Below are 71,127 nucleotides of genomic sequence, written 5' to 3'. Positions count from 1 at the left end.
GTTCCTAGGTATTTTATTCTTTTTGATGCAGTTGCAAATGGGATTGTTTTCTTAATTTCTCTTTCTGATAATTTGCTATTAGTGTACAGAAACTCAACAGATTTCTGTATGTTGATTTTGTTGTTTTTTAATAAAACATTTTAAAATTTTATTTTAGAGAGAGGGAGAGAGAGTGTGAGCAGGGGAGAGGGGCAGAGGGAAAGAGAGATAATCTTATTAAGCAGGCTCATGCTCAGCATGGAGCCCCATGTGGGGCTCCATCCCATGATCCTGGGATCATGACCTGAGCCAAAATTGAGTCGCATGCTCAGCTGACTGAGCCAGATGCCCCCAGATGGGTCTTGTTCTTGCCTTTTTTTTTTTTTTTTAAATCCATTCAGCCACTCTGTGTCTTTTGATTGGAGAGTTTAGTGTGTTTACATCTGAAGTGATTATTGATAAGTATGTGCTTATTGTCATTTTGTTAATTGTTTTCTGCTGTTTTTGTAGTTCTTTTCTCTTCCTTTCTTTTTCTCTTTCTTTCCCCCCCGTGGTTTGATGGCTTTCTTTAGTGTTATGCTTAGACCACTTTCTCATTTTCTTTTGTATATTTAGTATAAATTTTTGCTTTGTGGTTACTGGGAGGTTCACATATAATTTCCTAAGTAAATAAAGGTCTGTTTTGATTTGATAGCAACTTAAATTTGATTGCATTATAAACTTGACATTGCCTCCCATTTTATATTTTTGATGTCACATTTCCCATCTTTTAATTTGTGCATCACTTTACTAATTATTATAGCTTTAGTTAATTTGACTATTTTTGTCTTTTAACCTTCTTAGTTGCTTTATGAGTAATTGATCGTACTACCTTTACTATATATTTCCCTTTCCCTTTTCTGGTAAGATTTTTGCTTTCTTGTATTTTCTTATTATAAATTAGTGCCATTTTCTTTAGTCCCTTTACATTTTTTGTAAGGCTGGCTTAATGGTAATGAACTCCTTTAGCTTTTGCTTATTTGGAAAACTCTTAATAATCTCTTTTAATTCCTGAATGATAACCTTCCTGGGTAAAGAATTCTTAATTGGACGTTTTATCCTTTTAGTACTCTGAATATGTCATGACAGTCTTTTCTGGCTTACAAAGTTTCTGCTTAAAAGTCTGTTGATAGCCTTATGTGATTTCCCTTGTATGTGGTAAGTTTTTCTTTCTTTCTGCTTTTAAGATTCTCTCTTTAACTTTTACCTTTTTAATTATAAAGAGTCTTGGTGTGGCTCTTTTTAGATTCATCTTATTTGGAACTCTCTGGGATTCCTAGACCTGGGGTGTCTCCTTCTTTAGGTAAGTTTTGGGTCATTTTTCTCAAATAAGTTTTCTGGCCCTTTCCCTCTCTCTTCTCCTTTTGGGACCCCTGTAATACAAATATTATTTCATTTAGTACTGTCTCAAAGGTCCCTTGAATTATATTCATTTTTTAAAAGGTTGTTTTTTTTTTTTTTTTTTTTTTTCCCTCCTGCTCGGTCTGGATGAGTTCTATTTCTTTGTCTTCCAGTTTGTTGATCTTACCTTTGGCCTCATCCAGTCTGTTGAAACCTTCTATTGTATCTGTTAGTTCAGTTATTGTATTTTCAGCTCTGTAACTTCTGTTTGGAACTTACTTATATTTTCTAGCTCTTTATTGATGGTTTACTTGGCTCGTCCATTCTTTTCTCAAGTTCAGTGAGCATCTTTATAATCATTACTTTGACTCTTCCTCAGGTAGATTGCTTAGTCCATTTCATTAATTTCTTTTTCCATTGTTTCGTCTTGGTCTTTCACTTGGAACATATTCCTCTGTCTGTTCATTTTGCCTGACTTTCTGAGTTTGTTTCTATGTGTTAGGCAAATCAGCTACCTTTCCCAGTCTTGAGGGAGTGGTCTTGTGTAGGAGATGTCACATGGAGCCCAGAAACATAATTACCTCTGACTATTAGAGCTGGTCACTTAAAGGGTATCCCCTATGTGGGATGCACATGCCTGTCTGCTGTGGTGGGGCCACATCTGTGGCATAGAGGCAAGTAAGACTGGCACCTGCTTGGCTGTAGTGTGTAGTTGTGCTGTGGTGTAGGGACAGGAAGGGCTAGTAATTGGCCCATCTGTGACTTGCTGTTGCACTGGGCAGTGTTTTCAGCTGGGTAAGCCCACCACCTCTAGCGTGTTGGGGAAATAGTTTCAAAATGGCATGTGCCAGTGCCATCATTGGCAAAATACAATGAAGTTGCAAATATAGTGCCTTCCAGCGTCTCTGTCCCCAGAGGAAGTCCTAATAGTTTCCTGCCTCTTTGGCAGGTGATTTAAGGTTAATAAGTGGGTCTTTTTCGCATATGGTATAGGTGCTTTTCAAATTGATGTTTTGTGCTGAGTCCTAGGGTGAGTTCCTGTGCATGAGCCCTTTAAGACTGGGTTGTTTATTCCCTACAGTTCTATGATTTCCCTGGACATAATCCCCAGTGTTTTTCAAAGCCTGCCATTTAGGGGGCTTGTTCCTCTTGTGCAGGATCTAAGGGTTGAGATGCCTGATGTGGAACATAAACCCATTACTCCTCAGGATAAAGTTCTATATTTTTGAGATCCCTCCCAATTGTGGATTGAAATGCCTGGGATGGTCCCCCCGCTTTTTTTTGTGACATAGTGTCTCTATCTCTCCTACCTGTCTTGATGCTATCCTTTTTGTCCTTTGTTGTGGATCCTCTGTTTACTCAGTTTTCTGGTCTTTTTCAGAGGAAAGTATTCCATATGTAGCTGTACATTTATTGTGTCTGTGGGAAGGAGTGTGTTCAGGATCTTCCTACACTGCCATCTTGCACTCAACTCCCCATTAGGCAGTTTTTAAAAGAACATCTACTTGAATTCTCTCTCCCAACCTCATCTTAGGGAGTTGAAACAGGATCAGCTGTGCCTAGTGTTGTGAACTTCATGAAATCTGGCCTGTTACAGAAGCCAAAATGCTTAGTGCATTTCCTGGGGGGAAACAACACAAAATAACAGAGAGTGGCTTGAGAGAAGGAAAAAGGGCATTTATTCCTTCAAGGAGAATGTCAAACATTCAGTCTAAACACCCCCGTAACTAATTCATTACTTTACACCAAGCAGACATCTTTTAAATTAGGTGGAATACAAATGAGTCTTGTTTTGTGCCATTAATTTCAATGGTTTTACACAATATTTGAATCACTGGTTTTTCTTCTCCTTTGGAGGCAGACCAAGTCAGGCTGAATCTACTCGCATTAAAAGCCATTCATGGGACCCAGCCAGCCCCATCTTGCAGATGGAACGCCATATGTTTTGGCTTGCCCCCACATATGGAACAGTGATATTCAATCCAAGAATAGAATGCACTATTTCTCTACGTCTGCATTGTCGGTCACCTCTAACCCATAAGCATTTTCTGTTCTGGACAGAGGTAGGCAAGTTTATCTGGAAAAGATTCAGAAAGATGCTGAAAGTCTGAAGAGATGGCTTTTGTTTTCTCTGGCTCCTTCTAGACTCAAGACCTCAAATGCAATCAGTTCTAAGAATTTAGTGCATCCATAATATGGCACTTGGAAGTATTCCATTTTTACTTTTCCAAGAATGTTGGGCCTTTTCACTTGAAAGCATAACATTTGACTTTTTGTTAAAGTCTGAAGACTATAAATAACGAGTTAGCTTGTTCTAGTCCTTTCAAACTCATTTGAACTTAATTTGATGCTTCTTGGGGTGATCTCAGCATGGAAAAGCAGAAGTACTGTGGCTCAGGAGAGACTGGTAAATATGGCATCTAGATCATATCTACAACTAGAATAAGCCTTGAGTGTTTGGAGAAACTTGACAGGAAAGACAGAGTAAAGGTAGTAAGAAGGAAGGGCTCATTTTCCTGTTTACCCACGTTGCTGCTGACTGGCTGTGTGACTTTGAGCGAGTGCTGGGATTATGTTCCTCACCTATAAAATACGGGAATTAGGTAGAATTGGCAATAGCAAATGGATTTCATCTCTCATGGTATCTTGCACTGGTGGGTACTGGCTGAGGCTTAGTGTGCATGGTGGTGAGGTGAATTAGATGTTCGCTGTGAGCCTGGGGCCTGGAGGTGAGCATGGCCACCACTTAACTTGGTTTAGAATTGAATGTCTCCAAGGTCCTTTCCAGCAGTAACATTTTGTAACTACGATTCAGTTTGTTCCAACGATTGACCTTGAGGATCCTGGGCACCATTTGGAAACCTCTTAGTGACTAAAGAAGGCTGCTCGGACTTCTTCAAAGCATTCTCGAACATGAGGAATGCCTGTACACAAACCCCTATGTCCATCTGCCCATTGCTGTGAGGTTTTCCTGCCCAGACAGGGAATAGTTCCAACAACAGACCGTTTGATGTCATGGAAACACAGATGCAGCTACTCTGGAATTCTGATTTTAATGAGATTGTAAACCAGAAGCAAGGGTTAGATAATGGAATCTCATCTTGTTTGAGATCCCTGAGGTGTGGCCCGTCTCTTCTGGTAGCTCTTTGGGTTTCAGTCAGCTATAATCATGGCCTTTGAGTTACCAAATGTCTATTTTCTGGGTCCTTGGAGATTGAGCTTTAAGAAATCTAGGCCCTGAGATTGCCTGACCCTGTAGAACAGGCTTTCAAGCAAGCTGCCTGAACCATGACCTGTAACGGTACATTAAAATGTGACTTTCTGGGGCGCGTGGGTGGCTCAGTCAGTTAAGTGTCCGACTTCAGCTCAGGTCATGATCTCACGGTTTGTGGGTTCGAGCCCCGTGACAGCTCAAAGCCTGGAGCCTGCTTCGGATTCTGTGTCTCCCTCTCTCTCTCTCTGCCTCTCCCCCACTCGCACTCTGTCTCTCTCTCTCTCAAAAATAAATAAATATTGAGAAAAATAAAAAAATAAATAAAATGTGACTTTCTATTTCTCTTTTCGCTGAGATGCCACAGGCCAGGAACATGACTCTCGCATTCCAAAGCCAGGAGCTACACATCCACTCAGGACTTGCAAAGGGGGTGACCTAAATCCAGCGTCCTGATCCTTAACCCACCGCCCATCTCAAGGCCATATAATTGTGGAAAATGGCAATTGGAAAGAGGATATTTGGGGGTAGAGTTGGTAGGTGATATGACCCGCCCCCCACCCCAATCCACACACCACAGGGGAGAGGAGGCAAAACAAGTAAGAAAAGCCTCTGGAGGACCACCTGGAATGCTGCTCTTCCTTAGAATTGGGTGACACAGTGGACTGTGACCTGATACATGTTGGAGTTATTGATTAAGGATTAAAGATGAAGTTATAGATTGAGGCACCAGAGCTGGGAGGATGGAGGCTGCTGGCAGGCAATGTTGTGAATTTTCTGTGAGTCCAATGGGTGTGAGGAGGAGATTTGGTCTGGAAACTTTGCCCAGGAGGTACAATTGGAAGGATGATGGACCCGACGCCTGGTGATCCTTGAATGCTCATGTGTTAGCACTGTGAACGAAAATGTGTCAGTGTATGTGTATATGTGTGTGTATTTGTGTTAGTCATGAGAGACTACACTTATGCTTTTCTTCTTTTGATTTGAAGATCTAATTGGCTTTGTTAAGTAATTTATGAATTGGGTAGTATACCATTCAGCAAGTAGAGGGGAGCTCCCATAGACTTATGTTTGGAAACAGTCTCCACTTCTGAGCCACTTAACAGAACATACCTAGTGAAGGTTACTTTAGAGCTCTGCTCTGCACTCAGGGTCCCTGCTTGAGGGAGTTTCCATCATTCTATTGTTTCATCTGGGTCATGTTGTCTATTTGGGCACAGTACAGGAATAGTCAACCAGATGGCTGTGTGTGTGTGTGTGTGTTTGTGCTGGTTCTTATATGTCTTACTCCAGAAGTATTATGCCACTTCTGCCTAAAGTCAATTGGCCATATCTAGTTAGAATTAGGTTCTGCCTCACTGCAAGTGGGCTGGAAAATGTGGGAGAGCAGATGGAATGCTTGTTGACCAGCACTGCCTCTGCCACAAGCTTTTTAACTGTGGGCTCTTGTACAGTGATCTGGCTGGACCCCAGTGTTAATATCTTTCTGTGTTTTTCTCTTGAGATAGATTCCAAAAGAAGTTCTTCTAATCTCTTACCTATAGAGTGACTCTCCATATCCAATGCTCTGGAAGGAGGAAGAAGGCTAAAACGGGGTTTGTGGAGGGGAAATCTCAACATTTAATATGCCCAGAATCACTCAGTCCCTCTGTCCCGTACCTTTGCCTGGTATCCACAGTTCTTTGGTTTTATCCTCTCCAGTGCTCCATGTGTGAGGAGCTGTCATCTAGTTTCCCAGAGGGCAGAGGGAATCAGAGGGTTTAATCACTACTGTAATGTCTCTTAACCATTTTTCCTGTTTTTAGCCTCATCTTCACCCCACATTCACAGGCACCTGGTGCCACCTTTCCTATGCCAGCTTACAACGTAGTCAGGTCAGTCTGTATTAATCCCTGTGCTTTTCATCTTCCAAATTTCTCTTGTTTTCTTTCCCATGATTTATGTGCCAGAAGATTTGCATCCTTTTTTAAAAAAAAATTTTTAGTGTTTATTTATTTTTCAGAGAGAGAGAGAGAGAGAGACAGAGAGACAGAGAGACAGAGCACGAGTGGGGGAGAGGCAGAGAGAGAGGGAGACACACAATCTGAAACAGGCTCCAGGCTTCAAGCTGTCAGCACAGAGGCCGACGCAGGGCTCGAACTCATGAACCATGAGATCATGACCTGATCTGGAGTCAGACATTCAACCGATTGAGCCACCCAGGCGCCCGGATTTGTATCCTTTTTAAAAATCATTTTAATAGGATTTCTAAAGTCAATAGAGGTAAATGGATGCGTTCAATCCCCATCTTTATGCAGAAGACCTGTTCTCACAATTTTTAGAAATCTCCCTTTCTTGTTAAATGACAATTCCTGGAATCTTACATACATCTTATCATTTAAAATTGTTTGTATAGGAACTTGGGACAGCTCTGTCCTACTCCCATTCAGGAAGCAAAACAGGGCACTTTACTCACCCTGCCTTCCTTCTCTGTAGTAAGAGTGGTAAGTAGGTATCTTAGCTTTGGAGTATTTTTGTAGATGACAAACCATAGTTAATTCAAAGGAGCTTGGTAGAGTAGGACCACTGAATGTGGAGAGAGAGTTTTCTTTTTCATTACCTGGAGCACAAATTCATCCACCACATATGCCCTCAAGCCCTAAAACTGTTGTGCTGTGACTCTGGTACCATAAACCTTCAGGGTAGCATATTGTGGCTTTATCATGGGCTTTTTCAACTTGGAAGACGCGTAGTGTCTCTTAATGTTTTAAGAGTTTATTTAATGGTTTATGGAAAGCTTGATGAGAGCCCACTTTGTTCTCTTTATAGGGAGTTATAAAAGACCTTATTTCCAGAAACACGTCGTAATTTATCTTTTTTTTTTCTCTTGTAGAATATGGCAGAATGAAAGGAGATTTCAAGGGGAGGGGCGGTGTCTGTGGGACACAGAGACACTATATTGAAGGTACAGCCTGAAATAGACTCTCCAGTAGAAATGGGTCATTGTTTGTGCTTTTCAAAGGGAGGATAAACACATGCTTTGTGCTTGGAGTTTGTTTAGAATATGGTTGAGACTCAGCTAATCAACTCTGCTTTTAAACCTACTCTGGGTACATATGAGTCATCCTGAGCCCATCCCCTATCTACAGATTTACATGTGAATATTTGATATTCTCCGGTCCCTTGATGTACAGCTAAGGCCCTTCTGAGTTAAGCTCTGGTGGCAGCTGCCCTGTGTTCAGCATAGGAAACATGAGCTGGAATTATAGAGCCATCTAGGCCAGCTTCCTGTCACTGGCACATGCAGGAGGAAAAATCGGGTTTGAATCTAGTCTATGACTTAGTGCTTCCCTGGGAAGCCTCTTTATAATTCCATAATGGAAGTCCCATTGTCCTTAAAATTCTCTCTCATGATTGGCAAAGATAATGCCTGAGTCAAAAGTAGGCAGGGCTACCTTCTGTGCCCCAGCTCTTGAGAAAGGCTAGACCCCACATTGTGCATGCTGTTTTTAAATAGGCTGAGTTCAAAGTCACCATCTGTTATAGACAGAAGTGTAGCTCGTGTCTCCCTTTGGAAATGCAAGCAGGGATGAGCTCTTTTGGCATCTGCGTTGTTGGGTGTGAGGTTGTAAGCACCAGCAAAGCGCCACCACTTAGCCATGTGTCTCTGTGTCTTGACTCACCTTGCTCCTCCTCCTTTTCATCAGTCTTAGTACCTTAAATATGTTGGGAAAAGGTGCCACTTTGTAGAATGGGCTTCTCTTCCGTCCTCCACCACCACCTCCAGATATAATTCAGGGTAGGTCATCTTGTTAATTTCTCCTTTCTTTTTAACCAAGCAGGCAAATTTTGAGGCACCCCACTATTTACCATGCCCCATTTATTCCTGCCATCCACCTCTTCCTCTTGTAGGTGGGCGCTCAGATTTAGGACCTTGTCACATATCCTTTATGCTCTCAGGCAGGAATAGGATAGCATGTCTCCTGGAGATTCTGGTTAGCTTGGTGGGATCCCGACTGATGACATCATTAGGTGCTGAGGCTGCTCCTCAGATCCAGGACAGGTCTTTTTTTCCTCCAGGGCTGAAGAAAAAAGTGCAGGATCCTGCTCACCCAGCTCAGTGATCCATGGAGTTGCCACTACTTTTATCCTTAGCTTCTCCTTTCTATCTGCTTGACTCCCATTGGTGAGAAGCTAGAGGCCCCTATGTTCCTTGAGAAAGAGCAGGAGGAAGCAGATCAGTGCCTCAGTGGTCTGCGTAGTTTACAGCACTCTTGGGAAACTGTAGCACTTTGGGTGGGCACCTGCTTGCCTTCTCTCCCTCTGCAATGGCAGAGACCATTATCCACAGATCAAGGGTCTCATGAATCCAGGTAACCTCACCTGGGGCAGCATTTCAATGCAGCGGGGAGGCCAGTGGCAAGGTTTATTCCCTTGGTGGCTTTCGTAAATTGGTGGGGATTGGCGGGAGTGTGGCAGTCCGCTGCCCGAACCTTCCCCTGCTCCTCACTGCTGCCAAGGAGGGTGGAACCATCCCAGAGGGCCAATCAAGAAAGTCAACATCCAACTACCAAAATCCTACTCATTCCTCAAGCCTCAGCTCATCTATCCTCCCCTCTGCGAAGCCTGCCCTGAATCTCTCCAGTTGCTTGGACTGGCGTTTCCCTTGTATTTCATTCTGCCATTGGTTGTGCAGAACTGTCCCTCCCATCAGACCTGAGCTTCTGGGGGCAGGTTCTGTGTCTCCCACAGTGCCCAGAGAAAGCTAGTTCATTGCTGGCTCTCAGTGTGTCTGATAATGAATGAACAACTACAAGCAGACACAGGCACCACTTGGGGCCCTCTCCTTGCCCTGCTCCTACTGGTGAGCTCACTGGTGGGGGCCGTGTGCTGTGTATATGGACTACACCCCCCAACTCCCAGAGCCAGAGGGTCACCAAGCTTCCAGGGTGTGGGGAGGTAGGATCCAGAGGGTCCCAGCCCCCACTGGGGTCCTGTGTCTGTAGAGGAAAGGAGAGTTGTCTTCACAGGCATGCAAACTCAGTCCCTAGGGCATGTTTTAGAGTTCCACTGCCCCTCCGTAGTGAAGGTCATCAAAGAGAATGGACAAACAGGAGAGGAAGGAGCTGACATGTGCGGGCTGGAAAACTGGCAACAAGGGGAACAGTCACTTACTGTAAGAACTCAAGCACTCCTCATTTGAGAGCTGCCCCTCCAAGGGCCCTTCTCTTTGTTGTGCCTTCCTGCCAGCCAGGTTCCTCCCTCCTTTCTTTCTGCTCTCCCTGGGCAATCTGCTCATTCCCCTCACATGTACCCTTACAGTGCTGTGCTGTGTGTCTGCCCTCCCTCTGCCATGCCCAACACTGGACTGTGAGCCCCTCAGGAGTGAGCACGGGCTCTTCTTGTGCCCTGACACCCAGAGGAACTCCCCAGTGTTTCTTGAGTGGGTGAAAAGATGAATGAATGAGTGATGCATGCATGCATGCATGCATGAATGAATGAGCAGACTCCACCTGCTGCATAGATTAGGGAGGGAGAGATTCATAGAAGGAATTCTCCCTCTGAGTTAGATCCCAGCGCTGCCATACTAGCCATCTGACAGGCATGGGCCTTGGCTTTCTCATCCATAAAATGGGGATAGTACTGTTGACCCCAGAGGGCAAATTGCCCGATGCGGCAATGAGCAAACGGTAGATACTCAACAAATGGCAGGTCCTAAGACTACATGACTCGGGGTGTCGCAGGGACACAAAGCCACTTAGACAAAGCCCTCTTCTGGTGTGCAGTGGGGAGGGAATTTAGGGATTCTGACTGGCATTCAAAACCCATGGTAATCTGCTGCACTACTATGATCCTAGCTGTGGCTCTCAGGTAGAGGAAGGCAGAGGAATGGACCTCTTTTGTTCAGGTATGGAAACCAAGGCTGGGGAGCCCATCTGTTGAGGAGCTGGAGAGAAGTGGTTTCAGGAAACTGGGAAGCATCGTTCATCCATTCACGCCAGGCCCTGCCACTCACTTCTGCAACAGCTTAGCAGAGAGGCTGAGCCAGGCGGGGACCAAGCAGAACTCATCACAGGCTAGGCTTCACCCGAGTGGCCTGAGTGCCCTGGAGAAGGCCTCGCTGGCTTTTCGAGGTGGGGTGGGGGAGGGCTCAAGGTGCCTGGTCAGACTTAGTCACAAGGGCATCTAAACCAAGCAAATTTTCATTTTCCCAGTTTTCTGATGGGGAAACACAGACAGGGGATGAAGTTGCTGGACCCAGCAGCTCAGACAGGACGCTGTGGAGGAAAGGTTGGGGCTGGGTCATCTGGGGTGCCCCAGTTCCCCAGTGCTGCAAAGCAGGTCTGGAGGTCCCTTGTGTGCTGTAACTCAGCCTCGTATGAATGGTTGTTTTGAGGCAGGCTGTTAGAGCAAGGGTCTTGGCAAGACAGCTGGTGACATCTGGCAGAGTTCACAGGAAAGCTCCATGACCTTTTCCATGCTCTGTCTCTTCTGTTCCTGCTCTTTACCCTCTCACCTCTGTCCACTGTCCCTTTCCAGGCTAGCCTCTGACAGAGGGCGCTTCCACATTTTCCTAGCAGCCTGTGGCTTGGCTGTCCCCCCATGTCATCCCCGGACACGGGCCAAGTGGCTCGGCGTGTGCAGAGGGAAATGTCCAGTCCCCGCTCCCTCGCCAAGTTCAAAAAGCAACAGCTGCATCCGCAGGGCCCTGTGCAGACAGAGCCTGTCACTGTCACCGTGCTAATGAGCGTTTCCACTCGGTGGGCCTGGTGGTGACAGCTGGGGGTCAGCGGGGGCTGGTGGCTGCGACTGGTGTGGGAACAGCACCTGTGGGAAAAGGCTGGTCATCCAGCAGTGAGGAATGCAGCCCCCCAGGCCACTGAGATATGCTGACCAAGGTGATGGTGAGGGGCTTCCCGCACCACTTTGGAATCTGTGGACTTCAGTTCAAACCCCAACTCAGTCACTTCCTGGAATTTTGACCCCTGGCAAATTAATAAACCCTTTGCCTCAGTGTCCTCATCTGTGAGGTGGGAATGATGATAATGTCCACCTGCAAGGACCACTGTGAGGAGTTAGTCCACGTAAAGCATTCAGTTAGTGGTCAGTGAACCTTGCCTGCCTTTTCTGGTCCCCTGCCACCCCTCTGTTCCTGGCCCACCTCCCACCCTCCACTTGCGCCTCACATATACTCGTGAAGGCAATCATTTCTTACCACCAGTCCTGGCTGATTGCCCTAAGATGCCTCTCCTGCTTCGTAGGTCTCTTGATGCTTCTGCACTTGAATTCACCACCCACGCTCACATGAGCTGCACAGAACATCTGCTCTGGGTCGAGGGTGTGTCCACGGGAAACAAGAGGGGGGAAAGCCAGCCACCTCTGCAGGCCTGGCTGCCACAGAAACACCAAGGAGAGAGGAGGCTGCGGTGTCCTGCCCTGTGGTCCAGATGCTCCAACCGCTCTCTTGCCTGGAGGGTCTGGGAGCAGGGGATGACGTGGGGAATGGTGAGGGGCCCTGGCCAGTCAGCGTGGACTCTGGTCATGGTGCTGGAGCGTGGCGCACTCGGGGGGGCTCAGCATGGTAGCTCGTAACCAGCTGGCAAGGAGGTAGTTTTTCTTTTTTTAATTTTTTAAACGCTTATTTATTTTTGAGAGAGAGGGACAGAGCACAACTGGGGGAGGGGCAGAGAGAGAGGGAGGCACAGACTCCGAAGCAGGCTCCAGGCTCCGAGCTGACAGCACAGAGCCCGACGTGGGGCTCGAACCCATGAACCGTGAGATCATGACCTGAGCCGAAGTCGGATGCTTAATCAACTGAGCCACCCAGGTGCCCCTTTAATTTTTTTTTTTTTTTAATGTTTAAGGAAGTACTGTTAACAGTTGACATTGTTGTGCAAGTGTGTTCTGGGTCTATAGCAGCCGTGCCCATGGGAAGAGCCAATGCAAGCAGTAGGCCGGGAGGGGTCTGGGTGCTCCTGAGCCCCTTCCTGTATGCGGGCTCAGCTTGTGTCTAGAGAGTAGAGGGTTCGAGGGACTTGTGCTAAGTGTTGGCTTTGGCATCAAACCATCTGCTCATGAGCTTTGGCATCTTGCACAAGTTTTTAGCCTCTGAGACCTTGGTGATCTAATCTATAAAATGGGGGCATGAAGCTCACACGGCTGTTGTAAAGATAAGTGTTACAGAAAGCACAGGGCCCAGCATGCAGGGCCCACAAGGAGAAATGGGTGCAATCTCTGTTCCTCTTCAGGAGGCCCCGGTGTTCTTCCCATTAAGATAGGAGTCCTTCCCACTCTGGGGGTCAACGGGGTGCAAATCTTCCTTAAAGCACTCACTCCCTGCAGCCCGGGCCCGTTTGTTCATTCAGGCCACAAGAAGTGCCTTCTCTGTGCCAGGCATAGTTCCAGTGCTGGGGATGCTTCAGTGAACATGCCAGGTAGCCCCGGGCCTCACAGAGCTTTACATTTGGGAAGGGGAGGCAGGTGAGGCCAGGCCTTTCCTCCTGCTGCAAGCATACAGAGATCTCAAACCCTGGAGGTGTTTCATCAGCAGCAGCATCAACAGAACCCAGCAGATGCAACGGAACCAAGCTTGACATCGAGGAAGGAAAACTCCAGAAGCCAGAAACAAAAGAACGACCTCCAACCAGCAGCCTGAGGGAAGTTGCCATGAACTGGTGCAGGGATTCCTGAGCTGGGTCTGGGTCAGCCCTTCCCGTGGGGGTGCACCTCAGTGCCCCCTGGGGGCCTTCTAGAGACGCCAAGGTCTCATCTCAGAACCAACTGTATCAGAATCCTGCTGGGTGCAGGGCTGAGGTACCAGCCATTTGAAAGCGCCCCCAGCTTCTGCAGTGGGATGGGGCTGGGGTTCTCAAGCCTGCTCAGACCAGAAACGAGCTGGATCCCGGGTAGGGCAGGAGTCGTGAAGTTCTCTGAGTAGGTGAAAAGGGCACCGGAAAAACTCCACTCCCAACTCGGCTAACGGGATAAAATGCTGGCCACCTGCCCAGCTGCTACCCAGCCACCTACGAGGCTGCAGGGGACAAAGTGTCGCTCCTGAGAGTGCAAAGCTGGTTTGTGCCTCCTAAGAGTGCCAGAGAACTGGTCACATTGCCAGCCTGTTGCCAGCACCCGGGGCAGACACATTAACAACAATGATGAAGGGTGGACATTTCTCCCTCCCGGGGCACAAGACATTGCTGTCAGAAACGAGTTCCCACTGAACATTCTAGAAAGGCAGGCAGGCAGGCAACAAACAAGGGAGCAAATGCCATTGTTTCTTAATCCTGGCTGTGCACCAGAAGGAGCTTTTAAAAAATACTGACGTCCCCGATGAGTTTCCGGAGAAACTGATGAAACTTATCCAGAGTGTGGCCTGGGCATTGGGACCTTTTATGACGTTTCTTGGAGCTGAGAACTACAAGATAAATGAGACAATTCAGAGAGTTTATAGAGGCTACCTAGCAGGATAATGTGATAGGTAATAGAGAGCAATTAGCTGTGGGAGACCAGGGATGGACTCCCCAGGAGGTGAAGTTCAATTTGCAACTCGAAACATGAGGAGGTGGCAGCTTGCAAGGGGCAGGGGAAGCTGTGATCCAGGTAGAGGGAACCGTAAGTGCAAAGTCCCTGAGACTGGAATGAGGCCGGTAAGTTTTAGGAGAAGCCGAAAAAGCTGTGTGCCTGGAATGGCATGAGCCAAAGGGGAGGGGGTTTCAAGCCCCAGTAAGCCGTGGAATTTTGCAGTCTCGGAAACATCAGCATTTTTTTTCCCAAGAGCTAAGGAAACTAGCTCTTGTTTGAGCAGGGCAATGACATGGGGAGATTCCTACAAACTCATAGCTGCACCCATTTCATTTGCTTTATGGCACTGAACCTCCCCACTCCCCTCACCCAGCTTCTCTCTCCACCCCGTTCTTTTTTTTGAAAGTTTATTTCTTTATCTTTGAGAGAGGGAGAGAGGGAGAGAGGGAGAGAGAGAGGGAGGGAGGGAGAGAGGGAGGGAGAGAGAGAGAGAGAGACAGACAGACAGACAGACACAGAGAGAGAATCCCAAGCAGGCTCAGCACTGTCAGTGCGGGGGCTCAAACTCATAAACTGTGAGATCACGACCTGAGCCAAAAACAAGAGTCAGACGCTCAACTGTCTGAGCCCCCCCAGGCGCCCCTCTACCCGGTTCTTTATATGCATTTTCACAATGACTCGGTGAAAGAGGTAGGTAGGCATCTTCTCCAGTTTACAGAAGAGATGGCGCCCAAGTCGACTGGCTTCGTCTTGACTGTGTCTTGCTGCTCTGAGTGCAGGCTTCTACGATCATCTGGTGCAGGTGCGGGTCCCAGAGCTCTTGCGGGGAGATGGGTTGCTCCTGAGCTCAAGCAGCAGCCACAGTTGTTACTACAGTGAAGTACATTCTTGTCAACCCCAGGCCCTTGCAAGGGGAATGCACAATGCTGGCTTTCCTTGAGCAAAGCAGCTTGCCCCAGAGTGGTCTCCTTTGCAACGTCTACCTTCCATGAAGGGCTAATTATTCTCATTGCCAGTCGTCTCTTCACAGACTCTCTCTGGCACTCCCCTGTGATCACCTCGTTTTAGAACATGAAGGTGCTTTGAACCAAATCGAAGAGGTGTTTTGTGGAGCCAACCCCGACTTGACTCACCTCCATGTTTGGCCACGGAGTCTGCCCTGCCAGGGTCCACGCGGCCACTGAGCAGCTTCCCCACTGCTTGGCTGTGGGCTCTCATTTTATATTAATTCCCCAAGTTCTGGCTGCTCACAGCTGGTGCTGGGTCAGTTTTGGAGAAACCTCTTTAATATTAGAACATCATGGCTGGAGCATTTGGGTCTTTCCTGACATAGCGCTTGGATCCCCTGGGAGACCCATTTCTCACCCCAGGTTCTCAGGAGGGGAGGGATGACTGAGGAAATGGAGAGGAAGACTAAGAACAGTCACAGGGGACCCTTAGTGTCCTCATTGGGTGGTTCTGTTGGGTTCTGGATATACACAACGGGGGTGATTCTGGAAACTGGATGATTTGGGGATAGATGGCTCAATGTGTAGTATGTAGAATACGGCCTCACCACCAGGACCACTAATGGTGAAACTCCTGCCCTCACCATGAAGCCCAAGGGCGGTAATTGCTTCCGGATGGACCTCCTTCCGCTGCCTGCCTGTTGCTGTGGATAACCTGCCACTGGAGCAGAATCCCTTGGGATTTTGCTTCCCAGAGAAATGGCATAGGGTGCTCCCCACCCTCCTCCCTTTCTGCCATCCCCCCCACATTGCCCCAGTCAGGGCTCAGATACCCGAGAAGAGCTGCAACCTGGCTCCCCAGGCTCACCCTGCTCTTGGTGGATGCCAGAGGGAAGAGCCCTGCTTAGGGGAAGCAGAAGGAGGCGGATGGAGACGGGAAGAGATGATTCCATCCAGCAGTGCTGGTGAGAGACAGGCGGGCTAGGGCAGGCTGTCAGTGTCATTGGGGATGCTATTAAGGGCATTCATGAGGCAGCACACACGTCTGGAGTCCCATCTGACTGGCATCAACAAATGTCCCTGTTCCGTTCATTCTGGAAGGGGGGCTTTAATTAGGCATGAAGAGATTTATCAAACGGCGGCCCCTTGGAGCTGTTGGTCTCTTTGCCATCTGGACGGATGGCTTCGTACCCTGTGACAACAACAGCGGGAATGATTTATGAGGTCCCGCAGGGACCTGGTAAAACCTGAATGGCTTTTGTCCTCCCCCCAAAAGGAGGGAGGCTTTGCCTTTGTGGGTGCAAAATCTGGGGTTCGTGTTGAGGTTCATGTTCATGTCTGACTCTGTGAAGGCAATGCCCAGACCTGTGGCAGCCAGGACTGTGCTTAAGGTCAGTTTCCTGTTTGCAGTGACCCCGCCACAAGGATTAACAGAAGATTCCATAAGGGGGTAAGACCTGAGTGCAAATTCTGCCAGTGAGCTATGGGGCTTCATGCAGTTTTTTGCCTCAGTTTTATGACCCGTCCAATAGGAATAATGATTTCTGCATCTGCCCAGTTCATATGATTTTTTTGGAGGTTCTTATGACATTACAGATGCAAAATGACTTCATTAATTATACAGCCCTCCACAGGCATTCAGGATTTAATCCAACAAACATTTATTGAGCAACTGCTGTGTGCTATGCACCTCTCCTGGTGCTGTGATGGACACAGATGAGAAAAACACAGTCCCTGCCCTTGGCGAGCTTACAATCTAAGAACGGTCATAGGACAAGTGCACAATAACTATAATACAAGGCAGAGTATGGTAAGTGCCATGAGAAAGGTACAAATAAAGTGCTATGGTGGTCCAGCGGAGGGAGAGATCCCAGTGGTTGGTAGATCAGGGAGGGCTTCATGGAAGATGTAGTTTCTGAATGGGCCTTGAAGGGAACAGAAGAAGAACAGCAAGACCAAAGGCACAGAGACAGGAAACCCGGGCACCCCTTCCAGAAGTAGCAACAATTCTAGATGGACCAGTGCAAGGTGTAAAGAAGGAATGGGGTGTTACTGGGTGGTCTACAGTGTCAGGGTGAAGACTTGTACTTTATTTTGTGGGTCAGGGGAATGTTTAAAGTTTTGTGAATGGCTGGAGATAAAAATCGCCATGCAGGTGCAGGACGCCGGGGGTGTGCCAACGTTCCCAGAGTGAGGGCAAGGGAGCATGCTGCTGCAATTGTGTGAGCCACGGGGAGGCAAGGACAGAGCTGGTGGGGAGGGGTGACAAGGGGACCCCTGGAGAAGAGTCGAAGATGACTTTTGGGTCTCAGACTTGGGTGGTTGAGAAGGTCGTGGGGCTTTTCTCATGAAGAGAGAGGATTGTGGCAGAAGGGGGGGCAGACATGATGAACTTGCCTTTGGGTGCATGAGGTCTATGGCACCACCAAGGGGTAGTGTGGGGATGCCACGGAAGGCGCCCATGTACAGAGTGTCCATGTGGTGGGGCAAGGTGGAGAGAAGGAAATGATGGTCTGACCCTCCTCGGGTCCTTTTTGGATCCAGGTAAGGGTGGCAATAAATAAATCATAAATACATAAATAAATAAATACATAAATACATGATGAGGCATTGGGAAGGGAGGAGAGCATGGCATCCTGGGCACCAAGGGGACAGGGGTATCCAGGAAGGGTCACTGTGGAACCAAGCCATGTGGGGAGCTTGGGGATGACAAGGGGTCTTTTGGTGTGGCCACGTGGAGGGTGCTGAGTTGCAGGTCCCTGGAGCATGGAGGCCAGGTTGGGGGGACCTCAGCTCAAGCACCAGAGACCGCTTCCCAAGGCTGGTCATGATGGGAAGGGAGGGAAGAGGCCGCAGAAGCCGGGATGGGTGGTGTGTGCTGGGGGAAGTGAGGACAGAGGTGGCAGAGGAGTGGCTGGGGAAAATGTCACTGGTCAGAGGACAGATGTCTCTTCCTCCCAGAAATGGGAGGAAGGAGGGGAGCGGGGAGGAAAGAGAGCAGGAGATCTGGAGGAGAGATGGTGTTTTGGATGGCTCCATCGGCCAAGGAGGTGGCTGCTGGAGGGCGGTGGTCATCTGGGGACTTGAGGAGCATGGGGGTCTTGGGGGCTCCAGGGTGGGTGATGGCAGAGTACTGGGGACTAACGGTCAACAGGAGGTGACTGGAAGGGTCTCCTGCTCTGAGGATGGCCATGCCCACTGTCGTCACAAGGTGGTGGACCAGGTGGTAGGGACGGATGCAGGCTGGGACTCGGGGCCACCCAGGCTAGCTGGCCTGTGCCAGAGGCTACGGTGTCGCCTCAGTCAAACTGAACTTCTCTGAATGGGCAGAGGGGGCAGGCTGCCTCCTGACTGTGCGCCCAGCTGGAGGAGCAGGAGCCGGTGGGGGCGCCCAGGCCCCTGGAGCTTCTGCCATCAGTGGCCAGAGCATTCTGGTGGCGCAGGACCTGTGAGCTGGGGAACAGAAGGGTGTGGATGGTCCTGGCTCCCCAGCCCTTCTCTGGGGAGAAGCTGAGGACAGGTTCTCAGGGCTCCTTCTACTTCAACAGCCGCCACTGTCAGTTTAAAGGAGCCACGACAATGGGACACTATGGGACAATGGGGGACAATGCTCAATATGGGACAGAAGGAAAATCATCTCTTCCACGGAGCTCTGGCCGGTACACAGAGCGCGGGGCCAACCCCAGGACCTGGCATCCCAGCTTCCCTAGGACTCACCACTGGAACGTTCTGGAGTCCAAAGCCTTAGTTAATCCACCGAGACCCAGGCAATTCTACCTGTTCCCCAGGGCATTGCCAGCTTCAGACATTAAATGTCTTCCAGGGCCTTTGAGATCCTCAAGATGAAAGGCTCTGGAGAAGTGTAAAATATGATACTAATTACTTCCATTTCTTGTGAGGGAGTCCAACCACTCAGTTCCCACAGAGGCTGTTAGGGCTGTTGCTTTTTAAAATATTCATTTTATAATGCAAATCCCAAATCTCAGACTTCAAGCATCAACGGCAAGAACAACAAGGGAAGAAACACAGAGATGCAGGGTGGCAATCGTAGTCGCGGTTTGGAGCTGGGGTATCCACGTGTGGGGGTTGATGGTTCTGCGTACCCTTCCCACAGCCTCTTCTTCCCCTCAGTCATGAATTTAGAGCCAACGTCCTATTCTGAATTGCCGCTGATTAATCATGTCCGGTCTCATGCGCTTGGGAGCAGATCTGGGTTACTTTTCTTAACTCCCTTCACCTTCAAGATAATGGTTTTTTACTTATCTTTCAAATATGTTTGAAAACACTGTTATTTATCAGGTGAGGGAATACATCTAACTAATCAGGCCGGCTGATGCTTGTCTATATGTGACCTCTGATTCTAGCCCCTAAGTGATTGGCATGGAGCCCAGATTTCCCCAGGGAGATTGTGTCCAGTATTTGGATACTGCATTTGGCTTTGGGTAAAAAAAAAAAAAAAAAAGTCTTAACTATTAATCTTAATAGGGGGCAAGAAGGATCTTCGTGAAATTCTAAAATCACTGCCTCCGTGGGGGAGGGTGGGCCGGTGGGGGTCGAGGTGGACATTGGAACCGCTCCCTGCAGACTTGAAAGCCTCAGTGTTGGAGCTCAGCGCCGGCTAATGTGACCATCAGGATAGGAAGATGATAAGGAAGTGACATTGACACAGGCAGTCTGGCTGCACAGGCCCCCCGAGTGCATGATGCAGAAAGCAAACAGAGCAGTTACAGAGAAATGAAGCTGGGTGCTTAACATTTTTTCAGGTCTCACGCTCTGGGGCTCTGTGAGGCACCCAGAAAGGCAATCATGTCTATTTTAAAAAGGGTGACATTTATCTTGATGGTGCCCTTTCAAGCTTTTGCCATGGCTTCCCCGGTGGCAGAAGGGGACAGTCCGGTCCCTCCAGTGACATTCTAACAGAGCAGGAAGGGGGCTAACCCAGAGGGTGGAATCCCAGGGCCCCTTGCTCCTTGGTGGACTCTAGTTGCTTTAAAGAACACCCGCCAAACCACCACATTCTGGACACGCTTCTGCCTTACTGTGGGGCGGAGTGCTCCCCTGAGCAGGAGGTCTCAAATTTTGAAAAACGCAAGGCTCTTTAGTGTCATCTGCCTGCTCTGTCCAGGTCCTCGGTGGTTCTTGCAAAGCCAGAATATGCACTGACCATAGTTTCTTCTCTAGCCTTCCCTCCACAGCTGTGGAAGCCTGGCTGGGACAGGTGGGTCCACCGGGGATCATCCCTGGGAGAGTTAAACTCCAAGTTTGTGGAACAAGGCCCACGGCTCTGAAGCGGCCTCTGCTTCCCAGTGTCCCTATACTCCTCTGCCAGGCTGGACCCCTCAACCTCCTTCTCCTCTGTGAACAGCACCATTTTAGACTTGGGTCAAGATGTCCCTTCTGGGTCTTGGCTCACCCAGGATCCACATATCTCGGAGGCTTGGGGCAGCTGCCAACAGGTGGCTCTCCATCCATCCATGAGCCCAAAGATCTCTCCAATCCAGGAAGCAGTTTGTCATCCAAAGTCATGGGACTGGCTTCTTTTTCATGTCAAGTCCTTCTGCCCTTAAAGATGGACCGAGTCTCCATCTGGTTTGGGTGGGTTCTCCACACCTTCTTCCTGTGGCTTATCTGCCTAATGCTAGATGAACACCACACAGTTATAAATACTCAGGTCAATATATATATGCAGGTATAGATATATATATTCTGGTCACTGTTTTACACTTGAACAAAGAAAACCACTAGCCTGCTTGTTGTATAATTTGTACCACCCCGACTCCCATCTGCCTGTGGTGTAGCTGGCAGGAAATGTGAGCCACTGAGTCCCACGAGGTGCCCAGCTTACGTGGCCCCGTCACACTGGCCAACAGTCAGTTTCAAAGCCCCCTGCTCATGCAGGCTCTTGAGGGCCTTGAACTCCAAAGGCATGGTGTGGGGGCTGGCCTGGGAGGTGTAGCCGTACTTGAGGCTGTCGTAATAGTGGTACTTGACGGGGTTCTGGTTCTGATCTAGTGGAAAGGGCCAGAAGCCATAGAGGTAGATCTGGTTGCAGAAACGTGTGGCCAGGGTGTACATCAAGAGACCGGTGGTGGGTCTTTTGATGTGGACTTTGTTGGTCAGCCAGTATCTGAAAAAAAAAGAAAAAGAAGAGAAACAAAAAAGAAACGTGAGCTTGTGAATCACTTTTCCAGGAAGGGAACAATTTCTTTCTTTATTTTTTTAAGGTTTGAAATGTTAGATTTCCTTCCCTCCTTTTTCCTTCCTTCCTTCCTTCCTTCCTTCCTTCCTTCCTTCCTTCCTTCCTTCCTTCTCAAGTTAGTTAACATTCAGTGTAGTCTTAGCTTCAGGAGTAGATCCCAGCGATTCATCTCTTACATATGACACCCAGTGCTCATCCCAACAAGTGTCCTCCTCAATGCTCATCACCTATTTTCCCCACCCCCATCAACCCTCAGTTTGTTCTCTGTATTTAAGAATCTCTTGTGGTTTGCCTCCCTCTCCGTTTTTATCTTATTTTTCCTTCCCTTCCCATATGATCACCTGTTAAGTTTCTCAAATTCCACATATGACTGAAATCATGTGATACCGGTCTTTCTTTGACTGACTTATTTCGTTTAGCATAATACCCTCCAGTTCCATCCACATTGTTGCAAATGGCAAGATTTCATTCTTTTTCATCACTGAGTAGTATTCCATTGTATATATACACCACATCTTTATCCATCCATGAGTCGATGGACATTTGGATAGTTCCATAATTTGGCTATTGTTGAAAATGCTGTTATAAACATTGGGGTGCATGTGCCCCTTAGAATCAGCATTTTTGTATCCTTTGGATAAATTCCTAGTAGTGCAATTGCTAGGTAATAGGACAGTTTTATTTTTAATTTTTTGAGGAGCCTCCACACTGTTTTCCAGAGTGGCTGCACCAGTTTGCATTCCCACCAATAGTACAAAAGGGTTCCAGGAAGGGGACAATTAAAATTTTTTTTTTAATCTTATTTTTGAGAGAGAGACAGAGTATGAGCAAGGGAGGAGCAGAGAGAGACACACAGAAACCGAAGCAGGCTCCAGGCCCTGAGCTGTCAGCACAGAGCCCGATGCAGGGCTCGAACTCACAGACCTGAGATCATGACCTGAGCCAAAGTCAGGATGCTTAACCGACTGAGCCACCCAGGCGCCCCTCCACTGTGGTTCTTCTGCTTGGTTTTCAAACTCACTGGGGTGTGTGGTATAACCTCTTTCTTGTAAAAGTTTCTCTTTACCCTAGGCTGAATCCCTTTACATGCAGTACATATGCTTCGGTGGAAAGACAGAATTCCTTACCACCGACTTCGCACGACCATGTGTCCACGCCAGACGCTGACTGTATTTTTCTGACCTCACACTCTCGGGGCCTCACCCCATGTGCTCCACCTGCCATTGTGAGACACATGCACTCCCCAGCCACAGTGCGGCTTCTGATGACACCTGAGCACAGTGATACGTGTGACTGTATAGTCACACACACCAACTGAATTCACGCCAGAAGTATAAGTATGCCAGGCAGAACATTTACATGTTGTTGGAAGTTGAAACTGCTTCATTAGTCACAGTGGTTTTTAGCTAAAAGCTGGGCGAGCAGGGGGAAGATTTTCTTGAAGCTCAGGTATGCCCTGTCTTTTGCAAGTGGTTCTTTCTGCAGCCCCCAAAGGGAAACCCCAAGACATTCCAGAAAGCTAACCTTAAAATCCTTTTTTTTTTTTTTGTGGGGGGGAGGAGGTATTAGCCATTGGCTCAGAAAAGCTTACAGATTCCTAATAACCCATATAATTTCAGTATATCAGGAATATTTGCTATAATGAAACCTATTTCCAGGACACCCCCCCCACCTCCCTTGGTCCATCCTGTCAGGGTGGGTGATTTGAATCTCCCCTTAGAGTTTGCTGGTGGAGGCTGTGGTCCCAGGTGGCCAGAATCAGAGCAAACATGATTCTCTGGAGCACCGTGTGCTCCGGGGGGAGGCAGGTACAGGCAACTGCTGTTATCTCATGAGCCTGTCACTTGAAGACCACTGTGCTTGGGTCTCTTGTTTCATCCTGTCTGGGCCAAGCAACTTCCCTGTGGCTGAATTTTTCAACCCAGAATCAGAAGAAGGGGACACAGGCAGAGAGCAAGACAATGGCTCCACTAACCACAAACACAATTGGGAAAAAATAGGGGGAAAACCTGTGTGGACATCGTGCAGACATTCATCATTTCTTCCCTGCACAGCTGAGAAGCTTACTCCCAGCTGATACGTGGGGGTCATGGAGCCGGCTCAGAGCGGGCACTTGGTGCTGAGGTCGAGGCTCACCAGAGAAGGTGTCCTTCCTTGTATGTTCAACGGGGCTGAGCTGAGCTTGGAAGAGCCTGGGGGAGCGGGGGCAAAAGCAGGGAGAGTACAAGAAGAATCCCAGCAGAGTAGCAGCTGATGTTTGGATCGCCCCACACATCTTTAACAAAGCGCTCATTCACCTTGGCTTAACTACCTCTGATAACAGGGAGCTCTCCCACTCCTGTGCTAGCCTGTTGCATTTTCGGTTCTAACTCGATGGTTTTCGACCTCGGCTGTCCACTGAATGGCCTGGAGCTTTAAGAGCACTGAACCTGAATGCAACCTCTAGGTGCAGACTGGACACTGGGAATTTTAAAACCTTCTCCAGTAGTTCAAATGTGCAGCCAAGGCTACAAAGCCCTGCTCTCACTGGTAGGTGGTTCTACTAAGAGGAAGGTATATTTAGAGAAAAGATGGGCAACGAGTGAGTCTAAAAGGAATAGTCGTAGAGTTTTAAAGACGATTGAGCCCAGAGAACTCATCTAGCCCGGCAGCCTGGCAGGGGATGTGACACAGTGAGCTGGGAGCTGGGATGTGTGTAGAGAAAACCAGTGCCCACCCTCAGGCTTGCCAGTGATGGGACTGTGGCATCTAATAGGGCACTCAGTTTTACCATTGTCCAGTATGGTGGTGCCAAATTTTCTGATTTTTTTTCCCAAGAGTATCAGAGATCTGGATTTTTATGCAATTTCTCGAAGCTTTTAAATGTTGGCAACTAATTAAAAAAAACAAACAGGGGCTCCTGGGTGGTTCAGTTAAGCATTCAACTTCGGTTCAGGTCATGGTCTGACAGTCCGTGGGTTCGAGCCTCGTGTCTGTCTAAGCACTGATTGCTCAGAGCCTGGAACCTGGTTCAGGTTCTGTGTCTCCTCTCTCTGCCCCTCCCCTGCTCACATACACTCTTTCTCTCTCTCTCAAAAAAATAAAATAAATTAAAAACATCATGTGAGGCCCTATTGGGTGAGTCAACAGACTGTATCTGTGGGTAATCGATGGGTCTCCTAGATTGAACTTGACCTCTTCTTTCAGGTTCCAGGGGAAAACGCAGCAGTCCTAGATGTGCCTGAGAAAAGGTTAGATAGAGCTTAGATAAAACGCTGCCTCCCCACTCCTGGTTTTTGGGCCTCTTCTGCCCTAGGGTGATTCTGAGAGGGTCGAGGCCAGGACCGAGCTGGCCACAGAGGCTGTTGACCCTACCCAGGGGCGTGCGGGCCACCGCAGTGTCCCTGCACGAGAGCATAGCTCCATTTGCTCCCTGAGCAAATTGAAGCCCTAACACCGGCCACATGCCAGATTAAGGGATTTGTGGTTTGTTTATTTTCTGATTGTAAGACCTTTCGCCTGAGAAGGCTTTTGGATATGAATTTCTTTTCAGGACATCAGTGCTGTGCTCAGAGACGGGGAGGGAAGAGTTTGATCAGGAGGAGGTCTGAGGTTACACAGACACATGCTCTGCCCTCCCTTGCAGATGTGACTTTCATCCCCACGTCTCCTTGGTGAACACTGTCTTTCCCCTCCCCTCGCTGCCCCCCTCCCCCAAACTAACCACATGAATCACATCTTCCTGGAAATGTTCTTTTTGTTCCATTCCTTCCCAGTTCCTACTGAGGTAATCACTTCCACCTATTATGAACATTGCTCCTGCTTCTCCTGTGGTGCTTATCAATCTGGCCTGATAATTCGCTAGTGTATGGGTTGGTCTCCCCCCCTAAACAGTGCTGGAATTTCCTCGAGAGCAGGGGCCGTGCCTTATACTCCTGGTAGGAGCTTCAGAGGCACCTGGCTCATTGCACGGGGCAGCCAGGGCACTGTGGTGAGGACAGCAGCACTCAACAAACACTCCATGTGCCCTCCTACATCTCCCGGTATCCCTTGCAATTGGACAGGAGTCATGTGACCAGTTTTTGCCAATAGGCTGTGACAAGAAATGTGTCCCTTGGGGGCCAATGTTTCTTTTTTTTTTAATTTTTAAAAAATATTTATTTATTTTTGAGAGAGAGAAACAGAGTGCGAGCAGTGGAGGGACAGAGAGGGAGACACAGAATCTGAAGCAGGCTCCAGGCTCTGAGCTGTCAGTGCAGAGCCCGAAGTGGAACTCGAACTCACAAACTGCAAGATCATGACCTGAGCTGATGTCAGACACTCAACTGACTAAGCCACCCAGGCGCCCCAGGGCCAATGTTTCTTAAGAGCTGGCCCTCCCTTCTTCTCTTCTGCCTTGGAGAACCTCAAAGCCTCTCATAAAGACGGTGTCAGCCTAAGAAGGAAGAATCCTAGATCCCTGAATCACTGGCTGGAAGAGGCTGGGAGCCGACCTGCACCACACCTTGCCCGAATGAGCAATGAGCTTCAGTTGTGCTAAACCATGAAGGGTCTGGGGGTTGTTACTGTAGCACAGCCTACAACCACTATTATCCTGGCTTCCATTGTGCTCAGCAAACGTTTGACTCAAATGGAACTGGAAAATACAAAGAAGTCAAAAAGCAGAAAGGGGGACGCCCAGCAGCGCACACGGCCTTGTACCTGTGGCTGGCGGGTCCGGGGCCGGAGATGCCTGCCCTCTCGGATCTGCTGCCAGCCTTTCCACCGAGAGTCAATCACTGGGGAAGGTGTTAACAGCAAAGGAGGCTCCAGATTGAATCGAGAGCTCAGGGGCACAGAGGGACCCACTTAATTCCCATCCTGCAGCCATGGGTAAACAAGAACACTCCTGAGCGATGTCTGACAGGGACACGGGGGTGCCGTTTAATGAGCAGCTTGTAATAGAAGCTGACTGAGTCATGTGGGAACAAATCACCCTTGATTTCCTTTCTATCTCCTCAGTCGCTCTGGCCAATTTAGAGACTGTGTGTGTGGCCGACTTGTACACTATTTCCTTCCTTAGGATAACAGCTGGGTGTTAAAACACAAACTAATTAATTTTGCCTTCCCAAATGAGGTTAGCTGGGTGCATCCGGGATGTTGTATTGACAATGCACCTTTAATATCCCAGTCTTGAGATTTTAATTAGAAGGCAAAGTAATCTCAAAGAAGGCAGTAATTATTTTTCAAATTGGTTACCCCAATTGCCAAGACGATTAAGCGCCGTATTTTATGAGCATGGACAGCAAAAGATGAGGATTGCCAAAATCATCTCCAAAGCACATTTGTCCTTCTTCCTGGCTCCCTGGGCTCGGGATGTGGCAAGCGCAATGGTTGCCACTGTTGGAAAAAGATGCCAAAAGGGCTTTCTCTAAGACACTAAAAGCACTTTGTGGGACATAGCTCATGTTGTCCTTAAGGAGCAGGAATGCCTTACAGGTAGTTACCATGGGACACTTGGTGTCGCTTTGTGCAAGGTCAGCAGCAAAGTAGGGGACAAGACCCTCAGACTCCTGGTCTCCCATTATCCACATCAACAGCCTGGGCCCTGATCTGAGGGCCCACAGTTGTCTTTTCTGACCACAGCCCTCTGCGTAGGGCTCTGGTATCCTGGGGAACATCTCAGGATGAGGCTGCCCAGCTTTGTGACGATGGAGAGCTGGGGATTTTGTCTCAAAATCTGGAAGGGGGGCAGTGCAGAGCTAAGTCCCGTGGATGGTTGAGGCCCATTCCTGGTCCTCAGGCCTCCGTGCTTACCCAAGCCAATGCTCTTCAGTCGAGTCAGCAAGGTTAACCTCAAGTAAGACCATGCCACCAAAAACTCCCCAGTGACTCTCTGAGTCCCCGGGAGAATGTCCAGTGGCCTCAGCCAGGCTTGCGAAGCTCTCGTGAGCTGGGCCTGAAATCCCTCCTACCGCCTGGCATACACAGCCACATGGCTACAAGGTACTTCTTGGTTTCTAGCAGGACATCACCACCTCCCAGTTCTCCTGGCTGGCAATTCCTTCGTATGGTCTCAGCTTCGATGTCACTTCCCGGACCTCCCCAGATGGGTCTGTGCCTATGTGCTGTTCTTTCCCTAGCAGAGCACTTATCACCCTATGCTATAATTATTCATTTACTTGTCTTTCTCCTCCCCTACAATTAAAAATTCTGTGAGCAAGTGGACTGACTTCCTGCTTCTTTATGACCCCAGATCCTAGCATAGCTCATGCACAGAGTGGGTGAATCACAAATCTTTATTCAATGAAGCAATGAGTGGAAACGAGCAAGCAGAGGCCAGTGATTCCCTGTGGGGGCACTGGTCAGAGAAGTGAAGGAGGCTGGCCTTACCATAGACCCTTCTAGGCAGCCATGAGGCCTGCACATGAGAGAGGCACGCTAATGGTATGATGCCAAAAAACATGAGGAAAAATCACGATGCTGATCCCTTCAGGGCTTCCTCCTGCTACAGGGAGGGCCCCTTGGGGAGTCAAGAGACTGTCGCTCATGCACAGGGATCACCCTTTGGCCCAGCAGGGACAGAAAGACCACCTCTTGGGGGCTGAAAACTTGTGGCTGGATCCTGGAGGTTAAACTGACGCCACTCCAGACAGGAAAAAAAAATAATAATTAACCTCATTCATAACTAAAGGAATCCCATTTCACACAACAGTCAGATGCCATTTTCCGCTGGATTGGAAACATAACAAATGTTGATAATATACCACGTTGGCAAGGTTATGGAAAAACAGGAATTTTCAATAATCGTAGGTGGGAGTGTAAATTGGTACCTACCTCTAGTGAGGGCAATTTGGTAACCTCTATACAAACTAACAATACCCACATTCATCTCTTTTTAGCGATGGCACATCTGACGAGCAAGCCTATACATGCATGTATGTGTGCAGGTGTCAGTATAAGATGATCACTGTGGCAGTGATTATACTAGGACAAGATTGGAAAAACCCACGGTGACCACCAATGGCTTCTGCTCGCAGAAATTATTGCCCAGACACTGTAAAGGAGAGCTAGGTGCTGTGTACTGATGTGGAATGATTTCCAGAATATATCAAGGTACGGTGCTTAAAACACGCTCCCTTATGTTTAAAAGTGGCTATTTCTGGAGGAGTATACACAGAAAACCAGTTTAATAGGCTGCCTCTGTGGAGGAAGGCTTGCTTGCTTTTCACTTTAAATCCTTTTAGACTGTTTGGATTTTTCCTTTTACTATGTGCATTTGCTATTTAAAAAATAGAGAGACAGGCTATGAAAAATGACTTAATACCGCAGACCTCTCTCCTTTCCTCCATGTAACGCCGTCATGGAATATACACTCCACGTCCCTGGAGGAGACTGGAACCCGGCTCCTGGACTGGCCCTAGGGACACTTTCTTTGGACTGAGATGGGCATGTGTGGGAGGGGCCACCTCCCAACTGCGCTGGTCTTGCCTCTTATTCTCTGCACCAGGCTTGCTCTCTCACCCATCCAACCTCAGGCTTCTCCAGGCTGCCAGGCAGCAGTGCCTGCTCTGCAGATCTGCTGCTCCAGCCCTGGCTGGGACGCCCGCTGGATCACTGCCATCCTACGGCCTACGTTCAGCACTTTTGGTGCCCAATTAAGCACCAATTCACAGGCTTCCTCTGCACCAGGCCCACGGTTGGGCAGCTAAACGGGCCAGGCAGCAGGCTGCTTTCCTGCCCGAGGGCCACCCTCTCAGTGGGTCACAGCCTTCCGAATTGTTGTCATTGAATCTGAGCCATTCACTACCAGCTGCGGACCAGAGTGTTCCCCATCCTGCAGCCACGTTCAGCTGCCTGGGTGTCCTTCCGCTGGGTTGCTCATCTCCCTTGCCAGCAGCCAGCCGGGGCACTGTGCCACCCTGCAGTGTGGCAGAGCCAGAAGCCCTCTGGAAGAGCTGTTCAGTCAGGGGCAGGGCCAGTATGAAGAGTCAAGGGCAGGCTTTCTTAGCACCAGGCTGTCCCCTCCCTGCAAAGCCCCTGCCCAAGAACTACCTCAGATGGGCAAGCATCTGCAGAGTAGCCAGTGGTTAGAGACTCCTGGCACAGGTGCAATGAATCAAAGACTCTGTGAGTGGAAAAGGTGACCATCTAGCCCAACTGTTGTGGGCTGAAAGATGTTCCCTCAAAACTCGTCTGTGGAAGTCAACCTCAGAATCTCATCTGGAGATCAGGGTCTTTACAGAAGTAATGAAGTTAAAATGAGGTAATTAGGGTGGCCCTTATTCCGATGCAATGGATGTCATAATACGCAGGGGGGATTTGGAGATACACAGGCACACAGGGAGAACGATGGAGCTGGTCCTCCACAAGAGAGAGGCCTGGAACAGATTCTTCCCTCAGAGCTCTTGGAAGGACTTCCAGTTTCCATATCTGTGAGACAATAATTTCCTGTTGTCAATTTAGGTCACTCGGCCTGTGGTCCTCTGTTATAGCAGTCCTCACAAACTAATACACTAACTCTGCCTGATGCATGCATTTCCCAAGTCATGGCCCACCAAGAGGCATTCACTGCCGCCTGAACAAGAGGCAACCAAGCTCATTTCAGATGACCTTTATTTGTTGGAATGTGCTTCCCAGTGTCCAGATGAAACCTGACTCCCTGTATATCCCTTCTCAACCCTAGGTCTACACCTGGAGCCTCACAGGCCAAATCCTTGAGCCCCTCAAGGGCAAAATCTTTGCTTCATTGACTTTTGTGTTCCCCCAGGACAGGCCTGGAGCCTTCTGGGAGCCTATAAATACTTGTTAATCGGAGAAAGATTGTTCTCATGCTCTTTGGAGACTTCTCTGTCTAAAGCTTTCAACTTTCGAACTTCTCTGCCACTGTGGTCCTTCTCATGCCTGGGCCTGGGACCTAAAACATCTCCAAGTGGGATTTGACCAAGGTCATTGCTGATCTCCCAGACTCTTGAAATGTTATACATTTTGTATAAGATCTAAGATTTTAGATTATACAGTTGTTTAGAACTTGAGTACAGAATCTCGCATTTATCCATATTAAATTCCCTCTTAGACTGACTAATTGTTTCAGCCCATCAAAAGAAGTGTGGATTCAACTCTGAGCCCCAAATATTAGGAATGTCCCAAAAGTCACGTCTTCTGTGCATTGGCTGAGGAGACAACTGATGCCTTCATCTAAGCCATTGGTAAAAATGGGGATAGTTGGCAGGATGGGAGGCTGGTGGAATGTTCTTAGAGATCCCCATGAAATCAACCTTTAATTAATTAGTGTCTTTGGGTGTCAGCGGTCAACAGACAGTGGTCAGCCTATCTGTCAAGGACATGAGAGGAGGGATGGCAGTGGAAGAGTAGAGACAACTGAAGCCTATACACATGGGTTCTAGTCCCGCCGCTCTTCATCTGAGTGACCTGGGGTGATCCACTTAGCATTTCTGAGCCTGTTTCCTTGTGAGGAAAATGGGGATGAAAATAGTGTCTATCTTACAAGGCTTCTCTGAGAAGAGAGTTAACATTTGCTCCCTTTTACTCCTTGAACCATCCATCAGATCGCAGTTCTTTCTCCATCAAGAAATACTTTGTCAACGTATTGATCCTGGCTCTACCTGTCTACCATCCTCCTTGGAAAAGCAGAGCAGGACAGTGTGCCCTGGCATCGTCCAGTGAGCACAACTGCTCTCGGTGTTTACTTCTTCAGGTGTTCATGAGCCATTGATTGCACTGCTGACCTTTTTAAAATTCTGGCTTAGGGTTGACAACAAGCCCAGTGGAGTCCATATTTCACCCATGTTTAGAAAATTGGGGCAAGGATGGGCTGTTCCAGACTGTCCTTTTCCAATTTTTGTATGATTTGGAGAAGATCACAGCCAGCTTCTCAGTGGTCTTAGTGTACGATTTCTCCCAGGATGTTAATTGGTCTCGGTGTTGTTGAGAGTAGAGGTTCTCAAACTTATGCCATGCATCGGAATCACCTACTGGGTTTGTTAAAATGCAGATTTCTTGGCCCCAGTCCTACAGTTTCTGATTCAGTAAGCCCGGTTGGGCCCGAGAATTTGCATTTCTAACAGGTACCCAGGTGATGCTGATATTGCTGGTCTGGGGACCATGTTGAGAACCACTGGTTTCAAGCAGTTGGGTGGGATTGTAAGTAATGATACCAAAGGCTTTGTTACACTATCCACAGCTCTTCTTTGCTGAGAAGACAGATGTAGAAGAGAAATCAAGAGTCCAGTTTCCCTCTGTCTTTTGTAGCCTCTGCACCACCTGCCCTCATCTTTTTGGTTTTCCTTACTTGAAACATAAGATGCCCTTTCTGTTGTTCTTATTATTTTCTTAAGCTCAAACTCAGGCTTTGGCCTTCCTGACATTATTCTTCTAGGGCCTCTGTCATTATTCCCTGGTTATTGTAACAGGGGGCAAATGGATCCGGGGCGGGCGGGGGGCGGGGGTGATCCGGAGCAACGGAGGAGTCCTGAATCTGTCTCTTGCCAGCCGTGGGACCTTATACAAGTTACTTACCACCCAAGGCTCAATTTTCTTATCTTTAAAATGGGATATTTGTAGTAGCTCTCTCATTACGTGACACAATGCTTAGCATGGTGTCTGGCACAGAAGTGTTAGGGATGGTTACTTGTGGCCCTTGTCTCTTTTCCTACATGTCCTTCTTAAATCTGAGGTCACTGGGGACCTGTTGACCAGTCGCCAGATGCTCTCTGAGTATCAGCACTGTGCAGCGGGAAGTGGCATCACCCTGACCTCAAGGCACTTACACCTGAAACAATTAGTGACCAGAAGTAGGTTAATAATCACAAATGTGTACTAGGAGATTGTTGAACCAGGGAAACTGAAACCATGGTCATTTGGTCTCTTGACATGGCTCTACCATGTGCCAGGTGTTAGTGCTGGATGGACTTAACACAAGCAGCATTGGCTCTAGAAGTGATTTATATACATGATTTCATGTGGTCTTCACAATAAGCCTATTGGCAGCTACTAGAGCATCCCACAATTTTTTCCCCCATGAATGGATGGACTGCGGACACTAAACCAGCCCTGGGAGCACAGTGACTTGCATGTGGACATATCTGGGCATTGCAAGCCACCCAACAGCCAAATGAATGAGGGAGGGCAGAGACCAAGGTGAGGTCAAGGGGCAAACGACACTGAGAGCCTCAACAGGGGGTTCCACAAGACTGTGTCAAGCCTCAGGTGCCAGCGGGTGTTTGGTGGGACCCTGAGGTATTCTCACCTTTTGGTGCATTGTGCCTGGTGGGAAAGCTGCCCCATACTCAGAACTGCCCTGTGCACTGTGCTCATATATGCTGCTGCCCACTGTGGTCTCCTAACACCGCTTCCCCAGTGCGGCAGTGCCCGGCCCACTGAGCTCACTGGGCCCCCAATCCAGACTGGGCTGGGTGTAAATTTGCTGCATCTCATGCACTGGCTAGAGTGGGGTGATGTGCTTGAGTGCCTGGCTGTGCCTCTCACTGGCTGGGTGGTCTCCCACAAATCACCCAACCCGTCTGGGCATTGACTTCCTCATTTGCAGAATGAAGACGCTAGGATGACTCAAAGTTCATTCCCACTTGACATTCCCACCAGCAGGGCACAAGGATTCTGATTTCTTCACATCCTCACTGACACTTGCTATCTCCCACTTTTTTGATAGCCATCATCCTAGTGGGTGTAGAGTGGTACCTCACTGTGGTTTCGTGTTTTCCCAATGACTAGTGATGTTGAACATCTTTTCATGTGCTTTTTGGCCATCTGTACATCTGCTCTGTAGAAATGTCTATCCAAATCATTTTTAAATTGGGCTGTTTGATTTATTTATGTTGCTGAGTTGTAGGAGTTCCATATGTACTCCGGATACTAATCCCTTATCAGATATGTGATTTGCAAATATTTTCTCCCATTCTGTGGGTGAATTTTTTTTCACTCTTTTAATATATTAGCTTTTTGGTGCAGAAGAAGTTTTAATTTTGATGAAGTCCATTTTACCTGTTTTTTCTTTTGTTGCCTGTGTTTTTGGTGTCATTCTTAAGAAGCCGTGGCTTAACCTAGGTCATAAGGATTTTCCCCTACGTTTTCCTCTAATAGCAACTTTCTTATAATAGAATTGTATACTTAAAAGCAGCTAACATGGGCTACTATATAAAAAACAAACAAACATAACAAGTGTTATCAGGGATGTGGGAAAATTCAATGACAAATGTCAGTGAAAATGTGGAGAAACCGAGACCCTTGGGCACTGCTGGTGGATTGTAAAATGGTGCAGCTACTATGGAGAACAGTGTGGAGGTTCTTTAAAAAATTAAAAACAGAACTACCATATGATCCAGCAATTCTACTTGGGTATGTAGCCAAAAGAATCAAAAGCAGGGTCTTGGGGCGCCTGAGTGGCTCAGTTGTTCAGCAACTGACTTTGGCTCAGGTCACAATCTCCCAGTTTGTGGGATCAAGCTCTGAGCTGGGTTGTGTGCTGACAGCATAGAGCCTGCTTCAGATTCTCTGTCTCCCTCACTCTCTGCCCCTCCCCTGCTCTCTCTCTCTCTCTCTCTTTCAAGAATAAACAAAACAAACATTAAAAAAAAAAAAAAAGAAAGCAGGGTCTTGAAGAGAGAGCACACCTATGTTCATAATAGCACTACTCACAATTGTCAAGAGGTGAAAGAAAATTGAATGTCCTTTGATGGGTGAATGGACAAACAATATTACTCGGTCTTCAAAAGGAAGCACATTCTGACATATGCTACAGTATGGATGAACCTTGAGGACATTATATTAAGTGAAAATGAGTCAGTCACAGAAAGGCAACTGCTGTGCGAATCTACTTGTAGGAAGTATATAAAGTAGCCAAATTCATGGCAAGTGAAGTAGAAAGTGGTGCCAGGGGCTGGAGGGATTGGAGAAAAGGGGACTTGTTGTTTCATAGGTACAGAGTGTCAGATTTGCAAGATGAAAAACTTCTGGAGATCTGTTTCCCAACAGTGTCAATATACTTAACGCTACTGAGCTGCCCGGTTAAAACTGGTTAAAGTAGTAAATATTATGTAGTATATATTTTATCACAACGAAAATGTTTATCCCCTCCCACCTCATAAACAGAATTTAATTATAGAGTTTTAAATAAGGAACAAGATTATCCTGTGAACTAGTTTATACTGGAACTTTGAGGTGAAGAACTCCCGACAGGTGACTCTGACTTCATCCATCACTCTACTACAGGATCCTTTATCAAAATTGAGCCTAATATGGCTCCTTCCTGTGGTTTCACCTTCTGGTCCTACTTCTACTTCTTCCTTTTAAATATGGTCTTTTTTTTTTTTTTTTAAGTTTGCTTATTTGAGAGAGAGAGAGAGAGAGAGAGAGAATGAGCAGGGGAGGGGCAGAGACAGAGGGGGACAGAGGATCTGAAGCAGGCTCTGCACTGACATCACAGAGCCCGATGCAGGGCTCAAACTCAGGAACTGTGAGATCATGACCTGAGCCAAAGTTGAATGCTTAACCGACTGAGCCACCCAGGCGCCCCCTAACTTCTACCTCTTAAGTCTATAGGTCAAGTCTAATCCCTTGGTGGGTGGTTGGTGGCAGCTGGCATGGTGGCAGGAGCTATGGTTGACTGACTGTGTGTCTCCTTCGTCAGCACAGGACACACACTCAGATGTAGGAAGTGTTCCCCAGCGAAGGGACAGAAAAAACAGGGCTCAGGCAGACAATGGGCCTCTTCAACCGCATGAGTAGCGGAGCCGGGATTTGAAGCCAAGGCTCCCTAACTCCAAAGCCCATAATTTTCATGCTAGACGGGTCTGCCTCTGGGCCAGGTTCCTCCTCAGCCATCTTTTCTGTGATCCCTTGGTCTTTTCTCCTGTGGCTTTTTTCCACGTGCCCCCCGCCCCCACCAGCCCACTCCTCCTCTTGAAGCAAACCCCAGGTAAATTCCCACCAAGTCCAAGGCAAGCCCTCCCTCTCACTACAGATGCTGCCCACCTTTCCTGTAACACCCTCTTGGACCCCAGACCCCACAGAGGGAGAGGCTCATTGGCAGAAATCCATTCCAAGGCCCCTGAAGCCCTCTCCGCCCCCCGCCCCCCACCTCTTTCCCTTGCTAAAAGCAGAAGGCTGCCCTGTTCTCTCTCCTGCAGGATTTCCTCCCGGGAGTTGCTGCAAGAGAAAATGTTGCCATCCCAGGATTAACACCCTGTTTGTTTAAAGGGCTTATTACTGGTGCTTAATGCTATTTTGACAGATGAAAGTGAGTCAATTATAGCTGGAAATAGCTCTGGCTGTGTACGTCTCTTCCAGGTAGTGGCCCTTTCCCTGTCTAAGGGACTGTTTCTCTTTACCAAGGGGCAGTCCTTCTTCTTTTCTTATCCCGTCTGACCTCCAAACCATGCAAAGAATTTCTTCCTTCCAGGAAGAGGCAACATTTAAGGCCTGGAACCTAAATCCAAGAGATGGGGGTTTCTGGGGGCAAGACCCACGCTGTGACAGGGGTGAAGTGGATGCTGAAGGAAGGCCTGACAGGTGAACCTCCAGGATAAGGGATGTGGCCCCAGTGAGCCCTGTGTCCATCAGGAGTCACTGTGCTCCATCAGCCACGAGCATGGCTGCCTCTTCCTGAATGTCTCTTTAGGCCTTTTTGGGGGGCAATGGGTTTCTGTGTTGACACCCACCCTAAAGAGACCAGAGCTGGTCGCAGGCTTGGGTGCCTCAGGGGTCACCTTGGTGAGGACAGCAAGAGTCCTTTGATTGGCTAGAGAGTTTCCCAGGGTCACACTGAGTTATGCTCAGGCCCCAGTAAAGAGCATTTCAATTTCACAGGAGGTCTGTACAAGGGGCTCGCTTATGCCCAGAGCAGGACAGTGAACCCCCTGCCATGTGACTGGATGGGCATCTGGTTGTAGGGCCTGACCCAAGCTGCAAGGTCAGGAGTGTGCAGGGGCATGTTTGTAACAGGCATCTCAAGCTTAATATGCCTTAAATCCTTCTTCCTCAATACCCCCAGGCATGCATGGGGTTCTCCCCAGCTCTCCACTCACAGAAAATGGTGCCACTGTCCATCCACCTGCTCAAGCTCTAATCCTAACTGCCATCCTGGATGTTTCTCTTTCTCACACCCTGGAGGTCCTTAAGCAGAACCCACCAGAAAATCCTGCTGCCTCTCCTCCAAAGTATTCAGCAAATCTGAGCCAACTGTTGCCTATCTGCCACCACTGTCCCAGTCAAAGCCACAGTCAGCCCCAACCCAAACTATTGCAAGAGCTTCCAACACATGTTCCTCCTTCCATCCTTGCCCTTCATGGTTTATCACTCGTGCAGCAGCAAGGGGAGGACTGTTCTCAACACAGCTCTCCAGGCTGGCAACTACCGATTGGTCAAAACTGGCATGCCAGATGGAACCCACCTGCCAGCGCCCCTCCTTCCTCCAGGTGGGAAGGCTCAGAAAGGCCGGGGACGTGCTGAGGTCATACAACCAGCGAGGGGGGTAAGCTGGAATGGAAATGCATCTGGGAAAGGAGTATTGCCCACCAAGCACCTGTCATACTCGGTGACGGCCCCCACCCCCAGGGAGAGGCCGCTCACCCGCGGACGGCGTGCAGCAGGCGCAGAGAGGGGTATGCAGTTCGCACGTTGACGCGGTGCTTCAGGATGAGCTCGTTGACCCACTCAACGCGCTCCTTGCCGCCCCTGGCCATGAAGGCGGGAATCCACAGGATGCTGCCGTTGAGACTGTGCAGTCGCTGCAGCAACTTCTCCCGCCAAGTGGCGTTGACCAAGTCCTCAAAGGCCCGTTGGATGACGGAGGGGTTCATGGTCACCAGGTCTGTCTTGAGCCCCACATCCCGGGCATATTCCTGTACGGGGGCCAGGTTGCACCTGCCAGGGAGAAAAGCATCATGGTCCTTTGGGGCAAGATGAGACGCTGTTGCTTGTATTTCATTTTGTCCACCCTTTGCCTCCCCTCACCTCTTCCTCATCCCCAAAGACCCAGGGCATCTTCCAGCACCCACCCGCCCCTCCTGTCACCCGTGCTCCTTCTTCCCTGCCACACGTATTTGCTAGGCTCTTACCACACACATACAACTTTGCTGGTCCCTGGGGCTGTACAGTGCCTGCCTTCTGGAGTTGAGGATGTAGCAGAGGAAGGAGGCAAGTAAGCCACCCTCAGCTCACAAGATGACCATGCTATTGCAGGTGTGACCTGGACACGTTAGGTAACAGTGAGGGCTCTGAAGGCACACTCCTACTTCTTACCTGTGTGATTCTGGGCGACCTGCTCAACCTCTCTGTGCTTCCTAAGAGCTTTCCCTACAGCTAAGGAATATGCCCAATGGTTTCTTTAGCTATGATAGAGATTGCAACAGCACCCCATGCCAGGGATTAAAGGAGTCATTGCATATCGAGTACTTAGGACCCTGTTGGACCACACCAAGATCTCAGTAAATGCAAACTATTGGCCTATTAATATTCCCATATTAGTATGGGAAGGAGGAATGTTTGGTCGTGTTCCCAGAGGTGGTGACCACTGAGAGAAATCTAGAAGGATGGGTGAGCATTAGTCCATTTGTGGGTGAGGCAGTTAGAAGAGTGTTTTTCCAGCTTGCCCGAGCAGAGGAATCACTTCAGGCAGTAGTTAAAAATACAGATTCACTGTGTCTCTCACCTGGGCATCCAGGTTCAGCAGGTGAGCCTAGGAATTGATACTTAGTTTTACAAGCTCTTCAGGTGATTCTTATAACCAGGCAGTTTGGGAAACATCAGGCTCTGGCATTGTAGGCACAAGAAATGTATGTAAGGGCATAGAGGTGTGGAGCAGTGTGGGTATTAAGGGAAGGCAAGCGATATGCCTTCTGGGGCATATTGTGTGGAAGAGATGAATCTAGAGAGGTCAGCAGGGCCTATATGTCAGGGATGTGGCTCCAAGGGCAATAGGGAGTCACTGAAGATTCCCGAGCAGGGCAGTAACAGATTTGCATTTTAGGCAATAGCTAGACAACAATAAGATGAAGTTGTACAGGTATTTAGAGTGGATGGAATTGTATCTAGGAGGACAAACTAAAAGGCCATTGCAATCTCTTGCTGAACAAGCCTGGGACTCTGGGTGGGTGGCCTCTGATATCTCACCAGAGGCCTGCTTTGCGGGGAACTCTCCCACCTTCACAGGTCCAGCCTGCATGTGCACACTGGGGCTTCTTGCCTGTGATGCAAGCTGATCAGACTAGGGTGGCCAAGGGCACTGCTGGGGAGGCCTTGCTGCCGTCTGCCTGGAAGATTTGTTGGTGGAGGAGCCCTTTGACCAGTGGAGTTAAGTCTGAGAAATTAGAGTGAGTATTTATAGAACAGAGGCTGGAGACATGAAGACCAGGGTCACAGGTCATTGCCAAATGATGAGATCCAGAGAGACACCACTTACCCTCCTTTCAAGCCAGGACTTTCTTCCTTCAACGATTGGGGAGAAAAAGTAGGATCATCAGAAAGAAAACTAACATCCTGGGGCTCCGGGTGTGTGCCAGCCCCTGGTCCTTTAACACAGGTCTGCTCATCTTATTCTGGCTCAGTATTAATCACCCTCACTTTATGGATGTGGAAACCAAGGCCCAGAATGTGCCAAGTAACTTGCCCAGAGTCCCAGAGCTAGTAAGGGAATCTCCAGGATTCAGTCTCTGGTGTGTCGGGCTCAAAATCCTGTTTGCTGCTCAGACTAGACCCCCTAAAATGCCCGCTCTGACCATTCCCACCCTGGCCTTGCTATCGCTGACTGTGGTTACACATTGCAAGGGGGCAGAACTGACTTGAGACACCTTCAGGGGCCCCTGCTGCAGACCTTAGAGGAACAGAGCATCTCATCATGTCCACCAGTTAGAGACAGTTACCCCTATTGTCCTATAGACCAGCTGAACCAGGCTTCTAAGGGCTTCCTGAAGGCCTGGGGCCTCTTCCAGGCCAACCACCAGGCCCCGAGAGCAGGGGCCTCAGTGCAGTTCAGGTGTACTGAGTCTATCGTGGGCCAGTGAGGGCTGTGGGAGAGGCAAAGGAGGAACTGATGTGGAGCCTGACCCCAGGAGGCTTTTGGGTGGCTAGGGGAGAGAAACCACGGAAGTCCTTACCCAGCTACAATACTGGTCACTCGGGATATCGTCCAAGTAAGGTGCGATAGACTCTGGGGAGCCCTGGGGCTTCAACCTCCCTGGGGCAGGCTCCCAACCTCATTCAACATGGGACCCGGCTAATGGAAGGTATTCCAGGCAGGGGAAGGCTGCAAAGGCCAGGATTTTCCCATGACCATGTCTCAGGGCCACTTCTTGAGTGAGGATGATGGAGACATTAGAGTAAGTCTGCTCAGCTCTATCTTATCCCACAGCAGGCCCGGCCTCCCAAAGCAAATTCTGGGTGGGCTGTGGGTGGGCTGGACAAGAGTCCATCCATTCCAGAAACAGGCATGTCCACAGGCACAGGGTGAGGCCCACAGCCTGAGCCTGGCCCGAGTGTGCCACGGACCTCTGGTTCTCTCAGCCTCAGTTTCCTCTCTGCAAAAGCCAGCGCAAGATAGAACATTCCTGACAGGGTTGTTGCAAGAATAAAATAAGTTAATAAACATGAAGTGCATAGATTTGCACCTGGTGTATGCTAAGTAACTAATGAGCATGATGATAATGATGGGGATTTATCTGTGAAAGGGCGTTTGTTCGTAAGACTCTCCCTACTGAAAGTGTGTGTGTGTGTGTGTGTGTCCATGCGCACACATGTGAATGTGAGCAAACAGTGAAGTTTTGATCCCTAAACATCTGGGAATATACTCTGTACATATATGACCCTGAGTTAGGTAGTCTCTTCAACCTGCCATTGCAGGCTCATGGGGACCCTGTGGGGACCAGCCCTCCTGTCTGGCCCCATTTCCCAGCCACACCCGAGACAACGTAGGCTCACTCAGGCACCAGCTTCCATGATCCATGAGTCTAGCTTCTTGCTTCCATGGCTTTCCTCACACTACGTCCTCATGCTCACCATTTTCATGTGCTAAAGTCAGCCACCTTCTTCCAGAAGCCTGCCCTCAGGTCCCCCAGGAGGCTGAGTATTTTGCAACCTCATTGCATTTTGCATGGGGGTGTCTTCCCATGGTTCAGTGTTGAGTTTTCTGAGAGGGGGCAAGGTCTTGTTGTCTCCCATGCAGAAGAGGGGCCCAAATGACACAGAGCAAGGCAAAGTGATTGAAGACTTCAATTGATGGAGACTAAGAACATCCCATCAGAACCCTCCGGGCACCTGTTCTCTCAGCGAAGCTGCTCCGAGCCTGAGCCCCGAGCCCCTCATCTATGCCAGGCACAGGCTTGGGCTGGCGTTCAGCGATGGACACAAGCAGTCCGCTTTAGGGGAGCTCATGGTCAGTGTGAGGCAGGTGGGGTGGAGACACAGAGTCCACGGAGAGCTCTCATTTGCAGAGGCAAATGGTACAGGAGAGATGGTGTGGAATTGTGGGGTGACCTCCCTGCACCCCGAGGGAAAGGCAGCGGGGAGATGAACACTTGTGCTTTGTTGTGGGAGACATGGCCCAGGCACACTCACACATGCCAACTCAGGCAGTGGCCACAGCATCACACCCCGTTTACTCTTTATGGGGCCTTTGGCCTGTGGGATCCCCCCGGGGGAGGACACGGATGATCCTCCAGATGGGAAGAGCCCAGAGGAATGGCCCCGCTGGGGCGGAGGAGCCAGTGCTGCCACTCGGCACCAGCAGGGGTCTGTACCCGGAACAGCTTTGTGATCTTGTCCTAAAAGACCACTCAAGTCCACCCCCCAAACACACAGGTGTGTGAGAGCCACGTGCAGAGTGTAAAGCTCGAAGGACAACCGTGCGTTGTTCTGAGGCGCTCTCTCCTTGGTGCTTCAGGTCCCTCTTTTCTAAGCACGTGTGGACAGGTGTGGACAGGACCCCCGGGAGAGGCAAAGCATGGCTTTCCAAGTACAGCCCGCACAGCAGCAGGGAGGGCATTAGATATGCATGGTCTTAGGCCCCACCCCAGACTGGATGACTCTGCCCTTGGATAAGCTCAGGGGGCTCCTGTGAAGGTCAAAGTTTGCCGGGTCTGGCCCAGAGCACAGCCGGTATTCCTAACGGAAGGACCTCAAAGACAACCAGTCCAACCCGCTCCATTTACAGAGGGTGAAACAGAGGTCCAGAAAGGGCAGTGACACACTCCCGAGTCGTGTGACAAAAATGAGCCACAGAGCCAAGATGGGACTCTGACGCCACACTGCTCATCTTGCTGTGTCAGTGCCCACAAGGGAAAGTTCTGGCTGGAATCAGCTGTTGCCTTTGGAAATTGCTAGGGCAGGGCTAGTTCAGAGAGGGAAACCTCGTCATCAAAACTAGTGACAAAGGCATGGCTTATATGTGTGACACCAAATCAGAAAGGCCTCCCTCCATGCTGCCTGGCACCCCTGCTTTTACCCTCCGCCTGCACCTTTAACACCTCTGTCCCCTTCCCTCCCCCCGACCCTCCTTTGGCTTCTGTCAGACATTTGCTCCGCTTTCTGCCCGCCTTCTTCTCCCCCTCTGTCCCTGAGTCTTTAGACCGGAAGGACTGAGCCACTGGCTATGCCAGGCACAGACAAAGCCTGGGACACTAACACAAGTTCGGCTGCTAGGTTGCGGTGGCTCTTCCATGAGAGTGGACACAGGAGTAAACACACCTTCTAAAATCCCATGTCCCGAGGCCCAGGGAATTCTGTGATAAAGGCCATTTCCCAAAGCCTCAGGACAAGGCTCTCTTTGCATCAGGACAGCCCCGATGGAAACGTGAGATGCCGTATGCACTTCTGCCAGGGCTGGGGCACTGTTTGGGGACGAAACTCGAGGCTCTGTGTGCCCTACTTCTGACCAGAGGACAGCAAGGCCTTGTTTCCAAGTCTGTCTGGGTTGGGGGTCAGGTATCAGGGCCATTGGCAACTGTGTCCAAATGTGTCCGTGGAGCCTGAACAATGAGAGCTGATATTTCAGCAGAATGATGGTCAAGTTCAAGCCCAAGTTTCTCTGTCGCCCCTTCACTTTCCAGATTTTGACTGCAGGATAATAGTTACGAGCGGAGCACCACCTTCACGAATACTTAAAAGAGGTTTGCAAACTTGAACCAACTAACTGGTCAGCCCGGGCTTTATCTAAGGCTCAGCAAACTTTTTCTGTAAGGACCTGATATAAAGGCTTCTGGTATATGCTCTCTCTGTTGCAACTCTTCAACCCTGCCCAACTAATCTAACTTTACTTTGCAGAGAGAAAGCAGCCATTGAGGATATGAAAATGAATGGGCATGACTGTGTTCCAGTAAAACTTTATTGACAAAAGCAGTCTGTGGGCCATAGTCTGCCTACCTCTGTGTCAGATTAGAGATTCTCAACCTTGGCTGTTCACCAAAAGCATTCTAGGCCACATGCCCCTGACCCCTCAGGTTGATTTAATCGGACTGGGGTGCAGTCTGGACACCAGGACTTTTAAAGGCACCTGAAGAAATTCTAATGCACAAGGTTGAGAATGGGGACAAACCCAAACAGTGTCTCTGGTTGCAGAGACACTGGGACAAGTGGCCAGGCTCAACTTCAACCTGCCTGTCGCTCTGGGCCCAGAGCCCCTGCAGCCGTTACCTTATGACAAAGCTGTGTGTGTCAATCTCCTGCCCGCAGCCGCTGTTCAGCAAGACCCCCGAGTTGCCCACGATGGCACAAGTCTGGAAGTGCTTGTTCTTCAGTGGAGACGTTCTGGGGAGCAGATCGTAGAGGTTCTGGGACACGTTCATTGTGCTGTCACGGTCGAAGATGTAATGAATAATATCTCCGGGCTTCAGGGTCCCCTTGAGGACAGAAATGTCCTTTTCAGCGTCCAAGAACTTCAAGATCTGCTTCCTACAAACACCAAATACACATGAAGAAAAGGTCTTCCTGTTGTCCTGTTGCCAGTTGCCCTCTGCCCTGCAACCCGGCTTTCCCAGTCCTGTGTCACCCTGTGGCCTGCTGCAGCCAGCCCCCGGGTGAAGCTGAGTTCGGAGGCCCTCTGAGAATGGGTTCCAGGTGGGGAGTATCAGAAATGACCCAGAGGCAACAACGGGTGTGGCCAGTCTGGTTGCTGTGGTTACGCCCTCTTCCTGTGAGAGGTGATAACTGCCCAGAGAAATGACTCCATTAGGACACACTGTGAGCTCATCACAGAAGGCCCTGGAAGGAAGGGTGACCTACTGCTCTGGTTTGCCCAGGACCTGCGTTTATCACTGAAAATCCCACGTGGCAGGGAACCCGTGTCTCGGATAAACCCAGACAGCGGTCAGCATACATCACACTCTCCTCTCAGTAGGATTCGGGGCCATCATCTGACGGGAGGTCCTGAACCAGGATGGCACCTGTCCCTCCCTCCTCAGTGGTCTGTTTTCTTCTCTGCGCAAAGGGTTTCCTATGGGGTGAATGGGAATGGATACTGTGAGGTGCGTCAACTGCTCTCCCTTTGAGAGACTGAGCATGCCGCCTGGTGTCCCTGAGCCGGTCCATTCCATGCAGTGTGCTGCCTGAACCCACTGCTGTCTAGTTTGGAGTTTGTAAATATTGATACCTGTCTGGTCCCTCTGAGCAAGTTCCTTTGTGCTGTTTCAGAACAAAGGTGAGCAAATGACAGCTCTCTAGGCTCTAGGATGAAAGTTCTAGAATCATCTGGTAAAGTACACAGTTGGAACGGGGGATGGTCAGAAAAAGGATAGATGTCCTCTTAGAATCACCTGGGGAGATTTACTCCAACCACTCAGGCCAAGGTAGGGGATCCTAGTCGGGGGCGGGGGGGGGGGGGCGGCTGCAGTGACATGAAGAACTGTCTAAATCTCCCAAAAGATCTTTAGAAATGATTCAAGTCGGGGTACCTGCGTGGCTCTGTCGGTTAATTGTCTGGCTTCAGCTCAGGTCATGATCTCGTGGTTTGTGAGTTTGAGCCCCACGTTGGGCTGACAGCTCAGAGCCTAGAGCCTGCTTCAGATTCTTTGTCTCCCTCTCTCTGCCCCTCCCCTGCTTGTGCTCTCTCTCTCTCTTTCAAAAATAAATAAACATTAAAAAAAAGAAATGATTCAAGTAATAGAAAGAAACTTGGTACCCACACTAGCCTAAGTGCACTTCATTTCCTACAGCAAACCCCTATCTAGAATAGATACAATGATGGCAGTCTTCTTTTCCACAGAACACTGGAGGGATAGAACCTTCCTGTACTTGGCAAAGGTGAGAATTTGCAAGATGGTTGCCCCATTGTGCAGATGGTAACACTGATGCCTGAGAGCCTGTGAGATGTGAGATATTTACAACCTGCAGTGCATCCCAGGAGGGTGCCCACTCAGTCACTCAGGGGACTATAAAGAATTCAGAAGTTCTGGGATCCCACCTGAGAAATCCCAACTCCAAGAGTGGCCCAGGTCCCAGCATGCTTCCCAAAGCTCAGCAGGTGACTCCAGCATGTGCCCAGGGTTGGGAGCCTCTGGAATAGCCAAGGAGTAACTAGAATGCTTGGCAGGGCACCACCTCTCTGCTAGTCTTTCCTGATGAATGACTGGGAACTCTTGCCATCATGCAGGGGAGACACCCTTTGCTGAATAATTTGTATCTCTTGATAGGAAACAGAAGCGTTAATTTTATTTACCACCCTGCCCTTTACCAGGGATTATACAACTTGGCAAACTGACACAGTATGGAAATTGCTACAGCCTCTGTAGGCACTTACCCCATAGTATTTAAAAGTAAGGAGAGCCCCCCAGAAAGTCCATAAATAAACACCTCTGTGAGTGAATTAATTTATAACTAATTATGAGAAATTACTATCAATTATTAAACATCATTCCAAATCACTCCCAGCATCTTTTATTAAGAATAATTTTGGTGATTAATTGAAGGAAGTTAAAGGAAATTCTTTTCCCCCTTGGTGAAGGCACATTGCTCCTGCCAGGGTGGCTGTGTGTAGGCTCCCATGGTCTGGTCTTCTCTGAAAGTGAGTGTGTGTGTGTGTGTGTGTGTGTGTGTGTGTGTGTGTGTGTGTGTGTGTGTAGTGTCCATTTCTCTACACAGTGGCCGAGAAAGGGCCAGGGAAAGGATTTCACTCATAGGTGGTGCAGTGGGTGAACAGTGCCCACCTGCTAAATATATTTCTGATCCCTAACCCTCAGAACCTGTGATGTGGCTTTATTTGCAAAGAGCATCTTTGCAGATGTAATGAAATTAAGGATCTTGAGATAGTCCTGGATTACCTGGCCCTAAATCCAGTGATAAGTGTCTGTACGAGAGGCAGCCTAGGGAAATACGCAGACACAGAGAAGAAGACCATGTGACATGGAGGCAGGGATTGGAGTGATGAGGCCACAGGGTGAGAAAGGGCTGGAACCTTCACCTGCCCCACCCCCCCAGCATCTGGAAGGGACAAAGAAGGATCTCCCCAGGGCCTGCAGAGGGAGCATTTGGAACTCTAGCCCCAGAGCTCAGAGAGAATACATTCCCATTGTTTGAAGCCCCCAAGTGGGTGGGAACTGGTTACTGCCACAGCTGTTCTCACTGACTGATCCAAGGGCGAGTGAGGAAGGCCTGCAGCTGGTCCACCCAGGGGGCCCCAGGAGGGGCACTGGTGAGGGTGGCAGATTGGGGGCAGCAGAAGTCCGTTCCTTCAGATGGCTTCTCAGCTGCCATCTGGGTCTCAGGCCTCTCCAGCCCCGACACCCTCTCATGTCCCCACACAAAACCTTGAGAGCTACGGGGTGGGGGCATTTCCATTTTGACAATGAGCCTACCTGGAAGGGTCCCCCCTCTCTGCTCTGTGTGGTGACACTTTGGGTAGCTGGGCCCCCTGTTCTCCCTCCCCATGGTGGAAGGCCTGGGAAGGTTGGCCACCATAGTTGAGGCTTTCCCCGTCTGGTCCAGGTGACTGTGCCCACCTCACCACCCATATCCCCTACCTCCTACTTAGAGCTCCAGAGGCACTGAGCGCGAATAGCGGAAGTCAGCCTGTGTGCAAGCGGGACGCAGCTTGGCATGCCTGGCAAACCCCTAATTACCGCTCAAAACACATTGCTCCTTTCTCTGCTATCCCTCTCAGCTCCCTTACAAAATGAAGTGTGCTCTCTTCTCAGCACGATCTCTGTATTTCCACCTATTGATGAGAAGCCACATCATCTGTGTACGTCACGTGGCCCCCTCCTGTCTGACATTTGTGTCTCCCTGCTCGCATGTCTGATTCACGTTAGCACCCTGGGCCCCCGGCATGATGCTGGGGTTATACTGACCACCCTCTACTGGGTCAGTCATGGCTACGTCAAAGTCATGCGGTCCAAGTGCTGGACAAGAGCTGCTCTCTGGCTAAGCAGCCTTCTCCCTTGGCAAACAGGTGTCGCGTCACTCTGGGTCATGCACAGAGAGGGGGCCACGGGTGCCAGACTGGCCCAAGCAGGAGATATATCCTGCCAGAGAAGGACTCCTGCCTTTGGATCCTCAGGGAGAAGCCGCCTGTAGTCTCTAGCCCCCAGGCTCCTGCTGCTGCTGGCCCAAGAGCCTCACTCCTTCCAGACCCAGGACCCTAGCTGGGTGCTCCTGCCCCCTCTCAGGCCCCGGTCGCTGCATACACATGCTGGCCGGCTCGGCTTGTCTCGGGTTTTTATTTCCAATTGATCGCTTACAGATGACACCTGCCTCGGTGGGAGGTAAACATTTTATTTCTATCCTGACTTCTTTAGATGATGGAGAGTGGCAATTTGCTGGCTTGTGCTGAAGAAGGCCAGGTCTGTCTCTTGTCCTATTGGTAATTACCACTACCTGATCCTTAGAGACAGCGTCTGGTTGTGCCTCCACTTGGCCGAGGCGGGCTGGATGTTGTGCTTAATGCTTTCGTTACTTCTGTCAACAACAGCTGGCGACGAGGAACCATTTATTACAACTTCAGCTCTGGATGGGGGGGAAAAAAGAGGAAGAGGGTAGACATGATGTGTTAGCATGCCGACGACAAGTCTAATAGTTTTGTTTTTGCACGGGCTTGGATGTAAACTTCGGGAGAGCAAAATTGAGGTTATTACCTGAGAAGAGAAGGAAGTCTATTTATCCTCTGGAATGCCCGAGCTCTCTCCCTTAGGTATAAGCTCCTTACGCTTTGGAGACAGGGAGGGGGTATTAAAACTATCTTTCTCCCCACCCTCCGCCCCACCGTCTCCTCCCAGGGAGATCTAGCTGTCACTGTCAGAATGGTAATACGTCTTCTCTCGAGTTACTTTTGTGAAACTCCGCAGTTGCATTAGCAGCTGGGTGTTATACGACGGTCTGCAAACTTAATAAAGAGAAAACAAAAGCTCATGCCAGGGGAATGAGATGCAGCCTGTGGCTTCCCCCACCTCCCCCTTATCTTATCACTGCCTCATTTGTACTCTCTGATGCCACCTCACACATCCGCCTTGTTCCAGAGTTATCGGTGTTGGGTCTGTCTCTCCCACTAGGCTGTGAGCAGGGGAGCTCCCTCATTCATTTCTTTATTCCCCGATGGTCTAACATAGCAGGTGCTCAATAAATAACCATTTGTTGAATTTGAGTTTGAATTTCACCCTGGCGGGAGCCTGGATGTGTGAAGGAGCTGGTTGGCCCTGCCTGCCTCGGGGCAAATCACAATTCTGGCTGCGCACGGTCTTTCCGCCTGATGCTGGAACGCCAGGCATTTCGGGCCCACTTGAATTCTGAGGGTTGCAATCTATGCTAGTAGGTTTCTAAGAAACTAGGTTACAATTACATCTCTAAAGGCAGTGTGGTAGCCACCCTGCCTCTGTCGGATATGTACAGATGCAGAATTTCCTTTGCTGTGGGTTCTCCCACTTAAGTGGATTCTCCCACTTAGAATAAGTGGGTTTGTGATGCCAAATTTTGGAGCTCTAAAAAATTCAAACCAGGGGTCCCTGGGTGGCTCAATCGGTTAGGCATCCGACTCTTGATTTTAGTTCACGTCATGATCTCACGGTTGTGGGATTGAGCCTCATGTTGGGCTCCATGCTGACAGCCCAGACTCTGCCTGGGATTCTCTCTCTTCCTCCCTATCTGCCCCTCACCTGCTCTCTCTCTCTCTCTCTGTCTCTCTCTCCTTCCCTCCCTCTCTTTCTGCCCTGCCTCACTTGCACTTGTGCTCGTGCACGCTCTCTCTCAAAATAAATAAATTAAAAAAAAAAAAAAGAATTCAAACCAAACATCTATGTCCTCGGCGTTTATCTCAGAGCACCTAAGTTAAAAAGAGCTGCAGGCCTTTTAAGGAGGTATACAGTCAATGCTCTATTTTTCTTTTTGTAGGTAGAGAAGTTGGGGGTGCAAATTTTCTCTGCACGTTCTCTCCACACACCTCCATTTCTCTATATTCCTGACTCCTCTGGATGATACAGCTGGCCCTGGATTCAAACATATGTAACTTTTGCAGAGGACTAGAAAAGGGAACCAAAGACCGGACCCTTGGAAATTTTGCTGTTTTCATGAAAGGGAGCAGAAGGCGTAGTGAAAAGATTTCACAGGCTGTGTGACTGTGGGTAAACCACTTTACCTCTCTGAGCTTCAGTTTGCCCACTTATAGAAAGAAGGTGTGGAAGAGGCAGATATCCACCTCTAAGGTTCTGGAATTCAGTGAGGACCATGGTGTCACCTGCACCTGTCACTGACTGCACTCTCATGAGGTTCCAGCAGGAGCTGCTTGTGGCTGTCAACCTTTGGTACAGCCTACTTCTGCACGGGGCACAGGCAGGAGCAATGACACTTGGGACCACAGCTTTAGCTGTCACACCCCAAGAGCCCAAACTTCACTGCAGCTTACATCAGACGGTATCTATGATAGAAACACTTGACTACTTGTGATGGGGAGTTGTCTTCTTAAGAGGCTAGCTGATGTTCTCATCAGTAACAGGTGACTAGAACCTGGTATTTGTGGCCTAAAGTGGATTCAGTCTAAGGTGAAGCTCCTCAGAAACTGGGGCACATTGGGTGACCCCAGGCTATCTCAGGCAAGAGGGATCTGCAGAGGGATCTGTCATGGCTGCTTGCCCTGGGGATTTGCTTGGAACACTCCAGAAGGAGTTTCCAGGCTTCTCTGGGACACAGTGTGGTGGAGGCAATAAAGGGAAGGAGATAAACACTGGCGTGGCTGGGGGTAATGTTCTGTTTCTGTCTCCACTTCCAAGTGAAACTTCAGAGGGGACATCATCTACCACCACCGGCCATGGTCTTCCTGGACTAAACCTGGCTCTGTGGCTATTGAGCTGGGGAACTCGGTCAAGTCACCTCGGGTCTGTCGCCTCTGCCTTCTTCTCTATAGCATCGAGGGGATGGACTAGGTGACCCCAGGAGCCACTTCAGCTCACTGGTTTACGTGCTGTATGTTGCACCAACACACCTGGATTGGTGGGTTGTTCTAATTGAGTGAGGAAACTGAGGCTCAGAGGGGAGAGATCATTTGCCCACAGCCCCAGCTAACAAGCATGGGGACTGAATCCAGGTCTGCTTGGCTCCCAAGACTTTTCTTCCCGCTTCTCACGCTATTTCAAGAAAGGTTCTTCCACCCTGAAGTTACCATGGGGCACAGGGTTCCCCCTCGGGGGGCAAGATCTTTTTTCTCCAATGGGGGACATCTTTCCACAGTAGAAGAGAGAGGAACTTAGGGTCGCATGGCCTCCTTTTTTATTTCTGCGTTTTACCAGGCACAGTATAAGCTTCATCTGTAGCTCCCAGGTGGTTAAGGGGTCATTAGATATCCAGAAGCAATGACATCAGGGAGAGAGGGTCAGTTTCCTGAATCATGTGGGGTCAGGGAGGGACACAACTGATAGGTCTAATAGGGTGAAGAGACCTAAAAAAAATTACGGAAGAGCAAATAACAGACCCTGCTCTAAATAATTTAGGTCTCTCATTCCAAGACTGACCACCAGGAAGTAAAGCAAGACCTTCATTTTCAGTAGTGGTTGTCTATGTTAAGTAACTTGGCATTCTTTTCTCCCTTCTACCGTTCCTTTAGCTGGAGCTCCTAAGACTGTAAGTCAGAGCTATGGAGCAGTTGTCATTAATGGAGAATGAGGACTCAGAGGCATGGTCCAACCATAGCCAGTGGCAGGTGTGAGTCTGTTGGCTTACAAAACATGTGCTCACGCCTCCATACCCAGCTGCCCCTGGCCAGGGATCATCACAGGAGAAAATGCTTTTTTGAGAGTTTAGATTGTGCATTCAATAATCAAGGTTAACATTACTGGGTGGGCTCCCTAAAAATGTTAAGAGATCTTTGTGAAGTTCCCGAATGTTTTATTTTCTGTCTTAATCTCTTGGACAAGCCACCTACCACAATGAAATGGAGTGAAAGTCCGGATTCTCTTCAGAGCCTCCACTGTTCAGCAAAAATGCCAAGTTTCTGAATAAGCACATTGACGGCTCAAGTGCTCCAAAGAGTGTGGGCTCTTTTCCAGAAAGCACCGCTTACCCATCTCAGTTTTCCACCTCTGAAGCCTCTAGACCTTGGGCCATTTCATGGGCTCTTCTATCGACAGCTCCTCCCCAAAAGTGATTAGGGAAATGCAAAGCCAAAGTGAAACAAAACAGATCTATTTGCTAAGGAAGAAGGGCACCATCCAGCAAAGAGGAGAAGCAGATTAATAGCTGCCTTACAGCAAAAACAAATGAACACAAAATCTAATTTACAAACCTATTAGATTTGCTATGTAAGCTGTTCACAGCTGATCTGATTGTACCTCTGCCTCCAGAATCCCTGCAAGACAAAGGAAATGCATTATTTATAAACCCAGCTCTTCTTTGTAAAGCCCTCTTCAATCACCAGGAGATCCTGCAGCCCGCCTGGAGAACTACAGAGGGAGAAGGAGATCTTACTTTGGCTTCTCCAGAATGGGTAACATCCTGGCCCAGCTACAGACCCGAGCATTTTTCAGGGAACGAGGCCTCCCAGATCCTCCCTGCCTCCCACTTGAACACTGTTTGAATCCGCACAAAGATTTCCACTTGAGACTCTCATTTGACTCTTGAGACAAACTCCTCTGAGATTAATCTCCGGTAGTTAATCCCACAGGACAGGTACACCTCAGCATGTGCTCTATCATGACTCGTCATGACTCAGCATGTGCTCTAGTATGACTCAGTATCTGTTCTAGCATGACTCATCATGACTCAGCATCTTTCTAGCATGACTCATCATGACTCAGCATCTTTCTAGCATGACTCATCATGACTCAGCATGTGCTCTAGTATGACTCAGCATGGCTTGGCATTCACGCTAGCATGATTCAGCCTCTGCCCCTAGTCTTCTCTTGCTCTCACTCAAATGTGTTAGGATGTGGTCCATCGCATTCTTTCCAAAACTGAGACACCAGAAGTTCAACAGAGGCAGCAGTGATCGACTCAGTCATTGCCTCCAACCGAATGTAATAATGATTTGCTTTTTGGTGGCAGAAAAAATACTAAGTGGTGTCACTTTGTGGGGGGAGCAGGAGCTGGGGGAATAATGGAGTCCTTTGCTGCTTCTGGCATATCAAGTTTTGGAATAAAAGCTTTCTAAGGCCCTTTCTAGCCCCATGATCCCTTCGGTTCTGGAAAATTCCATTCTCAGGGGACTCTCAGGCCATGAAGTTTCACCCCGCTTTGCGATCATAATGGGCCAGGGAACAGATGAATCCATCCATCCCCGGTACCTAGTCCACTTTGCGCTCTGTGTGTGTTTTTGAAAAGTTGTGAGATGAGTTATTTTTATTAAATTGAACAATTTTTCCCCACTGATCTATATAGGCTATGTGGTTTGAAGAGCTATTTCTTCATACTTTTCTCATTTTTTTAAAATTCCATCTAGCTTTTTGGTCAGGGTGTTGGTACAATCCAAAGAAATGATTAAATTACTAGCAAAGCTCTGTGTTTTGAGGGATCCTATGATTTAATGAGAACTCTTCAGGGGATGTTAATGCCTATCTCTATGCTGGCTTTATATCTGAATTTTTCTGTCTACTTTCTTTAGGGTTAGCATATCTATAGGTATAAGTGTGTGTGTGTGTGTGTGTGTGTGTGTGTGTGTGTGTGTGTGTGTGTGTGTATCTGTGAAAACATACATGGCTTTTCCTGATGGACTGAAATGTCTTTTTATCATTATTTGGCAATGGCAATGTCCTCCTACTTCACAGCCAGCCAGACAAGAGGAAGCATGCTATGTCCTACCCAGAGCCTCCTCCCAGCTCTTCCCTCGGATCTCAGATTTCATCACTTCCTGTCTGGTTCTTGATTACATGGAATATCATTTGTTCTTCACATTTTAAATCAATTTCTCATATTTCCTTTTTATTCCTCCTGGTTTCTCCCTGGGATGACAGATCTTTGGTCCTTGTAACTCAGGGCTCTGGCCCTGTAACTATAGCTACTCAGGTCAAACCCCAAGGGCTTTCCTGGGTGTACTGCTGTCCACATGTCACTGACCTTTCACACCCCTACCCTGACCCCTGTCCTCAAAATCAGTACTCCTTGTGGGGAGAGGAGACCTGCATGGCCAGATATTAAGTAAAATGCAGTAATTCAAACTGTGGTAATAGCTCAAGACTAGTGAAATGTTAATGGAACAAAAAAGATCATCCAAAAGGCTACATATAAGAATTGATTTACGACTTTAAAAAATCATGATCAATGAGAAATTCAATAAATGGTTCAGAGTAGTTGGTTAACAACCAGGAGGTGAGGTGGAGGGAAGTCAGTTGAGTGTTGCTCTCTTCTACACCGTGAAATAAATTTCAAGTGATTTAACTAGTGTTTCCTAAACTTCAGCCATTCTCATACCCCTATCACCAGTTTGCTGGATTTTGTTTATCACTCACACCATTATCTACATAAGTTTTAAAATGGACTCATCTTTAAAAACTCCTTGTCCTAAGCAATGCCATCTGTGAAAATACAGGTTTGATATGATGGTTATATATCTATTTGACAACACAAAATCATTAACACAAAAGTATTTATCAACAGAATTCCTAGAAGCATCTTATATTATCCCCAGGAATACTTACAGCACCCTCTGGGAAAGACTGAATTGAATAGTTACATATTTAAGGAGGGTATCCCATAAGAAATTGGTAAGAAAATGGAAGAGAATATTTATCATATACTTGTTGAGGTATGAAGAGTGTATATGAAGGACTTTTTACATTCAGAAGGGTAAGAAGAAATCATGAGAGGAAATACAAGCAGATTTGACTTCATAAAAATGTAAAACTCTGCTTGTACAAAAAACAGTCCTCAACAAACTCCATGCACAGTGTCTTTCATGAAATGGAAGCAGGCACCAGGTGAGAGAGCACTGTCTGTATGAACCCTCTGGTTTAATGTGACCCGAGTTTAGAGAGGACCATATGCCAGACAACAGCTGCCCCTGGTCTTTCTCTTCACCTGCCTCCAGGCCAGGTGCTGAGTGGCACCCAGATTTGCCAACGTGGCACCACACCTCCATGCATTCTTTCTACCAAGCCTTCCTCTACCTCAGGTCTTCCTAGCTTTAGCACTGTTGACATTTGGTTGGGATATTTCTTTGTTGGCGGGTTCTGGGGTAGGGTGTTCAGCAGCATCCTGGCCTCCATCACTTTCGGCAAGTAGCAGGCCTCCCTCCCCTTAAGCTGTGACAACCCCAAATGTCTCTGGACATCACCAAATGTCCCCTGGGGCCATGGGGCCAAATTGTCTCCATTTCAGGATCTCTGCTCTAACTCCTGTTTTCTGCCTGGTGCCCCTGGGAAGATGAATCCCCCACCAGCCAGCCCATCCACATCACCTTCCCATGCTAAACCCCAAGCCAATGCCTGCACCTTCCTTCTGAGCCATCTCCATTTTCATTTCTCCACCATCTTTTCCTTCTCCCAGAGCATTCAATTCTCTTATAGCATTTGTCACCTTAGTTCCGTATTTAATTATATCATGGACTCACAGATGGGAGGCTTTAAAAAAAAAATCTCATTTGTATCATCTAAACTCCTCTTCTTAGAGTTGAAATCAGGGACTAGAGATTTGGTCCTGGTTGCAGCTTTCTTGGCTGCTCACCACACTAGAATGTAAGCCCCTGGAGGGCATGCATTAACCACATCTTTTATTTTCTGTATTCTGATGCTTTGATGTCTGAGGTCTTGTGGACTCTGGAGGGACTGCCCCTCCCAGGGTTAGCCAATTCCTAGGGACAGTAAACAACTCACCTGGGAGTGCAAACCAACCAATCTGGAGCCCACACCCCTGCCACCTCCCTTACTGGAGTCTCATACTCTGGGCTACTATTCCCCTGCCCTAATTACCCCAGAGCTAGGTGTCAGATTCTAAGGACAGCCCTTATGTCCCAGAGCTTGCTGAAATTATTCAAATTAGCCAACCCTCAGCCTGCTTGCCCTGCCTCACTCTTCCTTCTGGTGAGAATGACAGTAAAGGCTCTTGTCCACAGTTTTCCCCATTTTCCTGCCTCCTGAGTGACCTGGCACTCGTCCATGTGGCCCTGCATGGTGCACCATGTCCTCTCCTCTTGGGGTCTAGGAGTATAACCAGTATCTTTTTAATGGCAGTTGTCCCCTGATCTGTTGGCCTGACCATATCTAAATAATAATAAAACCTATATTAAAACGGGGGGATCCTGCCTTGTTCACCTTCATAGCCTTACCCAACTGGGGCTCAGTGAATCAAATCTGACTTCAAGATTTAGTGGGACTTTTCTTCCAAAGTCTTCTCTTCAGTGTGCACACTGTTTTCCTGCATATTATTTCCACCTGTACCAGACATAGTTTTACCTCTCACATGTCCATAGAATGGGGCAGACAGACATTCAAAGAAACAGACTGCAGATTTTTGGCTCAACAAGAATCACATGAATTAAGAAGGGATTTTTTTTTTTTTCCTCATTAGGTTTTGCCTTCAATGTTATTAAAATAAGCTTACCTTCCTTATGCTAGGGGAATGCTAATATCTGCTTGGGTGAGTGACATAAGAAGGTGATCAAGTGGGAAAGGTTTGCTAAAGATAATTCACAGTGTGCTTAAGTCATAGAAACAAAGGCGCTTAGATCATGCAAAGGAGAAAATATATGGGAAAACACTCCGCACACATAAAGAACCCTATAAAACAAGGTATAATACTAGTAATAACCACTGTTCATTTGACCCTGCTAAATATTCTCAGCCACAGCGACAATAGAGATTGACTGCTTTAAAGCTCTACATTTTAGCACAGTGATCTCCCTTCCACCACTGACCTAATACTTCCTCTGAGTACAGTGTATGTGGTCAACTAAGACAATACATAAAAATGACATATTAAAAAAATACATCATGCACAGTTAGCTCTGTTTTTAGTGAAAAGCAATTAGCAAACCTGAACACTGCACTTCTGTGTTGCCTCTTCACCCAAGCCCAGTTGTTTATGGGTAAGGTAACACCCGGCACGTTGGGGTCTTGTAGCTGTGTGAGAATCTCCTGTGTTCTCTGTTTTTCACTGGAGAGTCAGGCTCAGTAAACAAACTGTCAGCTTTAATTAAGAGTCTAGACCCAACTTAAGCAATTGACTAGTCTTGAGAATAAAAGATTAAACTAAAGCATAATTCATGAATCTGCAGATGGTTCTTCCTTCAGAGTTTTGGGAGGATATTAAATGTGTTGTTGTTGTTGTTTTTAAATTTTTCCTTAAAACCACTTGGGGTTCCTACTTGTTGACATCCAAGGGACACACTATAAGTATATGGCTCCACAGACGCATGGTTGGGAGGACAGTCATGAAAGGGATGAATCATTTGGGATCAATCACATGGACCGAGCTAGGGCTTCCCTACAGAGTTCAAGAGCAGGTTTCTTAAAAAATATTTTTATTGTGCTAAAATGTGCTCCCATAAAATTCCCATTTTAACCCTTTTAAAGTGTACAATTCAGTGGCCTTAGTATATTCACAAAATCCTGTAGCCATCAGCACTATTTTTCTCCTCACACAGAAACAGGTTTTTGTTTGTTTGTTTTTTTATCACCTCAAACAGAAACTCCGTACCCATGAAACAATATCTCCCCAATCCCTCCTCCTCCCAGCCCTTGGCAACCTCTATTCTACTTCCTTTTTTTTTCCCCAAACATTCTTTTAATGTTTATTTATTTTTGAGAGAGAGAGAGAGAGAGAGAGAGAGAGAGAGAGAGAAACAGAGCGCAAGCAGGGGAGGAACAGAGACAGAGGTGGACACAGAACCCGAAGCAGGCTTCAGGCTCTGAACTGTCAGCACAGAGCCCGACATGGGGCTCGAACTCACAAACTGTGAGATCATGACCTGAGCTGAAGTTAGTCGCTTAACCGACTGAGCCACCCAGGCGCCCCTCTACTTCCTATCTTTGTGAATTTGTCCATTCTAGATATTTTATATGCATGGAATCATATAATATTTGTCCTTTGTATCTGGCTTCTTTCAATTAGTATAATGTTTTCAAGATTCCTCCATGTACTTGCATGTATCAGAAGCCTGGCTTTTGATGTGGCAGTTGTAAGGAGGCAGAACGTTATCGAGACCAGAGAAGAAAAGTTCCCTCCAAAGCGTTCATGTCTTGATCCTTGAGCACCTGTGATTAGAATAGGAGCAGGGGTTCTACTGGTTGACCAGTGTTTGAATGGCTCGGGGGCTCTCTTGCCCAGGAGCTTCCTGAGTTTGTTGCCAGAAAATTAAGCTTTGCTGTCCATCTCCTCCTCCATGGAGCTCGTTGTTCTTGGCCAAGTGCTCAGATGGGCAAGGGGCTCGGCCTTGTTGATCCAGTGCAGATCATCACTATGAGTCTGGCAATAAAAGTATCTTCAGTTGCCCTAGCACAGTGGGAAACATGGCACCCCATCCTTTGGACTAAGCCAATTTGCATTCCTGAAGATTCTCTGTCACTGGTCTCTGATTCACTCTAAGCAGAAGGTAGTTGCAGGCCTTCTTGTCCATAGGCTTAGTAATCCGTTTTGGGTTGGTTGCTGTGAGACCATCCCCTACAACCTGTATACTACCTGCAAGCTTTCTGGTCATCTTGGTCTAAGGCATCTTCAGTAGACACCACTGGGTAGTCCTTGATGAAGTACTTGCACCCAGTCACCAGCTAGTCAGGAGTGAGGCAATGGCTGGGGTCATCAAGAAACCTGAAGTTAAAGGTCATATTTTCCAAACTCTAAGAACTAGAGGCTATTGCATTCACATCATTCACCACCATGTAAATGTAGCCCCCTTTTCTTTCTTTCTTTCTTTCTTTCTTTCTTTCTTTCTTTCTTTCTTTCTTTCTTTCTTTCTCTTTCTTTCTTTCTTTCTCTTTCTTCTTCCTTCCTTCCTTCCTTCCTTCCTTCCTTCCTTCCTTCCTTCTTTCTTTTCTTTTTTTCTTTTCTTCTTTCTTTAGTTCTTTCTTTCTTTCTTTCTTTCTTTCTTTCTTTCTTTCTTTCTCTTTCTCTCTCCTTCTCTCTCCCTTCTCTCCCTCTCTCTCTCCCCCTCTCCCTCTCCCTCTCCCTCTCCCTCCCCTCCCCTCCCCTCCCCTCCCCTCCCCTCCCCTCCCCTCCCCTCCCCTTCCCTTCCCTTTCTTTCCCTTCATAATGTGGGGCCTGAATTCACAACCCTGAGATCAAGAGTCAGATGCTTAACTGCTTGGACCACCCAGGTGCCCCAATGGAGCCAGCCTTTCTAGTCACATTTCATTGCAGCTCCAAGGTTCTATATTCTCCAGGATATGAGTCAGCGAACTTTTCCTTTGAAGGGTCCGACAGCAAATATTTTAGGCTTTGTGGTCCAAGAGGGAAAATTGAAGAACTTAAACAAGAGAAAAAAACAAATGTCCACATATTTCTCATTGATGAAATAGAAAAAGTAATTGAGTACTTTTTTTTTTTTTTTTTTGGTATAGGTCTGTCAATGAGAAGAATATAGTTCTTTTTGGGGGAGATTAGAATTTGCCTAATTGAGGTTCAGAGTTAATAGTCTTCCTGTATCATTCCTCCACAAAACCTTCTCTTGCTTCTCCACCACACTGTTATCTTCCCTCCCATGAACCCACTGGAATATGAGACTTGAATCTCTCAGACTTCTACTCTACCTACCCTTACTCTGTATGGGGATGCGGGATGAGAACACAGGCTCTGGGATGACTCCCTGGGTCTGACTTCTAGCTGGACTAATCGTTAGTGGTGCGACCTTTGACTATTATTTAACCTATCTAGAAGCTTCCATTGGGTTCCCCGTCTACAAAATGAGTAACACTACCTACTTCATGGGGTTTTGGTAAAGATTGCATGTGCTAATGAATGCAAGGCTTTAGAACACTGCAGAATATTATAAAGCACTCAATATTAGTGTTAGACTTCCTTTGATTTTTTTTACCCTGGCTTTTAAAAAATGTCCAAATATTCTTGGCTTGAGGGCCACGTGATAACAGGTAGTTGGCTGGATTATGGCCTGTGAGCCATACTTTGCTGACCTCTGCTCTAGGAAGTCAAGAGCAAAATGCCCCTCATCCTGCACATGGGAGATGTCTTTGCCATATTTGTTTTTGATGATGTCCTTCTGATTGGGCACAGCTCCAACCAGGAGGACTATGACCTCCTGCACTGCCAGCTCTTCCCCACCATGACAACTACCGTGGATCACATAGAAAGCAGGAACTGACCAGTCACTTCTGGATTGCCAGCCAGGACTGCGTGTCACTGTAAAGGTCACAGCAGCTCTGACTTTATAGGCAGCAGGTGATGCTTTGGATATGGTATTTCCATCAAATTTAGACTTATTTTCCGTGCCACCCATGTCTGTCACCAGTTTGTCCCTCCCCTCTGGTTCCATAAACTCAGCTTCTTGCTCATCAGGTAAGCCTAAAATTTTACTGATGTGCCCAACAGTCTCTGAGACACCTTTTCCTGTACAGCAAGTCTTACTGTACAGAAGCTCTTGAACCTCACAGATACTGAAACACCCTGGGCACAGAGCTCTGAAGACACCTGTGTGGGGTTCCACCTTGATCATGGTGTTGCCATGGCGATTGAGATATCTGCTGTAGATGCCAGGGAGGAGGGTTATGTCAGCAAGCTCGCAGGTGTCGCTCTTACACCCCTGTGGGTGTCTCTCTTATGCCCCTGCGCTCTCCCTGTTGGCTACTCAGCTCCCTTCTCTGCTGTCCTCACTTTACATATTAGCTTATGATTATATTATTAAATTTTATCCATTTGCTTTGATTTCAGCAAACTTTTGCTTGTTACTCAGCTTCTGTCGGTGTACAAAAAGCAACCAGCTCATGGCTCTTCCCTTTGCTCAACTTCAGAAAACATCTGTGTGAACTTAGGGCTTTGATTATGTGCCAGCCAATTTCCCTCATCTTTATATAAAGGTGCGGCGAGGCATCTGCACATCAAAATTCAAGTAAACAAGTCACTCGGACGCCAAACATTTTGTACCATGTTTATTCCTGATCCTTTCTCATCGTCGAACTGTCCCTTGTAATGGGGTGGGGGAGAGGGGGGCCATATGACTTATCATCCAAACCAGATCCCTTTCAGAGTACACTGAGGCACCGATTACCAATCCGTGTGGGACTCATCGATGGTCCAATCCACACCCATGTTATAAAGGCGATGGACTTTGTAATAGAAAGACTTCTAAGAGAATGCTTCATTCCAAAATCCTGAGCACTCAAAAACCCAGAAACCAAAGCAGCTGTAAGTCAGAGAGGAGACATATTTATTGTGTTGCTTGAGCTGGAAATAGTAAAGCTGTTGGCAGAGAAGACTTTTGTAAGTTGCTCATGGCTATGGAGGCTTTTCTGAGTCCCCCGGACTCCTGTCCCCATTCTGAAGACCCCACTTTACAGCGAGCCAGTGCACTGGTCCTACTCAGTGTCCTGGTTGTATCTGCACCCAAGTGTTCCCTACCACTTGCAGTGTCGCCTAGCATGTGGCTTTGCCAGAACGCGGCCAAGCATAGGACAAGGTCCTGCTCATCTCCATATTGCGAGGGGTGGGGTGTGTTTCTCCTGCACATCAGACATGCTCTGGAGAGTGCTGCTGAATGAATAGATGAGTCAGAAAAGCTAAAAGTGTCCCTCTGCTGTAGAGAAGAGGATTCAGCCTCCCAGAAGCATGGCTTGGGGAAGAAGAAGGGAAATCCCAGCCTCACCTCCAATACTACTGCCCACCTATCCATGTTCCCCCAGGGGTGCTACAGTCCCAGGGCCTTTGCACTGGCTGTGCCCTCTCCCTAGAACACTCTTTTTACAGATATCTCCATGGCTCTCTCCCTGCTAGTTCAAACCTTGGCTCATATGTCACCTTCTCAGAGAGACCTCTCCATCCATCCCATAAAATAGCATCTGCTCTGCTCTTCCCACCCCCCTCCCCCATTTTGGCCCTTCTCACTCCTATCTCCTTTTGTCTTCTTATCACCATGTTTGTGTATTAAGCGCCCTGTCTACTTCTGCCCCTGGAATGTAAGCTTTGTGATGGAAGTGTTGTGTTTGTCTTGTTGACTGCTGCGCCCCCAGTGTTGGGCACAGTGCCAGGACGTCATCAGGGCCCAATGAATATTTGTAAATAGAAGGAGCCTGCCCCCTCCCTTCCTTTGTTAAAACAAAGAAGCTAGCTGATCTCTTATCCAAACCCACTGCTTCCACCTGGGCTCTGAATTGCATTGCTTCCTGCCTTTTGAGACTCTTGTTCTACTATTTCTTTTCCCTTCCTTATATTCAACAGCCTCCTTTCAGCTCTGTAATACTTCTGATATTTATCTTATCCATTCTATATAAGACGACACCCAGGCACAGAGAAGTTGAAATACTTTTTTTAGGGTAGCACTGGGACAAAGTAGGGACACCAGGATTTGATCCCAGTAGACTGGCTCAGGAGCCCAGCTCCTGATTACTCTGCCAAGTTACTGGCTCATACCCACTAGCATTTATATACTTATGTTTGCTTTTCTGAAATAAACACCCCAACCTTAATTTGACATTTCCCCTCAGTTCTTTCTCTGTGTCTTGCCAGCACTTTGCAAACTTCTTAATGCACTGTCTATACTAACCATCTGTGTTCCTCATTCCATCCCCTCCTGGCATCATTCCCATCTGGTCTACGTCCTCAACACACCATCAGAAGAGCTCTTGTGTGAATATCTCGCAATGGACGTTACTCATTCCCCGTCTTATTTGAACCCCGTCATCGTGTGACGCCAGTGGCCGCGTCCTTCCTGGAGAGGTAAAGAGGTAAAGTCAGGGCTTCCTGGGTCTGGCCATGGGACAGACCTTCTCCCTCTGGAGGAAATATGCTACTAGATAATGACATGATGAATGATCCCCAATGAAGAGATGGGTTAGAGTCCTCAGGGCATCGTTAAGATTCCTTCTGGCTCAGAAAATCCATTATTATATTAAATCATGTCCTCTGAACACTTTAAGGTTCCACTTTACACTGACATAAAATCCCTCCTTGATTCTCACTGCTCCCCTGACAGGGTGCCCCCAATTAAAAGTCTTGATTTTTCTCTATATTCAAACTCAGCAAGGTTTTGTCCAGCAGTATTTTCTATGGTTTTTCTCAAAATATGAGTTATGTAAAATTTTCAAATACACAGTATAGCAGAATATGTGTTTTTTTTTTCCCCAAATGAAAAAGCTCTTTTCCCACCAAAATTTACTTCCTAAGAGTGATGCTTTCTCCAATCCAGGTGATAATCCCTGCCCCAGGTGGACACGTTAATAAAACATATTCCTGGGGCGCCTAGGTAGCTCAGTTGGTTAAGTGTCTGACTCTTGGTTTCGGCTCAGGTCCTGATCTCATGGTTCATGGGTTTGCGCCCTGTGTTGGACTCAGCGCTGACAGGGTAGATCCTGCTTGGGATTCTCTCTCCCTGTCTCTTTGCCCCTCTCCTGCTCACGCTGTCTCTCTCAAAATAAGTAAATAAACTTAAAAAACAAACAAACATATTCCTGGGACGGGGATCAGATTCCAAGAGATCAGTGCAAAATATTAGTAACCTCATCTGCCTGAGCCCACCATGTGCCAGGCTGGGTACAAGAGACATATTAATTTCCATATTTTGGTTTTAAAAATAAGATCCACTGGGCCCCAAAAGATTTGGCCCAGTGCAAACACTGACAGAGCAGGCATTGGGATCTCCTGTGACCACAGAAGCCAGTCCCTGACCCCCACCCTTCACCAGCTGCAAGTAAGGATTTAATATATTGTCAAGGGGGCTCCAGGGGGTTAAGAGGAAGCAAAGGTTAGCTCAACAAGTAGTCTTGAGGCAGCTGGTGAGCTAACTGGGGAAATACTCAAGTTGGATTCTTTACCCACACCGCCCCAGTAAAGACAAAACATGATCCAGCCATTGGAAGCTACAGTTAGGAATGGTTTTATATGAAAATTCATTCGATCCTACTGTCTGAGTCCGTTTGGGCTGCTAGAACAGAACTTATAAACAGAACTTATAAACAGAAATTTATTGCTCACTGTCCTGGAGGTTGGAAGATTGAGATCAGGGAGCCAGCACAGTTAGGTGAGGCCCCTTCTTTGTTCTAGCCTTGCGTGGTGGGGAAAGCGAGGGTGCTCCATGGGGTTTACGGGGAGGGCACTCATCCCGTCCTGGGGGCCCCACCCTTGTGACCTGATCACCTCCCAAAGGTGCCACTTCCTAACAGCATCACATTGAGGGTTAGGATTGTGACCTGTGAATTTGGGGGAGGACACACGCACTCAGAGGGTAGTGCCTCCCCTGGCCAGTTACTTAGCGTCCATCATCGGCAGTCCCTGGGCCTCCTGCTGCAGACGCAGCGTTAAACTTGGCCGTCATTTTTCCCTTTCTCATTGTGTTGGAAATATACTCCTGCAAAACCTGAGGCAAGAGGTTGGCAGCTCTGAAGACTTCTCATTTCATTCATGTGGCCTGCTGTGGATAAATCCATGCTCTTTAAAGAGAAGCAGAATGCCCGTCCACCGTGCCGTGCTTTGCTCTTGAACCCACCTCGCCAGCACTTGAAAGGCCTCTACCTTAAGCCGGCCTTTATTCCCCGTCTTTTGTTCACTTCTTGATAGAGCCACATTCAGAAACAGCATCCCCATTAATGCCAGCTGTGGCCTTTTCCCGAGGAAACCCCCCGAGGGCACCAGTGTCACAGAGGACTTTGAAGTCACGTTTTTTTCTGGGTGTCAGATGTGTCCCCACCCTGCCTGCCCAGTGGTCAACAGCAGGGAGTGTTTGTGTCATACAGAAGGAGGACAGCCACGGGGCACCTGGGTGGCTCTGTTGGTTAAGCGTCCAACTCTTGGTTTTGGCTCGGGTCGTGATCTCGTGGCTTCATGAGTTCGAGCCCTGTGTCGGGCTGTGCACTGACAGCATGGAGCCTGCTTGGGATTCTCTCTCCCCCTGTCTCTATGCCCCTCCTCCACTTGCACACTCTGTCTCTCTCAAAATACATAAATAAAATAAAAAAAAAAAAAAAAGGAGGCCAGCCAGGACCATCAGTTAGGGGACTAGGGGTTCTGGCTCCTGATGGTTCTACCTTTGCAGCTCTAGACCTCTGTAGGTCTTGATGCCCTTCTTGATAAAGTGGGGTCTTTTTGTGGGACTGCAGTGACATGTACTGGACACACAGGAGAAGCAGCCATGCCTCACACTGGCTGGAGTTGGGGCGGGGGATATGCCACAGTCCTCTCCACTCCCCATTGTATTACACTGAGCTGCCTCACTTATGTATGTGTCCCACCTGACTCTGAAGTTTGAGATCCCTGGACCGACTCTTTGTTACTCAGGTAGCAACGTGCACGTCACCTTCTCCATTAACTCCCCTGATGCAGAAGCCCATCTTATGCCAGGCAGAGTAAGCCTGCCGGACCTGATGATGTGCAGGGAGTGGCTGGGGGGTACTAATTTCTTGCTCCTCAGGGACAACTGACGAGATGCTTATTGACCAAGTCAACCGTGGACAGAAGAGGAACACCCAGGACCCCAGCCCTTTGCCCCCTGCAACGTGTAGAAGACGAAGCTGCTGGAAAGGAATATCTGGGAGCCTTGTTCTTCCTACAGTACAGTGCAAGGCTGCTCCCTGAGGCTCACTGATTGAATCGCCAACTGATAGAACAGTAAGAGGAAGCCAGCCCACGCTCCGGAAGGATACTTAGCCCCACTGTCTTCAGGTGACAGTCGTGGCCTCCATCGTCAACCCCGCCCTGTGTTCTGCAGGAGTCTGGGGCTCTGGGGAGGGATTGCGGTGGGGTTCTGCTCCTTCGGTCCTGTCTGTGAGCCCACTCTTGATTGCCTTAGAGAAAAGCCCAGAGATGGTGCTCAGGGTGGAAAACACGACCTCCAGCCATGCTGAGTTAGGGCATGGAAAAATGAGTCCACTCAACAAAGATCACTGAAGCTTGTAGCAGGTGGGGGTGGGGTAGGGATAGGCGTAGGGAGGATGGTGGCAACAGAGGGGGTGTCAGGTTGATCTAGAAACAGGTGTCTGGATGGGGGCTTAAGAAGAACTTTGTGTGGGTGGACAGAGCCCAGAGGAGTGACCATGCAGAGTTACTACTGCTGGGCACCTAGCATGCAGCACTCACAGGCCATGCCCTCGCTGAGGATTTTCTCCTTCCCTCTCTATCACAGCCCCGTGAGCTGGACATTTTTGGTATTCCCATTCAGTTAGAGATGGTAAGCATTGAATGCAAGGATTTACAGCAAGGAGGGGCTGGAGGCAGGATCTGAACCCGGCTTTGTCTGACAGATTGTCTCCAAATCAGGAACGTGGTGTAAAGGGCTGGGGTGCAGGGGCAGGTAAAGCCTGGCAAAGCCTGAGTGGAGTCCAAACTGGGGCTTAGTGTGACTGGAACAAACCCAGAGGAGAATCCAGAGAGCAGGGCCAGGCAGTCGTTGTACCTGGGACGCTACACCTGACTGCAGACAGATGCCCAAAAAACGTCACCGGGCAGAGTGGAGAGGAGGAAGCATGAAGCCAAGTCCTATAACGGGTGTGCGCGCAGGGGTCTGGGACTGTCCATCCGACTGGATTCCTCCCCTTTCATTCTAGAAGGCTTTGGCCCTCATGCATGGAATGTTTCTAGCAGCTTTTCAGGGAGTTCAGGCTGTGCCTGGTGTCTGTTGTGAATATGCACAAATGAAAGGTGCAACGCTGGACTGGAAACTAGCCCCTCCTTTGCTTTTCCTCTTGCCCTGAGCTTCAGTCCAGACTCCCAGAGGGGGAGATTGGGGCCTGGGAGCATCACAGTCACAGGCCCGTCTGCCTCCGGCGTCTGGGCTGGTGGCTCTGCATGGTGCTCTGGGAACAGTGGTGCAAGGTACAATTTTGGGCTCTGTGCTGGGGCTGCTTGAGAGCACTACCCTCTCCCCACTTCTCCTGCCACCAAATTCCCGTGGAATATGCCAGGGAAGAAGCTAGGGTGAAGTGGAGGGGGAGGGGCTAGTCTGCCCCTCCCTGGAGTTGAGAATAATCCACAGGCAAAGAGAATTCCTCTCCATGCGACCAGAGCGGACTGACAAGTGGATGGGGAATGTAACCCTTTCCATGCTCTGGTAAAACACCCCAGCATGTGAAGGGTTTTGCATGGCATGTTCGGAATGGGGAGGAGTGGGGACAGGGCACCTACCGCCGCCTGGCATTTTTTTTTTTTTTTTTTTGACAGAAAGGCGTCTTTGATCCAATGCTGTCAAAAAATGAATAGCAAAAGAACACAGGCTTTGGGGTGATTCCCTAGCTTCGCCTTCACAAGCAGAGTATTTAAAACTGAGCCTCCTCACTCCTTCAAGGGAGTAAACTCTGAAGAGTCACTGAGATGGTGAATACATACAAACAGCTTGGCAGATGCTTTGTTTTATTTTATTATTGTTCTCGTTAAAACTTTTCAGAGAGGAGAGGTTGGTCACGGCTGAATTCCTCTGCCTTCCTGTCATTTTGTGCCAATGAGCACGCACTTACTGAGCACCTACTATGTGACAGGCTCTGAGCTGGGCCCTGGGGGCACAGTGGGGATAGACAGGGAGCTCCCCGTTTGAAGGTGCTTAGCATCTCCATTTGGAGACGGGAAGTGCACACATACACACCCGAGGAAAGCAAATGTCCCGGCAAAGGAAGAGTGGCCCTGAGAACAAAACAGGGGGAGTGATGAGCCTGTGGACTGGGGGGAGACTCGGCACTGGTCGGGGAAGAGCTATTGAAGGAGCCGCATTTTGTCAGAATCCTAGAATCTGATGAGCAGCCAGCCTTGCCAAGGACTGTGGGAAGAGCCCCAGGCAGAGGGGTCAGCTGAGGCCAGAGCATGCAGGCAAGAAGCTCCTGATGGGTCAGTGGATCCCGAATCTTCCCTCCTTTAATTTTTTTTAAATCTTTATTTATTTTTGAGAGAGAGAGAGAGAGAGGCAGAGTGCGAGTGGGGGAGGGGCAGAGAGAGAGGGAGACACAGAATCCAAAGCAGGCTCCAGGCTCTGAGCCATCAGCACAGAGCCCGACGCGGGGCTCGAACTCGCGAACCGTGAGATCATGACCTGAGCCGAAGTCAGACGCTTAACTGACCGAGCTGCCCAGGCGCCCCTTCTCTCCTTTAAAATTCATGTTTCTGGACCCTCCCCACTCCAGAATATGGTCTCTGAACCTTCATTCCCACTCCCCTCCTCCTCCCCACCTCTGATACTGGGCCTGTTTTCACCTCAACATTGTGGCTTTATCGTAGAACCTCCCATTTCTCCTTCCACTCCTGGTTTCTCTGCCTTATTTTTACAAATGCATTCTTCCCTTTGTAAAATAGTGTCCTCCTGCCTGGTCTCCCCGCCCCTGACCTGCTTCTCCTTCCTTCTCAAACCTCTGGCGCGGCCAGACTGTGATCACTGCTCCTTTGATCAGGGACCTCTTTTTGTTTTGTTTTGTTTGGAATATAATTTATTGTCAAATTGGCTGACATACAGTGCGTACAGTGTGCTGTTGGTTTTGGGGGTAGATTCCCGTGATTCGAACTCTCCTTCCACCTCATCATTGTCTCACAGGTCACCAGGGGCCTGACAACAGCCGAGACACTCATTCCTGTGGTCCTCCTGCCAGGAGCACTCACCTCTCTTGCTCACTGCCTTTCCTTTGGTTCCTCTCCCATCTTTCTGGCCATCCTTCTCCATGGCCTTTGCTGTCTTGGCCTCTCCTTCCCACCCTCTAAATGAGGGCAATGGCCAAGGCTTAATCCTAGGGTCTCTGCTACTTTAGGAATTTCATCTCTACTCGTGGCTTCAGTCAATGTCTCCCTACAAATGGCTTCCAATTTCCATCTCCATCTTCCATGACCTCCCTCCTGAATATAATTCTCTCATGGATTGGTCCCCTGTTGCTCACCATCTCGGTGACCACGGACAATCTCTCACCATCTCAGCGCCTTTGTGGCCATACTTGAAACATAAAGGAGAATGGACCACCTGGCCTTTTGTCCCTGAGCTCCAATAATTGGTGATTCAGTTATTTTTAAATGTCTTCATTCCCACATAGATAAACTCCATCTTGTTAAAACCATCATGTTTAAGACCAAGCCATTGTCCCGGCCACCACTGATGGTCCCCAAAGTGCTGTCACTTCTTCTCTGTACCAAGACGCCCTAACTCTGTCTTCCTTTCCATTGACATGACCACACCCCACACCCTCCAAGCTGCTCCTGTAGACGACCTGAGTGGTCTCCCCAGCCTGTCCCCTTCTGAGCAACTCACATATTCTCTGCACACTCCTGTTCAAAACCTTTCAGGGGTCCCCACTGTCCATGGCATCTTGTCTTCAGTTTTGTGGATCCCTTTGAGAATCCTTTAAAATACATGTATCCTTTGCCCAGAAAAATGCCTACAATTTCAGGAGGTTCACAGATCTCTTGAGATCCATCACGGACTCTTTAGAGGTCTTTGGACCCCAGCTTAAGCTGAAGTGACTCCCCAAAGAACCAAGTGTGAGTTCCTCAGCACAGACAGCTTGGCTCTGAGCCCTCTGACCTGGCATATTTCCCTCCACCTCCAGGCACCCAGAAGCCTTCACTCCAGCCAAGCCCCTTGCTGTCACTCATACCTTCTTTGCCCTGGGCCATTTTCCCCATCTGGATCACCACCTTCATTTTTTTTTCCAGCTAAGTCCTTGGACCCTTCCTGTAAGTCCCACCCTGATCCTGTCTCCTCTAGAAAATGTCTACCTTGTCCCCAGCCCTTGGTGGGGACTCCCTCTTTGGAACTCCTATAGTACGAATCATCAGTACCGTTAGCATAATAATGTCACTTTCATTTTTATTACAAGGCAGGGCTCACCGCTGAGGACAGGCTCTGCCGTTGCACACCCGAGAGGTTGGTTGGTGACGATGAATCTTCCTGAAAACCAAAGGAAGAAGGCTTTCCAAATCCGCCAACCTAGCTATGTTCGATAATAGCTTTTTCGTATTTTATTGCACACACTCAGGCGCTTTTCTGAAACATGGAATATTGAGCATAATTTATCTGGAACGCCAATCCTGCCGTAATAGAACGAGTCTCCAAGTGGTGCTGGAAGGTGGGAAACAACAGTGCTACTGCACCTTTCTTGCAAGTTTATCAAGGCGCTTTGTTGACATGTGAAAGTGTCTACTGTAATGCCTGGCATGTGGCAGGTGCTCCGTGTGTTAGCTTGCCCGCTCTGACAGTGGCCTTTTTATTCTATTTAACGGAGAGCAGATGGTGGGTGAAAATAGACCAGCACCTATTACTGCCCCGCTCTAAAATTTCAGGGCAAGGAATTCAGAGGCATAGCAAGAGGATTTGCTGTTTCCAGGGAGTCTGGACTCCATCCAGCAGGGAAGCTCATCCAGGGAGGCACCCAGTTGTGATGTGTGAGTTCATCGAATGGTCATTGTACAGATGGGGAAACTGAGGCCCAGAAAGCTTAGGGCCTGCCGTTAAGGTAACGGCCCGGTGGTGGCGAATCCACAACCAAAGCCCTGTCTCCAAATTGTTGCTCACTCCAGACACGCCTGTCATCAACCCCTAAGGATTCTCTGCCCCGTCACACCACAAACGCCTTGAGTCCTTTCTCTGTACTGGGTTCAGCTTTGCACGGCGCCAGCATCCAACAGAGGGCTTGTGAGCACCTGTATACACCGAGTCGGATGCATTTTACTCACACAGCTTTGTGATGACTGCACGGAGCTCATGGTCACTGTCACAGAAAAGTAGGCACCAAGGAGCCTCCCGGGGCTTTTCTCCAGGGGCACCGTGAACGCCTAGTAAGGCTGCTGTTTCTGCCCCGGCCCCGCATCGGGAACAGATGGACTTTTCCAGCAGACTGGCCCGTGGCGCATAGCATGCCCTGGTTACACTGAAATGTTGCATGTGAGAAACTGACACTCGAGCCTGTACCGCGTGCCCTGCACTGGAGACACACTGGTGAACGGGACAGAAACGGATCCTTCCCTCACGGAGATCATCTTGTGGCAGATGAAAACAGTAAGAACAAAAGTAAACAGACCACTGCCTCGTCCAGGCTGAACGACCCTCTCTGTGGCTAATCTCCGCCTGCTTCCAAGACAGAAAATAAAAACAACGCTACACAATGGGACTCTGATGAAGACTAAGAAATCCAAAAGTCAACACGTTTTACTTTATTTTCTCTCAATTGATCTCAACTCCCAAATGTTCCAGCTTCAAAAGGTAAGATTAGGTACCATTAAGCCAGTCAGACCAGCATTGATTTAAAAACCCTCCTTGATGCTACAGGATGGAAGAGGTTGCAGACCCTTATTAATCTCTTTCTTTATCAGCTTAATCTTAGCCTGCCAGGAGCCAGCCTGTCTGATTCCCGATTCTGGCCACATCCCTCCAGTCCTCTGGCTTCTGTGTACCAGGCCACGGAGCCGGTATAGAACCGTGAATTACCCTGCAAGGAATACTTTAGCAGGGGGCTGGTCTTTCTTCATGGAATCAGGAAGAAGGAAAGTGGGGCTTCATCTATAAATAAGATAGAACTCTAAGGATTCCACAGAAGACAGTTCTATGGCAGGGGCTCATATAACTCAATACATTTCTCACCTCTGGCCATGGAGAGAAACATATACATGATCTCAGGATGTCGATGTCAGGGGCCTTTCTGAATCCCAAGGAGCTAATTCCCTCCTTTCCGTCTTTTTTTCTCCAACCCAGCACTTACTCTCTGCCAGGCACCCTGCAGGGAGCTGGAAGTACAATGGAGCCCAGGTCTGCAATGGTCCCAGCCTTCCTCGGGCTACTATCTAGCAGGCAAGAAAGATACCATGCAAGACACACAAGACCCATAAAGCCCAAGGAATCGTGCAAAAAAGCAGGAGAGCATGCCCTAAGACGGCAAGATACGGGTCTAACCTAGTGGCATTGCTGGGGGTGGGGAGGTCTCTCGAGTCGAAATTGTCCTTGTCTTTTGAGTCATTCACAAGATTATTTCATCGGACCATTCCTTATCTGTACGCTGGGCAATTTCCCAAGTACAGTGAGAAAATGTATCTGTCACTAGGTACTTTTCGGGGAAGATTAACTCACTTCTTCTCTATAGGAATTTTGCAAGGAGTTGTCGAAGGTTTGCTACCAAAGGGGCAGATAGTGACCAGGGGGAAGAAGTAAGGCTAGCACGTGGTCGCTGCATAGACGTCAATTGTTTTCTGGATCCACCTTCACGTGTTCTGCCAGCTCCACATTATTGACTTAATACTTTACTTTGCAGTGACTCACTTAAAAATTTAAATGAATTTATCATAAAAGGAATCTTTATATCACTGCCATAAATAGAATACCAATATCCCTTGCCCCGAGTAGAAAGTAACGGCAAAAATAAACGCAGTTAAATTCTCTGCTACCGACCTGCCCAGAGGCTGTCTTTACCTGAAGGAGCAGGTTGGTTCTAAAAGGCTCCATTATACTTGTCTTAGATCGCCCCCAGAGGCTTCCT

The 71,127-nt window shown here is 48.4% G+C and overlaps 1 protein-coding gene across 2 annotated transcripts; it reads right to left on the bottom strand.

The window, feature by feature from the left end:
* Positions 1-19,040: 19,040 nt before the first annotated feature.
* On the bottom strand, positions 19,041-51,319 carry ST8SIA2 (ST8 alpha-N-acetyl-neuraminide alpha-2,8-sialyltransferase 2). 2 transcript variants are annotated; one of them, XM_042988127.1, is made up of 6 exons: positions 51,080-51,319; positions 50,898-50,960; positions 47,009-47,137; positions 42,836-43,093; positions 36,782-37,075; positions 19,044-21,145 (listed from the first exon to the last, which is right to left on the bottom strand). In XM_042988127.1, exons 1-6 carry the CDS (start codon positions 51,103-51,105, stop codon positions 20,860-20,862), a joined length of 1,056 nt encoding a protein of 351 aa, XP_042844061.1. In that variant the 5' UTR covers positions 51,106-51,319; the 3' UTR covers positions 19,044-20,859. The 2 variants fall into 2 exon arrangements, with proteins under 2 accessions (XP_042844062.1, XP_042844061.1); XM_042988128.1 differs by lacking the exons at positions 47,009-47,137; positions 50,898-50,960; positions 51,080-51,319 and adding an exon at positions 44,601-44,671 and having other exon boundaries at positions 19,041-21,145.
* Positions 51,320-71,127: the final 19,808 nt, after the last annotated feature.

The sequence above is a fragment of the Panthera tigris genome, chromosome B3 (assembly GCF_018350195.1).
Source record: "Panthera tigris isolate Pti1 chromosome B3, P.tigris_Pti1_mat1.1, whole genome shotgun sequence".
In the NCBI taxonomy this organism is placed as follows: Eukaryota; Metazoa; Chordata; class Mammalia; order Carnivora; family Felidae; genus Panthera; species Panthera tigris.
The sequence above is the reverse complement of the archived record's forward strand: the minus strand, read 5'-3'. Positions and strand labels throughout refer to the sequence as shown.

Excerpts from the sequence above, each read along its gene's own strand:
- ST8SIA2 (XM_042988127.1), bottom strand. The coding sequence starts at position 51,105 with ATGTTACCCATTCTGGAGAAGCCAAA. Across the intron at positions 47,138-50,897 it reads TTACATAGCAAATCTAATAG|AGCTGAAGTTGTAATAAATG; the intron begins GTTTGTAAATTA and ends CCCCCCATCCAG. Across the intron at positions 43,094-47,008 it reads ACGCTGTCTCTAAGGATCAG|GAAGCAGATCTTGAAGTTCT; the intron begins GTAGTGGTAATT and ends TGGTGTTTGTAG.